At 45.7% G+C, this 72,089-nt stretch overlaps 2 protein-coding genes across 3 annotated transcripts; one reads left to right on the top strand and one right to left on the bottom strand.

Annotated features, from left to right (window-relative positions):
- Window positions 1–20,771: 20,771 nt before the first annotated feature.
- si:busm1-57f23.1 (CY domain-containing protein) lies at window positions 20,772–27,146 on the top strand. The gene is made up of 5 exons (XM_020475831.2): window positions 20,772–20,960; window positions 21,086–21,205; window positions 23,680–23,831; window positions 26,144–26,248; window positions 26,818–27,146. The coding sequence occupies exons 2-5, from the start codon at window positions 21,100–21,102 to the stop codon at window positions 26,902–26,904; spliced, it is 450 nt and encodes a 149-aa protein (XP_020331420.2). The 5' UTR covers window positions 20,772–20,960; window positions 21,086–21,099; the 3' UTR covers window positions 26,905–27,146.
- A 3,666-nt stretch (window positions 27,147–30,812) lies between these two features.
- rassf6 (Ras association domain family member 6) lies at window positions 30,813–52,597 on the bottom strand. 2 transcript variants are annotated; one of them, XM_031803012.1, is made up of 11 exons: window positions 52,121–52,597; window positions 50,890–50,963; window positions 49,247–49,325; window positions 43,869–44,023; window positions 43,665–43,768; window positions 39,567–39,769; window positions 36,840–36,941; window positions 36,669–36,720; window positions 36,370–36,488; window positions 36,163–36,260; window positions 30,813–33,623 (listed from the first exon to the last, which is right to left on the bottom strand). In XM_031803012.1, the coding sequence occupies exons 2-11, from the start codon at window positions 50,934–50,936 to the stop codon at window positions 33,551–33,553; spliced, it is 1,032 nt and encodes a 343-aa protein (XP_031658872.1). In that variant the 5' UTR covers window positions 50,937–50,963; window positions 52,121–52,597; the 3' UTR covers window positions 30,813–33,550. The 2 variants fall into 2 exon arrangements, with proteins under 2 accessions (XP_031658872.1, XP_031658873.1); XM_031803013.1 differs by lacking the exon at window positions 52,121–52,597 and adding an exon at window positions 51,489–51,547.
- Window positions 52,598–72,089: the final 19,492 nt, after the last annotated feature.

The following is a 72,089-nucleotide window of genomic DNA, read 5'->3' as shown; positions in this document are numbered from 1 at the left end:
CAACCAGAGTCATTGTCTGTGGGCTGAAACAGATACCGTGATGTGGAAAGGAACAGCAGCAACTGAGTATCCTCTAAGTTATCTCCCCTGGACTGTCGGTGACCATCTGGAAACACAGGAAATTCAAAAAGTTATGCACATTCGGAATATGTAATGATAGCATAGTCTAGTGACACATAGTGTAGTGATAATATGTTTGTATAACAAATGTGAGATTCAACATAAAATAATCCACAGCTATTACCTGATGTATCTTCATTGTCCCACGGATCGTCTCCATGTGATCTGGTAGTAGGACCTCGATGCTCTCCATCTCCTCCTCTGAGATATATAAGAGCATGACAGCTGACTGATCTTTTGACCATTCCTCAAATTCAGTTTTTTCCATTTGGGAGGTCCTTGCTTTGTGCCACAATTCCATCCATCGGCTCCTACCCCATCAGCTGGGCGTTTTCCATGTCCGGCTTCTAGAAAATTCCACGTTACTCTCTGGAAGCCCATTTGAAAGGGAAGGGTGGAGAGATAGTAGAAATCATTTTTTAGACCTATACTGGGTTGTAGGCCCGTCACTCACAAAGTGTACAATGGTGAAGTATGCAACATGGGTCTTCTTCTTTCAGAACCTGTATCTCCTGAATGTTTTGGTTATTCAGGGGGAAAAAAGACACTTTCTGACCATTTATTTTATGGGAAAACAGAAAGTTTTGTTTAAATCGAAAGGGTTGACATCCAAAAGTGATTAAATTTACCCCTCTGGACAGCCCAGTCTCTCTGCTTCTCTGGACAGCCCAGTCTGTCTGCTTCTCTGGACAGCCCAGTCTCTCTGCTTCTCTGGACAGCCCAGTCTCTCTGCTTCTCTGAACAGCCCAGTCTGTCTGCTTCTCTGGACAGCCCAGTCTCTCTGCTTCTCTGGACAGCCCAGTCTCTCTGCTTCTCTGGACAGCCCAGTCTCTCTGCTTCTCTGAACAGCCCAGTCTGTCTGCTTCTCTGGACAGCCCAGTCTCTCTGCTTCTCTGGACAGCCCAGTCTCTCTGCTTCTCTGGACAGCCCAGTCTGTCTGCTTCTCTGAACAGCCCAGTCTGTCTGCTTCTCTGAACAGCCCAGTCTCTCTGCTTCTCTGGACAGCCCAGTCTCTCTGCTTCTCTGGACAGCCCAGTCTGTCTGCTTCTCTGAACAGCCCAGTCTGTCTGCTTCTCTGAACAGCCCAGTCTGTCTGCTTCTCTGGACAGCCCAGTCTGTCTGCTTCTCTGGACAGCCCAGTCTGTCTGCTTCTCTGGACAGCCCAGTCTGTCTGCTTCTCTGGACAGCCCAGTCTGTCTGCTTCTCTGGACAGCCCAGTCTCTCTGCTTCTCTGGACAGCCCAGTCTGTCTGCTTCTCTGAACAGCCCAGTCTGTCTGCTTCTCTGGACAGCCCAGTCTGTCTGCTTCTCTGAACAGCCCAGTCTGTCTGCTTCTCTGAACAGCCCAGTCTGTCTGCTTCTCTGAACAGCCCAGTCTGTCTGCTTCTCTGGACAGCCCAGTCTGTCTGCTTCTCTGGACAGCCCAGTCTGTCTGCTTCTCTGGACAGCCCAGTCTGTCTGCTTCTCTGGACAGCCCAGTCTGTCTGCTTCTCTGAACAGCCCAGTCTGTCTGCTTCTCTGAACAGCCCAGTCTGTCTGCTTCTCTGAACAGCCCAGTCTGTCTGCTTCTCTGGACAGCCCAGTCTGTCTGCTTCTCTGAACAGCCCAGTCTGTCTGCTTCTCTGGACAGCCCAGTCTGTCTGCTTCTCTGAACAGCCCAGTCTGTCTGCTTCTCTGAACAGCCCAGTCTGTCTGCTTCTCTGGACAGCCCAGTCTGTCTGCTTCTCTGGACAGCCCAGTCTGTCTGCTTCTCTGAACAGCCCAGTCTGTCTGCTTCTCTGGACAGCCCAGTCTGTCTGCTTCTCTGAACAGCCCAGTCTGTCTGCTTCTCTGGACAGCCCAGTCTGTCTGCTTCTCTGGACAGCCCAGTCTGTCTGCTTCTCTGAACAGCCCAGTCTGTCTGCTTCTCTGGACAGCCCAGTCTGTCTGCTTCTCTGGACAGCCCAGTCTGTCTGCTTCTCTGAACAGCCCAGTCTGTCTGCTTCTCTGGACAGCCCAGTCTGTCTGCTTCTCTGGACAGCCCAGTCGGTCTGCTTCTCTGGACAGCCCAGTCTCTCTGCTTCTCTGAACAGCCCAGTCTCTCTGCTTCTCTGAACAGCCCAGTCTCTCTGCTTCTCTGAACAGCCCAGTCTGTCTGCTTCTCTGAACAGCCCAGTCTCTCTGCTTCTCTGAACAGCCCAGTCTCTCTGCTTCTCTGAACAGCCCAGTCTCTCTGCTTCTCTGAACAGCCCAGTCTCTCTGCTTCTCTGAACAGCCCAGTCTCTCTGCTTCTCTGAACAGCCCAGTCTGTCTGCTTCTCTGAACAGCCCAGTCTCTCTGCTTCTCTGAACAGCCCAGTCTCTCTGCTTCTCTGAACAGCCCAGTCTCTCTGCTTCTCTGAACAGCCCAGTCTGTCTGCTTCTCTGAACAGCCCAGTCTGTCTGCTTCTCTGAACAGCCCAGTCTGTCTGCTTCTCTGAACAGCCCAGTCTCTCTGCTTCTCTGAACAGCCCAGTCTGTCTGCTTCTCTGAACAGCCCAGTCTGTCTGCTTCTCTGAACAGCCCAGTCTCTCTGCTTCTCTGAACAGCCCAGTCTCTCTGCTTCTCTGAACAGCCCAGTCTGTCTGCTTCTCTGAACAGCCCAGTCTGTCTGCTTCTCTGAACAGCCCAGTCTCTCTGCTTCTCTGAACAGCCCAGTCTGTCTGCTTCTCTGAACAGCCCAGTCTGTCTGCTTCTCTGAACAGCCCAGTCTCTCTGCTTCTCTGAACAGCCCCGTCTGTCTGCTTCTCTGAACAGCCCAGTCTGTCTGCTTCTCTGAACAGCCCAGTCTGTCTGCTTCTCTGAACAGCCCAGTCTGTCTGCTTCTCTGAACAGCCCAGTCTGTCTGCTTTTCTGAACAGCCCAGTCTGTCTGCTTCTCTGAACAGCCCAGTCTGTCTGCTTCTCTGAACAGCCCAGTCTGTCTGCTTTTCTGAACAGCCCAGTCTGTCTGCTTCTCTGAACAGCCCAGTCTGTCTGCTTCTCTGAACAGCCCAGTCTGTCTGCTTCTCTGAACAGCCCAGTCTGTCTGCTTCTCTGGACAGCCCAGTCTGTCTGCTTCTCTGGACAGCCCAGTCTGTCTGCTTCTCTGGACAGCCCAGTCTGTCTGCTTCTCTGAACAGCCCAGTCTGTCTGCTTCTCTGAACAGCCCAGTCTGTCTGCTTCTCTGAACAGCCCAGTCGTGTCTGCTTCTCTGAACAGCCCAGTCTCTGCTTCTCTGAACAGCCCAGTCTGTCTGCTTCTCTGTCGACAGCCCAGTCTGCTTCTCTGTCTGTTACTACAAAGCAGGATCAATTAATTAGCCAATGAACTAAAGATGCGTGAGGCAAGGCCGAGCCGACTCACTCACAGTCAGTCACACACTCTTCTATGGTCCAGCTCATGCCAAAGTCTGTGTCTGTAGCAAAACAAGACCAAATTGATATTGCATTGGCTAAAATGATTGACACCGATTTCCAGCCATTTTTTATCGTGGAGGACAGAGGTTTTTAGAAATTATAGCAATAGTCTAAATCCAATGTACACAATTCCAAGCAGGAAAACCCTTATTCCACAACTGTACGAGAGCACACAGGCTTCAGTGCGGGAAAGAGTCCAAAACGTTACTGCAGTTTGCCATTTTATATGTTGAAGCGGTTTCCTGAGTCTAAGGATGCCACCATCTCTACCCTGGCCATTGTCAATGCCCCTGTTGATGCTCTGACCCAAGAGAAATGGGAGGTGGTGGAGGAGGAGTCCTGGAACCCTTTGAGCAGGTCACTGTGGAGATCAGTGGAGAGAGGTACAGTAAGCAGTTATTACTACATCATTATTTAATCCAGTATTATATCTATTATATGAGCAGTAGATGAGAATGTAGTATCAGTAGACAAAACATGAACCTGAACTAATAAGTTACTGTTCTCTCTTTTCAGCTATGTAACAGCCTCAAAAATGATACTCCTGTGTAAGGGTCTGCAGCCAATCACAGCCAGCCGCCAGAGAGAAGCAAATGTAACCACAGGACATGTGACAGAGTTGATGGACACCCTATGTTAATCAATGGACAGGAAGTTCCACAGAATGGAATATAATCATGTGCTCTCAGAAACTGCTGCACTTGACCCCAGTTTTAACTTCTTTGGGGTAGGGGGCAGTATTTTCACGTCCGGATGAAAAGCATGCCCAGAGTAAACGGCCTGCTACAAAGCCATGAAAGCTAGAATATGCATATTATTAGTATATAAGGATGGAAAACACTCTGAAGTTTCTAAAACTGTTTGAATGATGTCTGTGAGTATAACAGAACTCATATGGCAGGCAGAAACCTGAGAAGAAATCCAACCAGGAAGTGGAAAATCTGAGGTTGGTCGATTTTCAACTCAGCTTTTATTGAAGATACAGTGGGATATTGGTAATGTTGCACTTCCTAAGGCTTCCACTAGAAGTCAACAGTCTTTAGAACCTTGTCTGATGCTTCTATTGTAAAGGGGGGCTGAATGAGAGGGGATTGAGTCAGAGGTCTATGGCTGTCTGGAGTGGTTCTCAATCAGAGGCAGGTGTTTATTCGTTGTCTCTGATTGGGAACCATATTTAGGCAGCCATATTCTTTGAGTGTTTCGTGGGTGATTGTTCCTGTCTCTGTGTTTGTTTGCACCAGATTGTTTCACGTTACGTTTCTTGTTCTGTATTGTTCGGGTTTATTCGTTTATTAAATATGTATCACAATTACCACGCTGCATTTTGGTCCTCCTCTCCTTCACCGCAAGAAAAGCATAACAGAATCACCCACCACAACAGGACCAAGTGGCGTGGTGACTGGCAGCGGCAACAGGAGCAGCGAAATCCGGATTTCTGGACATGGGAGGAGATATTGGATGGTAAAGGACCCTGGGCACAGCCTGGAGAATATCGCCGCCCCAAAGAAGAGCTGGAGGCGGAAAAAGCGGAGAGGCGCTGGTATGAGGAGGCAGCACGGCGATGCGGATGGAAGCCCGAGAGTCAGCCCCAAACATTTCTTGGGGGGGCTCACAGGGAGTATGGCGACGCCAGGTAGGAGACCTGCGCCAACTTCCTGTGCTTACCGTGGTGCGCACGGTGTCTCCAGTGTAGGTGCATAGCCCGGTGCGGTGCATACTAGCTCCTCGTATCGGCCGGGCTAGAGTGGGAATCGAGCCAGGTAAGGTTGGGCAGGCTCGGTGCTCAAGAGCTCCAGTGTGCCTGCACGGTCCGGTCTATCCAGTACCACCTCCACGCACCAGCCCTCCGGTGGCAGCTCCCGGCACCAGGCTTCCTGTGCGTGTCCTCGGCCCAGTACCACCAGTGCCAGCACCACGCATCAGGCCTACAGTGCGCCTCGCCTGTCCAGCACTGCCAGAGCCTTCCTCCTCTACTGCGCTATCGGAGTCTCCCGCCTGTCCAGCGCTGCCGGAGTCTCCCGCCTGTCCAGCGCTGCCGGAGTCTCCCGCCTGTCCAGCGCTGCCGGAGTCTCCCGCCTGTCCAGCGCTGCCGGAGTCTCCCGCCTGTCCAGCGCTGCCGGAGTCTCCCGCCTGTCCAGCGCTGCCGGAGTCTCCCGCCTGTCCAGCGCTGCCGGAGTCTCCCGCCTGTCCAGCGCTGCCGGAGTCTCCCGCCTGTCCAGCGCTGCCGGAGTCTCCCGCCTGTCCAGCGCTGCCGGAGTCTCCCGCCTGTCCAGCGCTGCCGGAGTCTCCCGCCTGTCATGAGCAGCCGTAGCCTCCCATCTGTCAGCATGGAGCAGCCAGAAACGCCAGTCGGCCAGGATCTGCCAGAGCCGCCAGTCGGCCAGGATCTGACAGAGCCGCCAGTCGGCCAGGATCTGCCAGAGCCGCCAGTCGGCCAGGATCTGCCAGAGCCGCCAGTCGGCCAGGATCTGCCAGAGCCGCCAGTCGGCCAGGATCTGCCAGAGCCGCCAGTCGGCCAGGATCTGCCAGAGCCGCCAGTTGGCCAGGATCCGCCATTCAGCCAGGATCCGCCAGTCAGCCAGGATCTGCCAGAACCGTCAACCTGCCTGAGCTTCCTCTCAGTCTTGAGCTACCCCTCAGTCTTGAGCTACCCCTCAGTTCCGAGCTACCCCTCAGTCCCGAGCTACCCCTCAGTCCAGTGGGGCCCTTTGTTAAGATTAGTAGGCCAAGGACGACGGTGAGGGTCGCCAATCTAAGGACGCTAAGGAGGTTGACAAAGGCTATGATGCAGCCAGAAACGCCAGTCGGCCAGGATCTGCCAGAGCCGCCAGTCGGCCAGGATCTTCCAGAGCCGCCAGTCGGCCAGGATCCGCCAGTCGGCCAGGATCCGCCAGTCGGCCAGGATCCGCCAGTCGGCCAGGATCCGCCAGTCAGCCAGGACCTGCCATTCAGCCAGGATCCGCCAGTCAGCCAGGATCTGCCAGAACCGCCATTCAGCCAGGATCTGCCAGAGCCGTCAACCTGCCTGAGCTTCCTCTCAGTCCTGAGCTACCCCTCAGTCTTGAGCTACCCCTCAGTCCCGAGCTACCCCTCAGTCCCGAGCTACCCCTCAGTCCCGAGCTACCCCTCAGTCCCGAGCTACCCCTCAGTCCCGAGCTACCCCTCAGGCCCGAGCTACCCCTCAGTCTCGAGCTACCCCTCAGTCCCGAGCTACCCCTCAGTCCCGAGCTACCCCTCAGTCCCGAGCTACCCCTCAGTCCCGAGCTACCTCTCAGTCCCGAGCTGCCCCTCAGTCTTGAGCTACCCCTCAGTCTGGAGCTGCCCCTCAGTCTGGAGCTGCCCCTCAGTCCGGAGCTGCCCCTCAGTCCAGTGGGGCCCTTTGTTAAGATTAGTAGGCCAAGGACGACGGTGAGGGTCGCCAATCTAAGGACGCTAAGGAGGTTGACAAAGGCTATGATGCAGCCAGAAACGCCAGTCGGCCAGGATCTGCCAGAGCCGCCAGTCGGCCAGGATCTTCCAGAGCCGCCAGTCGGCCAGGATCCGCCAGTCGGCCAGGATCCGCCAGTCGGCCAGGATCCGCCAGTCAGCCAGGACCTGCCATTCAGCCAGGATCCGCCAGTCAGCCAGGATCTGCCAGAACCGCCATTCAGCCAGGATCTGCCAGAGCCGTCAACCTGCCTGAGCTTCCTCTCAGTCCTGAGCTACCCCTCAGTCTTGAGCTACCCCTCAGTCCCGAGCTACCCCTCAGTCCCGAGCTACCCCTCAGTCCCGAGCTACCCCTCAGTCCCGAGCTACCTCTCAGTCCCGAGCTGCCCCTCAGTCTTGAGCTACCCCTCAGTCTGGAGCTGCCCCTCAGTCTGGAGCTGCCCCTCAGTCCGGAGCTGCCCCTCAGTCCAGTGGGGCCCTTTGTTAAGATTAGTAGGCCAAGGACGACGGTGAGGGTCGCCAATCTAAGGACGCTAAGGAGGTTGACAAAGGCTATGATGCAGCCAGAAACGCCAGTCGGCCAGGATCTGCCAGAGCCGCCAGTCGGCCAGGATCTTCCAGAGCCGCCAGTCGGCCAGGATCCGCCAGTCGGCCAGGATCCGCCAGTCGGCCAGGATCCGCCAGTCAGCCAGGACCTGCCATTCAGCCAGGATCCGCCAGTCAGCCAGGATCTGCCAGAACCGCCATTCAGCCAGGATCTGCCAGAGCCGTCAACCTGCCTGAGCTTCCTCTCAGTCCTGAGCTACCCCTCAGTCTTGAGCTACCCCTCAGTCCCGAGCTACCCCTCAGTCCCGAGCTACCCCTCAGTCCCGAGCTACCCCTCAGTCCCGAGCTACCCCTCAGTCCCGAGCTACCCCTCAGTCCCGAGCTACCCCTCAGGCCTGAGCTACCCCTCAGTCCCGAGCTACCCCTCAGTCCCGAGCTACCCCTCAGTCCCGAGCTACCCCTCAGTCCCGAGCTACCCCTCAGTCCCGAGCTACCCCTCAGTCCCGAGCTACCTCTCAGTCCCGAGCTGCCCCTCAGTCTTGAGCTACCCCTCAGTCTGGAGCTGCCCCTCAGTCTGGAGCTGCCCCTCAGTCCGGAGCTGCCCCTCAGTCCAGTGGGGCCCTTTGTTAAGATTAGTAGGCCAAGGATGACGGCGAGGGTCGCCAATCTAAGGACGCTAAGGAGGTTGACAAAGACTATGATGGAGTGGGGTCCACGTCCAGCGCCAGAGCCGCCACCGTGGATGCCCACCCAGACCCTCCCCTATGGGTTTAGGTGTGCGGCCGGGAGTCAGAACCTTTGGGGGGGGGGGGGTACTGTCACGCCCTGGCCTTTAGTATTTTTTGTTTTATTTATTATTGTGGTTAGGCCAGGGTGTGACGGGTGATTTATGTGTTTGTCTTGTCTAGGGGTTTTGTAGATTAATGGGGTTGTGTTTAGTATAGCATTCTGGATAAGTCTATGGTTGCCTGGAGTGGTTCTCAATCAGAGGCAGGTGTTTATCGTTGTCTCTGATTGGGAACCATATTTAAGCAGCCATATTCTTTGAGTATTTCGTGGGTGATTTGTTCCTGTCTCTGTGTTTGTTGCACTAGATAGGGCTGTTATGGTTTTTCACGTTTCTTGTTTTGTATATTGTTCATCATTTTCATCTTTCATTAAAGATGTATAAAGAGAACCACGCTGCATTTTGGTCCTCTCTTTCACCAGAAGAAAACCGTAACACATAATATATAACACAACATATAATATATAATATACCATATAATACATAATATATAATATACCATATAATACATAATATATAATATACCATATAATACATAATATATAATATACCATATAATACATAATATATAATATACCATATAATACATAATATATAATATACCATATAATACATAATATATAATATAACATAATATATAATATAACATAATATATAATATAACATAATATATAATATAACATAATATATAACATTACATAACATATATAATATATAATATCATATATAATATATAATACAACACATAATATCAAATATAATATAACATATATAATATATAATATCATATATAACATAACATATATAATATATAATATCATATATAACATATATAATATAACATATATAATATATAATATCATATATAACATATATAATATAACATATATAATATATAATATCATATATATCATATATAATATAACATATATAATATATAATACAACATATAATATAACATATATAATATATAATACAACATATAATATCATATATAATATAACATATATAATATATAATATCATATATAACATAACATATATAATATATAATATCATATATAATATATAATAACATATATAATATAACATATATAATATATAATATCATATATAATATATAATAACATATATAATAACATATATAATATATAATATCATATATAATATAACATATATAATATATAATAACATATATAATATAACATATATAATATATAATATCATATATAATATATAATAACATATATAATATATAATAACATATATAATATATAATAACATATATAATATATAATAACATATATAATATATAATATCATATATAATATATAATAACATATATAATATCATATATAACATATATAATATATAATAACATATATAATATCATATATAACATATATAATATATAATAACATATATAATATATAATAACATATATAATGTATAATATCATATATAATATATAATAACATATATAATATCATATATAACATATATAATATATAATATAACATATAATATCATATATAATATATCATATAACATATATAATATCATATATAACATATATAATATATAATATCATATATAACATATATAATATATAATATCATATATAACATATATAATATATAATATCATATATAACATAACATATATAATATATAATATCATATATAACATAACATATATAATATATAATATCATATATAACATATATAATATAACATATATAATATATAATATCATATATAACATATATAATATAACATATATAATATATAATATCATATATATCATATATAATATAACATATATAATATATAATATCATATATAACATATAATACAACACATAATATCAAATATAATATAACAGAATCAATAGACCATTTATTTTGGTATTGCCCTCAGGTAGCCTGTTCAGGAATGGCTGAAAATGCAGAACATTGATCTAAAATTGACCCTAGAAATAATACTGTTAGGAGATCTGGAGAGACCGGTTCAGTCAATTACTAATATACTAATACTCCTTGGAAAACCTATTCATCTTCAACAGGCAATCTGTAGATTTTATTCGATTAGATAGATTGAAATTGTATGTTAAACATCACAGCATAGTTGAAAGATATGTGTTGCGTAGAAACACGAAGTGGGTGGCCAGCAGAGATAGATGGGATGGGCTGAGGGAAGCTGAGGGTTGGGATGTGGAACTGGAGATAGATGGGATGGGCTGAGGGTTGGTATGTGGAACTGGAGATAGATGGGATGGGCTGAGGGAAGCTGAGGGTTGGTATGTGGAACTGTAGATAGATGGGATGGGCTGAGGGTTGGTATGTGGAACTGGAGATAGATGGGATGGGCTGAGGGAAGCTGAGGGTTGGTATGTGGAACTGTAGATAGATGGGAGGTGCTGAGGGTTGGTATGTGGAACTGGAGATAGATGGTATGGGCTGAGGGAAGCTGAGGGTTGGTATGTGGAATTGGAGACAAGTGGGAGTGGAGTGACGGTCAAAAGATAAAGGAAAGAAAATTCTAAATAAATCATAATAGAAGTACATTTGAATGACACTAAGTGGCCGTGTTTTTACAACTACTGGCGGTTTGCCTGAGGCTGATGCCGTGCAGGTGTTGGTACACATTCTTGGGGGTGGGGGTTCATTCTCTTGTTGGTGCATTGGGGGGTTCTTGGGGGTGGGGGTTCATTCTCTTGTTGGTGCATTGGGGGGTTCTTGGGGGTGGGGGTTCATTCTCTTGTTGGTGCATTGGGGGGTTCTTGGGGGTGGGGGTTCATTCTCTTGGTTGTTGGTGCATTGGGGGGTTCTTGGGGGTGGGGGTTCATTCTCTTGGTTGTTGGTGCATTGGGGGGTTCTTGGGGGTGGGGGTTCATTCTCTTGTTGGTGCATTGGGGGGTTCTTGGGGGTGGGGGTTCATTCTCTTGTTGGTGCATTGGGGGGTTCTTGGGGGTTCATTCTCTTGTTGGTGCATTGGGGGGTTCTTGGGGGTGGGGGTTCATTCTCTTGTTGGTGCATTGGGGGGTTCTTGGGGGTGGGGGTTCATTCTCTTGTTGGTGCATTGGGGGGTTCTTGGGGGTGGGGGTTCATTCTCTTGTTGGTGCATTGGGGGGTTCTTGGGGGTGGGGGTTCATTCTCTTGTTGGTGCATTGGGGGGTTCTTGGGGGTGGGGGGTTCTTGGGGGTGGGGGTTCATTCTCTTGGTTGTTGGTGCATTGGGGGGTTCTTGGGGGTGGGGGTTCATTCTCTTGGTTGTTGGTGCATTGGGGGGTTCTTGGGGGTGGGGGTTCATTCTCTTGTTGGTGCATTGGGGGGTTCTTGGGGGTGGGGGTTCATTCTCTTGTTGGTGCATTGGGGGGTTCTTGGGGGTGGGGGTTCATTCTCTTGGTTGTTGGTGCATTGGGGGGTTCTTGGGGGTGGGGGTTCATTCTCTTGGTTGTTGGTGCATTGGGGGGTTCTTGGGGGTGGGGGTTCATTCTCTTGGTTGTTGGTGCATTGGGGGGTTCTTGGGGGTGGGGGTTCATTCTCTTGGTTGTTGGTGCATTGGGGGGTTCTTGGGGGTGGGGGTTCATTCTCTTGGTTGTTGGTGCATTGGGGGGTTCTTGGGGGTTCATTCTCTTGGTTGTTGGTGCATTGGGGGGGTTCTTGGAGGAATGGAATTCATTATATTTATTTATTTATTTTCTTCCCGGGGGGTGGGGGGGGGTCTTGAATGGTTGAGGGACAGCTATTGGGGAATCTTGGAGGGTTCGGGTTTCACTAGATTGTAATCATGAAAAAGGAAACTATGACATATATTTTATATCACTATCATGCACACGCACCCTCAAACATAAGGATGGCTCTGTTGTGGAAAGACTGATACATGTTTGATAGTGTCTTGATGCTGTAGTGTTTGATAGTGTATTGATGCTGTAGTGTTTGTCCTTCATGTTCTAATACTTTAATGTCAAATCAAATCAAATTGTATTTGTCACATACACATGGTTAGCAGATGTTAATGCGAGTGTAGCGAAATGCTTGTGCTTCTAGTTCCGACAATGCAGTAATAACCAACGAGTAATCTAACTAACAATTCCAAAACTACTACCTTATACACACAAGTGTAAAGGGATAAAGAATATGTACATAAAGATATATGAATGAGTGATGGTACAGAGCGGCATAGGCAAGATACAGTAGATGGTATCGGGTACAGTATATACATATGAGATGAGTATGTAAACAAAGTGGGATAGTTTAAAGTGGCTAGTGATACATGTATTACATAAAGATGCAGTAGATGATATAGAGTACAGTATATACGTAGACATATGAGATGAATAATTTAGGGTATGTAAACATTATATTAAGTAGTATTGTTTAAAGTGGCTAGTGATATATTTGACATATTTTACATCAATTTTACCCCTTCCTTGTGTTTTTAGTAATAAATCATTATAAAGGACTGAATATCAGCCATTGTCTTTGAATGAAAGGCAAATGTCAGCACAATGGAGCTCTCTGATGATCTTTTAAAGTTGATCCTTAGCATGGTGGTGATAGATGATGATGATACATAGTAAATGGTGTTCCATTGTTGCTAGGGATCTATTTACCGTAGCTAAAAATCTCCCTAATCCACAGAAACACTTACTACACTTTTTGTAGAAAGACCGATGGCTACACATCACTCAAATGTAAACTTGTATACTTGCTACGTCTCGAACGGTACCCCCAGAGGTATAGCACCACAGTCGTTGTATAGATGGTAAGAGCAGAGCAAGTTTTTGAAAACAGCTTACAGACATTTTCCTAATATTTGAGACTTGTTATTGAGTTTTTACCTGAAATTGTAACATTCTGAAATTGTCGCAATAGCGGAAACCTATCCTCCCCACCAAAGCATGTCAAATGTAGATCATACAAATAGGACATGTTTTTCAATTGTAACATTGTGTGGTGATCTCAGAGGTAGCACCAAACAATCCCTTATTAAAGTACTACTTAAGTAGGTTTTTGGGGGTCTCTGTACTGTAATATACTCTTTTATATTTTTGACAACTTACTATTACTACAACTTACTATTACTTACTTATTCCTAAAGAAAATAAGGTACTTTTTACTCCATACGTTTCCTCTGACACGCAAAAGTACTCGTTAAATTTAGAACGCTTTGCAGGACAGGAAAATGGTCCAGTTCACGCACCCATCAAGAGAACATCCTTAGTCATCCCTACTGCCTCTGATCTGGAGGACTCACTAAACAGAGAACATCCCTGGTCATCCCTACTGCCTCTGATCTGACAGACTCACTGAACAGAGAACATCCCTGGTCATCCCTACTGCCTCTGGTCTGGAGGACTCACTAAACAGAGAACATCCCTGGTCATCCCTACTGCCTCTGATCTGGAGGACTCACTAAACAGAGAACATCCCTGGTCATCCCTACTGCCTCTGATCTGGAGGACTCACTAAACAGAGAACATCCCTGGTCATCCCTACTGCCTCTGATCTGGAGGACTCACTAAACAGAGAACATCCCTGGTCATCCCTACTGCCTCTGATCTGGAGGACTCACTAAACAGAGAACATCCCTGGTCATCCCTACTGCCCCTGATCTGGAGGACTCACTAAACAGAGAACATCCTTAGTCATCCCTACTGCCTCTGAACTGGAGGACTCACTGAACAGAGAACATCCCTGGTCATCCCTACTGCCTCTGATCTGATAGACTCACTAAACAGAGAACATCCCTGGTCATCCCTACTGCCTCTGATCTGGAGGACTCACTAAACAGAGAACATCCCTGGTCATCCCTACTGCCTCTGATCTGATAGACTCACTAAACAGAGAACATCCCCGGTCATCCCCTGCCTCTGATCTGGCGCACTCACTAAACACACATGCTTCATTTGTAAATGATGTCTGTGTTGGAGTGTGCCCCTGGCTATCTGTAAATGATGTCTGTGTTGGAGTGTGGCCCTGGCTATCAGTTAATGATGTCTGTGTTGGAGTGTGCCCCTGGCTATCTGTAAATGATGTCTGTGTTGGAGTGTGCCCCTGGCTATCAGTAAATGATGTCTGTGTTGGAGTGTGCCCCTGGCTATCTGTAAATTATGTCTGTGTTGGAGTGTGCCCCTGGCTATCTGTAAATGATGTCTGTGTTGGAGTGTGCCCCTGGCTATCTGTAAATGATGTCTGTGTTGGAGTGTGCCCTTGGCTATCTGTAAATGATGTCTGTGTTGGAGTTTGCCCCTGACTATCAGTAAATGATGTCTGTGTTGGAGTGTGCCCCTGGCTATCAGTAAATGATGTCTGTGTTGGAGTGTGGCCCTGGCTATCAGTAAATGATGTCTGTGTTGGAGTGTGCCCCTGGCTATCTGTAAATGATGTCTGTGTTGGAGTGTGCCCCTGGCTATCAGTAAATGATGTCTGTGTTGGAGTGTGCCCCTGGCTATCTGTAAATGATGTCTGTGTTGGAGTGTGCCCCTGGCTATCAGTAAATGATGTCTGTGTTGGAGTGTGGCCCTGGCTATCAGTAAATGATGTCTGTGTTGGAGTGTGCCCCTGGCTATCTGTAAATGATGTCTGTGTTGGAGTGTGCCCCTGGCTATCTGTAAATGATGTCTGTGTTGGAGTGTGCCCCTGGCTATCTGTAAATGATGTCTGTGTTGGAGTGTGCCCCTGGCTATCAGTAAATGATGTCTGTGTTGGAGTGTGCCCCTGGCTATCTGTAAATTATGTCTGTGTTGGAGTGTGCCCCTGGCTATCTGTAAATGATGTCTGTGTTGGAGTGTGCCCCTGGCTATCTGTAAATGATGTCTGTGTTGGAGTGTGCCCCTGGCTATCAGTAAATGATGTCTGTGTTGGAGTGTGCCCCTGGCTATCTGTAAATGATGTCTGTGTTGGAGTGTGCCCCTGGCTATCAGTAAATTATGTCTGTGTTGGAGTGTGGCCCTGGCTATCAGTAAATGATGTCTGTGTTGGAGTGTGGCCCTGGCTATTTGTAAATGATGTCTGTGTTGGAGTATGGCCCTGGCTATCTGTAAATGATGTCTGTGTTGGAGTGTGCCCCTGGCTATCAGTAAATGATGTCTGTGTTGGAGTGTGCCCCTGGCTATCAGTAAATGATGTCTGTGTTGGAGTGTGCCCCTGGCTATCTGTAAATTATGTCTGTGTTGGAGTGTGCCCCTGGCTATCTGTAAATGATGTCTGTGTTGGAGTGTGCCCCTGGCTATCTGTAAATGATGTCTGTGTTGGAGTGTGCCCCTGGCTATCAGTAAATGATGTCTGTGTTGGAGTGTGCCCTTGGCTATCTGTAAATGATGTCTGTGTTGGAGTTTGCCCCTGGCTATCAGTAAATGATGTCTGTGTTGGAGTGTGCCCCTGGCTATCAGTAAATGATGTCTGTGTTGGAGTGTGCCCCTGGCTATCAGTAAATGATGTCTGTGTTGGAGTGTGGCCCTGGCTATCAGTAAATGATGTCTGTGTTGGAGTGTGCCCCTGGCTATCAGTAAATGATGTCTGTTGGAGTGTGCCCCTGGCTATCTGTAAATGATGTCTCTGTTGGAGTGTGCCCCTGGCTATCAGTAAATGATGTCTGTGTTGGAGTGTGGCCCTGGCTATCAGTAAATGATGTCTGTGTTGGAGTGTGCCCCTGGCTATCTGTAAATGATGTCTGTGTTGGAGTGTGCCCCTGGCTATCAGTAAATGATGTCTGTGTTGGAGTGTGCCCCTGGCTATCTGTAAATGATGTCTGTGTTGGAGTGTGCCCTTGGCTATCTGTAAATGATGTCTGTGTTGGAGTTTGCCCCTGACTATCAGTAAATGATGTCTGTGTTGGAGTGTGCCCCTGGCTATCAGTAAATGATGTCTGTGTTGGAGTGTGGCCCTGGCTATCAGTAAATGATGTCTGTGTTGGAGTGTGCCCCTGGCTATCTGTAAATGATGTCTGTGTTGGAGTGTGCCCCTGGCTATCAGTAAATGATGTCTGTGTTGGAGTGTGCCCCTGGCTATCTGTAAATGATGTCTGTGTTGGAGTGTGCCCCTGGCTATCAGTAAATGATGTCTGTGTTGGAGTGTGGCCCTGGCTATCAGTAAATGATGTCTGTGTTGGAGTGTGCCCCTGGCTATCTGTAAATTATGTCTGTGTTGGAGTGTGCCCCTGGCTATCTGTAAATGATGTCTGTGTTGGAGTGTGCCCCTGGCTATCTGTAAATGATGTCTGTGTTGGAGTGTGCCCCTGGCTATCAGTAAATGATGTCTGTGTTGGAGTGTGCCCCTGGCTATCTGTAAATTATGTCTGTGTTGGAGTGTGCCCCTGGCTATCTGTAAATGATGTCTGTGTTGGAGTGTGCCCCTGGCTATCTGTAAATGATGTCTGTGTTGGAGTGTGCCCCTGGCTATCAGTAAATGATGTCTGTGTTGGAGTGTGCCCCTGGCTATCTGTAAATGATGTCTGTGTTGGAGTGTGCCCCTGGCTATCAGTAAATTATGTCTGTGTTGGAGTGTGGCCCTGGCTATCAGTAAATGATGTCTGTGTTGGAGTGTGGCCCTGGCTATTTGTAAATGATGTCTGTGTTGGAGTATGGCCCTGGCTATCTGTAAATGATGTCTGTGTTGGAGTGTGCCCCTGGCTATCAGTAAATGATGTCTGTGTTGGAGTGTGCCCCTGGCTATCAGTAAATGATGTCTGTGTTGGAGTGTGCCCCTGGCTATCTGTAAATTATGTCTGTGTTGGAGTGTGCCCCTGGCTATCTGTAAATGATGTCTGTGTTGGAGTGTGCCCCTGGCTATCTGTAAATGATGTCTGTGTTGGAGTGTGCCCCTGGCTATCAGTAAATGATGTCTGTGTTGGAGTGTGCCCTTGGCTATCTGTAAATGATGTCTGTGTTGGAGTTTGCCCCTGGCTATCAGTAAATGATGTCTGTGTTGGAGTGTGCCCCTGGCTATCAGTAAATGATGTCTGTGTTGGAGTGTGCCCCTGGCTATCAGTAAATGATGTCTGTGTTGGAGTGTGGCCCTGGCTATCAGTAAATGATGTCTGTGTTGGAGTGTGCCCCTGGCTATCAGTAAATGATGTCTGTTGGAGTGTGCCCCTGGCTATCTGTAAATGATGTCTCTGTTGGAGTGTGCCCCTGGCTATCAGTAAATGATGTCTGTGTTGGAGTGTGGCCCTGGCTATCAGTAAATGATGTCTGTGTTGGAGTGTGCCCCTGGCTATCTGTAAATGATGTCTGTGTTGGAGTGTGCCCCTGGCTATCAGTAAATGATGTCTGTTGGAGTGTGCCCCTGGCTATCTGTAAATGATGTCTGTGTTGGAGTGTGCCCCTGGCTATCAGTAAATAAAACATGTATTACATTTAAAAAGTGTCAATGTAGAAAACTGCCTGTTCAAATTCTGCACCAGATGGAACATGCGGGCATTGATGGTCTGACAGAAAAAAAGAAAGACAATGAAGGATACATGGAAAACCACAATTTAGGTTTTCCTTATAAATACAGATGAATCACACATACAGTTTAACATATACTGTATGTGCAACACAGTCTTACCTCAATTTCCAGCTCCATATTTGGACCAGTTCTGTGGAGATCCTGAAAAAATATGTTATATGTGCCGATTCTAGACAACAGCATGAATACATATTTTCCTCCCCAAGCCTCTGCAACTCCTGGAAAAATATACCTGTAAGTGTACTGAGATATATACATGGATCAACCTGACAAGATTACAAACATACATTTGTTTATATCAGTAGCTGCTGCCCCTGCTGGTGTGGTGGTTGTGGAGGCTGCACCTGCGGGTGTGGTGGTTGTGGAGGCTGCACCTGCTGGTGTGGTGGTTGTGGAGGCTGCACCTGCGGGTGTGGTGGTTGTGGAGGCTGCCCCTGCTGGTGTGGTGGTTGTGGAGGCTGCACCTGCGGGTGTGGTGGTTGTGGAGGCTGCACCTGCTGGTGTGGTGGTTGTGGAGGCTGCACCTGCTTGTGTGGTGGTTGTGGAGGCTGCCCCTGCTGGTGTGGTGGTTGTGGAGGCTGCACCTGCTGGTGTGGTGGTTGTGGAGGCTGCCCCTGCTGGTGTGGTGGTTGTGGAGGCTGCACCTGCTGGTGTGGTGGTTGTGGAGGCTGCACCTGCTGGTGTGGTGGTTGTGGAGGCTGCACCTGCTGGTGTGGTGGTTGTGGAGGCTGCACCTGCTGGTGTGGTGGTTGTGGAGGCTGCACCTGCTGGTGTGGTGGTTGTGGAGGCTGCACCTGCTGGTGTGGTGGTTGTGGAGGCTGCACCTGCTGGTGTGGTGGTTGTGGAGGCTGCACCTGCTGGTGTGGTGGTTGTGGAGGCTGCCCCTGCTGGTGTGGTGGTTGTGGAGGCTGCACCTGCTGGTGTGGTGGTTGTGGAGGCTGCACCTGCTGGTGTGGTGGTTGTGGAGGCTGCACCTGCTGGTGTGGTGGTTGTGGAGGCTGCCCCTGCTGGCGTGGTGGTTGTGGAGGTGGAGGATGCAGATTTTATTTCATGAGGGATCCGAGGAGTTTCCTCTACATGAGGCATCAGGTGATCATCACTTATGTCATCATCTAGTTTGCCCCTTGTCCTCTGCACTCATGTTGACTTATACAGTTGAAGTTTACATACACCTTAGCCAAATACATTTAAACTCAGTTTTTCACAATTCCTGACAATTAATCCTGGTAAAAATTCCCTTTCTTAAGTCAGTTTAGATCACCACTTTATTTAAATAATGTGAAATGTCAGAGTGATTTCAGCTTTAATTTCTTTCATCACATTCCCAGTGGGTCAGAAGTTTACATACACTCAATTAGTATTTGGTAGCATTGCCTTTAACTAGTTTAACTTGGGTCAGACATTTCGGGTAGCCTTCCACAAGCTTCCCACAATAAGTTGGGTGAATTTTGTCCTATTCCTCCTGACAGAGCTGGTGTAACTGAATCAGGTTTGTAGGCCTCCTTGCTCGCACATGCTTTTTCAGTTCTGCCCACACATTTTCTATAGGATTGAGGTCAGGGCTTTGTGATGGCCACTCCCATACCTTGACTTTGTTGTCCTTAAATTTTGTCACAACTTTGGAAGTATGCTTGGTGTCATTGTCCATTTGGAAGACCCATTTGCGACCAAGCTTTAACTTTCCGACTGATGTCGTGAGATGTTGCTTCAATATGTCCACATAATTTTCCTTCCTCATGACGCCATCTATTTTGTGAAGTGCACCAGACAAGCTGTTTAAAGGCACAGTCAACTTAGTGTATGTAAACTTGTGATCCCCCTGGAATTGTGATACAGTGAATTATTGTAACGGCTGTTGGAAGGAGGTGTGGACCAAAGCACAGCGTGGTACTTGTTCATGATTTTTATTTGACTGAACACTAAAACACAAAACAACAACTTGAATAAATGAAACCAAAACAGTCCTGTAAGGTGCAGAAACACTAAACAGAAAATAACTAACCACAAGACACAGGTGGGAAAAGGCTACCTAAGTATGGTTCTCAATCAGAGACAACGATAGACAGCTGCCTCTGATTGAGAACCACACCCGGCCAAACACACAGAAATAGAAAACATAGAACCCCAAAAAACATAGAATGCCCACCCCAAATCACGCCCTGACAGAACCAAAATAGAGACATAAAAAGGATCTCTAAGGGCGTGACAATTATAATTGAAATAATCTGTCTGTAAACAATTGTTGGAAAAATGACTTGTGTCATGCAGAAAGTAGATGTCCTAACTGACTTGCCAAAACTATAGTTTGTTAATAACAAGAAATTTGTGGAGTGGTTGAAAAAAAGTTTTAATGACTCCAACCTAAGTGTATGTAAACTTCCGACTTCAACTGTATATTTGAATTTATTTATTATTATCATTATTTATTATTATTTATAGTTAACTTTCATTCAGAAATTACTTCATATTTCTGAGTTAGTCAGATATTAGTTTAGAAAGATTTGGGAGCTAACTAGCTAGCATGCTACCAACTAGATATTACTAGCTAGCTGCTTATGAAAGGTAGATAACTGGTTAATTTGACACCCAAAAAATCGTTCAAACTATTTCTCAATGTTTCTCAATTACTGTCGCTGGCTAATGAATTTGATCATGCTTTGTGATACAGCCAGTTTTATGTTGTTTTAGTCCACACATGTTGCCCTGTCACCTACAGTAGAACATGAAGAACAGCATTGGTGAATGTCAATATTTATTTATATATACTTAGACTCTGCATCGTTGGGAAGGGCTAGTCAGTCAGTCCGTGATGGTAAAGTCTGTTGTATTCGGTGCATGTGACAAATACAATGTGATTTAGGTTCACATAGAAACATCCACACCTTTGAAAACCCCTACACACACAAAATACACACACCCACAAAATACACACACCCACACAATACACACACCCACACAATACCCATCCACCCAATGCCCAGTCATCTATATTAAAGCCCTGCTGACTGGCATAATACCCACCCACCCAATGCCCAGTACTCAGTCATCTATATTAAAGCCCTGCTGACTGAGTGCTCAGCTCTTACTGCTGTTACTGCCAGGAAGAGGGTGTGGACTTAACTGGCTGGTTAAACATTCCACTGCCTAAATACAGAACCCTTCCTTTCTCTCATTCAACAGCAAACTGACTCAGACCACAGAGGATAGCTACTGGTAATATAGCTGTCTCTGTGTCTCTCTCTGTCTCCATGTCTCTGTGTCTCTGTGTCTCTCTCTCTGTCTCTGTTTCGAGCTAACAGCTTCATCTAACTGCCCAGGATACTCTTCTAACTCCCCAGGATACCATAACACCATGGCTCCCCAGTTGTTGCCGTTGTTGTCGCTGGTCTCAACTCTCTACCTGGTGGCCCAGGGACAGGAGCAGCCTCAACCCATAGAGGAGGACCCTATCACAGCGAGTAAGTACTGTGGACTAGCTTATCTTACCTTACTGTTATTTACCTCAGTTAATGCCTGTTCACTAACTGGTCCTACTGTGGACTAGATTCCATTTTAAGATAATTCTGCATCCAATCCAAAGTTGTTGCTTTTTGTTTATGCTAAACTCAACTGCGTAATGTCTTTTAGTGTGTTGTGATCGTGTCTGTTTGAAGTTGTAACAATGTGTTATGAATGATGCTATAGGAAATGTAACTACAAACTTGACATTGGAATGATTGTGTACTTTACTAATGAACCCCAAATAGGGAAATCATGAAATGGTTCAATTCCTTCATCCAAACCCAGTTCATTTGATGATTCATTAAAAATGTTGATGTCTACAGAACTAACAAGACATAGTGTGTTAAAAGTCTGCTTGCTCTGGTGGACGTGAACCATTTAATGGGGCAATCCGGAATTGGTGCCAATTTGGACTTTAAGAAAAATATATACAATCCAAACAATTGGTACATACATTTTTGGCCTCAACTTTTTTCGAATCCCCAAATGCCATTCTAAGGTGTTTTAAAAAACTGTCTGTTGTCCAGACATTAATGAGTCTCAGAAATATCAGAGCAGTTGATGTCATATGTTGAGTTGGGCAGAAGGCAGAAGTGACTCAATTTACGGCTGGTTATTTTCCCTTTTTACCGCAATATTGACGCCATCCTGCCCACTCAGCTCTCTGGTTCCTATGAGTCAGAGGAGTTGGACTGTGTTGCTGTTCTGTTTATACTGACTGCTCCTACTTTAGTACAGGAGTTAGCTTCCTAACCTCACTGCTTGAAATGTCTCCAATCGTGTCTTCCAAGTGGTACGTTTTCTTTAGTGTAATTGCCTATGATGTCAAACGGGCAGTCACATGTGTTTGTGAGACAGAAGATCCTTGGTTCGAGCCCAGTAAGGTACAGGGAAAAGTGTAATTGCCTATGATGTCAAACGGGCAGTCACATGTGTTTGTGAGACAGAAGATCCTTGGTTCGAGCCCAGTAAGGTACAGGGAAAAGTGTAATTGCCTATGATGTCAAACGGGCAGTCACATGTGTTTGTGAGACAGAAGATCCTTGGTTCGAGCCCAGTAAGGTACAGGGAAAAGAGGGAAACAATACCACAGCCTTGGGAAGTAGGGGTGCTGAGGGTGCTGGATTCCCCAAAAATATATCAACATTTAAAAAACAACTAATGCACTGGGGCCGTTACTAGTCCTGTATTAGTGTAGTACTAACCCTTAACTAGTCCTGTATTAGAGTAGTACTAACCCTTTACTAGTCCTGTATTAGAGTAGTACTAACCCTTTACTAGTCCTGTATTAGAGTAGTACTAACCCTTTACTAGTCCTGTATTAGAGTAGTACTAACCCTTTACTAGTCCTGTATTAGAGTAGTACTAACCCTAACCCTTTACTAGTCCTATATTAGAGTAGTACTAACCATTTACTAGTCCTGTATTAGAGTAGTACTAACCCTTTACTAGTCCTGTATTACAGTAGTACTAACCCTTTACTAGTCCTGTATTAGAGTAGTACTAACCCTTAACTAGTCCTGTATTAGAGTAGTACTAACCCTTTACTAGTCCTGTATTAGAGTAGTACTAACCCTAACCCTTTACTAGTCCTGTATTAGAGTAGTAATAACCCTAACCCTTTACTAGTCCTGTATTAGAGTAGTACTAACCCTAACCCTTTACTAGTCCTGTATTAGAGTAGAACTAACCCTTTACTAGACCTGTATTAGAGTAGTACTAACCCTTTACTAGTCCTGTATTAGAGTAGTACTAACCCTAACCCTTTACTAGTCCTGTATTAGAGTAGTACTAACCCTTAACTAGTCCTGTACTAGAGTAGTACTAACCCTTTACTAGTCCTGTATTACAGTAGTACTAACCCTTTACTAGTCCTGTATTAGAGTAGTACTAACCCTAACCCTTTACTAGTCCTGTATTAGAGTAGTACTAACCCTAACCCTGTACTAGTCCTGTATTAGAGTAGTACTAACCCTAACCCTTTACTAGTCCTGTATTAGAGTAGTACTAACCCTTTACTAGTCCTGTATTAGAGTAGTACTAACCCTTTACTAGTCCTGTATTAGAGTAGTACTAACCCTTTACTAGTCCTGTATTAGAGTAGTACTAACCCTTTACTAGTCCTGTATTACAGTAGTACTAACCCTAACCCTGTACTAGTCCTGTGTTAGAGTAGTACTAACCCTAACCCTTTACTAGTCCTGTATTAGAGTAGTACTAACCCTAACCCTTTACTAGTCCTGTATTAGAGTAGTACTAACCCTTTACTAGTCCTGTAGTGATTATAGCCTCTGTATAACGATCCGCTATCGGTCCACCCCACCATCAAACATCTTCCGGAATGAGCAATACTGCTAAGTGAGCGCAGTGACGGTGTTCCACTTGCTGCTAGACATGTTCAGCTCCATGTAACTGAGTGTTGTGGTTGTAGAGAACATCCAGCTTCTGGGTGGCTGGTTCAGCAGAGACCCAGAGAGCCTGGAGGTGCAGACCACTGCTAAAGCTGCTGTGGACCACTTTAACACCCAGTCTAACGCCAAGAAATTCTTCAGACTGATCAATGTCATCTCCGCTGAGACTCAGGTGACAGTATTATCCAGGTTACATCCTAAATGGTCCCCTATTTCCTCTAGGCTACATCCGAAATGGTCCCCTATTTCCTCTAGGCTACATCCTAAATGGCCCCCTATTTCCTCTAGGCTACATCCTAAATGGTCCCCTATTTCCTCTAGGTTACATCCTAAATGGTCCCCTGTTTCCTCTCGGCTACATCCTAAATGGCCCCCTATTTCCTCTAGGCTACATCCTAAATGGTCCCCTATTTCCTCTAGGCTACATCCTAAATGGTCCCCTATTTCCTCTAGGCTACATCCTAAATGGTCCCCTATTTCCTCTAGGCTACATCCTAAATGGTCCCTGTTTCCTCTAAGCTACATCCTAAATGGCCCCCTATTTCCTCTAGGCTACATCCTAAATGGTCCCCTATTTCCTCTAGGCTACATCCTAAATGGTCCCCTATTTCCTCTCGGCTACATCCTAAATGGCCCCCTATTTCCTCTAGGCTACATCCTAAATGGTCCCCTATTTTTCCTAGGCTACATCCTAAATGGTCCCCTATTTCCTCTCGGTTACATCCTAAATGGTCCCCTGTTTCCTCTCGGCTACATCCTAAATGGCCCCCTATTTCCTCTAGGCTACATCCTAAATGGTCCCCTATTTCCTCTAGGCTACATCCTAAATGATCCCCTATTTCCTCTAGGCTACATCCTAAATGGTCCCTGTTTCCTCTAGGCTACATCCTAAATGGCCCCCTATTTCCTCTCGGCTACATCCTAAATGGTCCCCTATTTCCTCTAGGCTACATCCTAAATGGTCCCCTATGTCCTCTAGGCTACATCCTAAATGGTCCCCTATTTCCTCTAGGCTACATCCTAAATGGTCCCTATTTCCTCTAGGCTACATCCTAAATGGTCCCCTATTTCCTCTAGGCTACATCCTAAATGGTCCCCTATTTCCTCTAGCCTACATCCTAAATGGCCCCCTATTTCCTCTAGGCTACATCCTAAATGGTCCCCTATTTCCTCTAGGCTACATCCTAAATGGTCCCCTATTTCCTCTAGGCTACATCCTAAATGGTCCCCTATTTCCTCTAGGCTACATCCTAAATGGTCCCCTATTTCCTCTAGGCTACATCCTAAATGGTCCCTATTTCCTCTAGCCTACATCCTAAATGGCCCCCTATTTCCTCTAGGCTACATCCTAAATGGTCCCCTATTTCCTCTAGGCTACATCCTAAATGGTCCCCTATTTCCTCTAGGCTACATCCTAAATGGTCCCCTATTTCCTCTAGGCTACATCCTAAATGGTGCCCTATTTCCTCTAGGCTACATCCTAAATGGTCCCCTATTTCCTCTAGGCTACATCCTAAATGGTCCCCTATTTCCTCTAGGCTACATCCTAAATGGTCCCCTATTTTCTCTAGGCTACATCCTAAATGGTCCCCTGTTTCCTCTAGGCTACATCCTAAATGGCCCCTATTTCCTCTAGGCTACATCCTAAATGGTCCCCTATTTCCTCTAGGCTACATCCTAAATGGTCCCCTATTTCCTCTAGCCTACATCCTAAATGGCCCCCTATTTCCTCTAGGCTACATCCTAAATGGTCCCCTATTTCCTCTAGGCTACATCCTAAATGGTCCCCTATTTCCTCTAGGCTACATCCTAAATGGTCCCCTATTTCCTCTAGGCTATATCCTAAATGGTCCCTATTTCCTCTAGCCTACATCCTAAATGGCCCGCTATTTCCTCTAGGCTACATCCTAAATGGTCCCCTATTTCCTCTAGGCTACATCCTAAATGGTCCCCTATTTCCTCTAGGCTACATCCTAAATGGTCTCCTATTTCCTCTAGGCTACATCCTAAATGGTCCCCTATTTCCTCTAGGCTACATCCTAAATGGTCCCATATTTCCTCTAGGCTACATCCTAAATGGTCCCCTATTTCCTCTAGGCTACATCCTAAATGGTCCCCTATTTCCTCTAGGCTACATCCTAAACGGCCCCCTATTTCCTCTAGGCTACATCCTAAATGGTCCCTGTTTACTCTAGGCTACATCCTAAATGGTCCCCTAATTCCTCTCGGCTACATCCTAAATGGTCCCCTATTAACCCTAGAGTGCACTACCTTTTTCATTTGGGACACTGTCCTATACTTCTAACTACCTCCCTTTAAGTGGTAAAGTCATTTACACAACTTCTGCTATTCATTTATAACATTAATTGTATATAATTGTACAAAAATCTCTTATTATTAGTTAATTTATTCAACTAAAAAGCTGATGTCAACAGGTGGTATGGTTGTTTCTTACTAAGGCTCTCCTTTATATGACCCAAACAGGTGACTAACATGATCAACTATAGGATCGAGGTGATCATCGGGAAGACCAAGTGCCTCAAGACAGAGCACAACTCAGATGTGGAGTCCTGTGTTCTGGGGAAAAAGGTTACTTTTTCTGATGCTCATGGATATACAGAGCAAAGATTATACGGATATACTGGCACTATATTCCCTATACAGTGCACTACTATTGACCAGAGTAGTGCACTACTATTGACCAGAGTAGTGCACTACTATTGACCAGAGTAGTGCACTACTATTGACCAGAATAGTGCACTACTTAGGGAATAGGGTGCCATGTGGTGTTACATAAGTGTAATTATGAAATAAGTGCTTCTGCATTGGAAAGCTCCAGATTTAGCAGTTCTTTCCTTTAATGGAGAGATTTAAGCACTTAATGCAGATACTGAGCTGGCCATTAGAGCCTTATAATTACGTAAGTAAAACAAAATGACCATTTTATAGTATGCAGTACATATAGTGACCTGGTGGTACCAGAACGGTTTGTGTTATCATTCCACTCCATGTCATGTCCCAGACACGTTTGTAACAATAGCACAGACAGGTCTGGTACTCAGGCTATACATACCGTACACCATGTAATATTGACCTCATAGATCACAGTGTCTATACAGTTTATTGACATTAATGTGACGTAATCGTTTGTTTTACAGCGCCTGACATGTACGTTTGAGGTGTGGTTTAACCCTCGCAATGAAAAGTACGAGATCTCCAACTCCTCTTGCCAAAAGCAAATCTGACTCCAGATCAGTTTCAACCAACAACTACATGATCTGTCCTCTTCCTCCTGTAATAAGTAACACTGACCCTAGACCAGTCATCACCGTCTACTGACTACCTGAACATGACAATGACTATCTACAGAGTTACGCTACAATGAAATGCTTCATCAATGAATGACTTGACTTTTCAAAACTGCTTAGATTTCTTTTAGGATTTGATGTGATTTTGTTTCTAATAAAATTGTTTTCAACTGACATTATTTAAGGACCTATTTTTTGTGGTTTTTATATGATTTTGGGGGAAATGTTATCAGTGGATGACCAGATTCATTTTACTCTTGGACAGAGATGACAGAGTTCCCAACAAGACCAGAGATGACAGAGTTCCCTACTGGGACAGAGATGACATAGTTCCCAACAAGACCAGAGATGACAGAGTTCCCTACTGGGACAGAGATGACATAGTTCCCAACAAGACCAGAGATGACAGAGTTCCCTACTGGGACAGAGATTACATAGTTCCCAACAAGACCAGAGATGACAGAGTTCCCTACTGGGACAGAGATGACATAGTTCCCAACAAGACCAGAGATGACAGAGTTCCCTACTGGGACAGAGATTACATAGTTCCCAACAAGACCAGAGATGACAGAGTTCCCTACTGGGACAGAGATGACATAGTTCCCTACTGGGACAGAGATGACATAGTTCCCTACTGGGACAGAGATGACATAGTTCTCTACTGGGACAGAGATGACATAGTTCCCTACTGGGACAGAGATGACAGAGTTCCCTACTGGGACAGAGATGACATAGTTCCCTACTGGGACAGAGATGACATAGTTCCCTACTGGGACAGAGATGACATAGTTCCCTACTGGGACAGAGATGACATAGTTCCCTACTGGGACAGAGATGACATAGTTCCCTACTGGGACAGAGATGATATAGTTCCCTACTGGAACAGAGATGACATAGTTCTCTACTGGGACAGAGATGACATAGTTCCCTACTGGAACAGAGATGACATAGTTCCCTACTGGGACAGAGATGCCCACTCTGTAGGACTGCGTGGCCTCAGACAGTTCCATCACCAAGTTCGCTGATAACACAACAGTAGTAGGCCTGATTACCAACAGCGACGAGACGGCCTACAATGAGGAGGTAGGCACTCTGATGGCGTCGTGCCAGGTAAACAACATCTCCCTCAACGTTAGCAAAACAAAGGAGCTTACTGTGGACTTCAGGAGGAACCAGGCTGGACTCAACCTCATCCTCATCACCGTGGAGACCGTCAATAACTTCAAATTCTTCGGTGTACACATCTTAGAGAAGCTGAAATGGTCAAACCACATGGACACTGTGGTGAAGAAGGCACGACAGCGACTCTTCAACCTTTGTCCCGAGGGCCTCACATTGATCTACAGGAGCACCAGCGAGAGCATACTGTTGGGATGCATCACATCATGGTACGGCAACTCCCCTGCGGACTGCAAGGCACTTCAGAGGCTGATATGTTCAGCCAAGAGCACTATTGGGTGACCAACAAAAACCAGCACTATTTTGACCTTACAGTGAAATTCTTACTTACAAGCCCGTATTAACCAACAATGCAGTTAAGAAAGTATTTTCTCAAATAAACTGAGGTAAAAAACGAATAAAAATAAAAAACAGTCAAAATAAACAGTACCAGTCAAAAGTTTGAACACACCTACTCATCCCAGGGTTTTTCTTCATTTTTCTTATTTTCTACATTGTCGAATAATAGTGAAGACTTCAAAACGATCAAACAACACACATGGAATCATGTTATATCCAACACAGTGTTAAACAAATCAAAATGTATTTTATATTTGAGATTCTTCAAGTAGCCACCCTTTGCCTTGATGAAAGCTTTGCACATGCTTGGCATTCTCTCAACCAGCTTCATGAGGTAGTCACCTGGAAAGCATTTTAATTAAGAGGTGTGCCTTCATAAAAGTTCATTTGTGGAATTTATTTCCTTCTTAATGAGTTTAAGACAATCAGTTGACTTGTGACAAGGTAGGGTTGGTATACAGAAGAGAGCCCTATTTAACAAAAGACCAAGTCCATATTATGGCAAGAACAGCTCAAATAAGCAAAGAGAAACGACAGTCAATCATTACTTTAAGACATGAAGGTCGGTCAGTGCTGAACATTTCAAGAACTTTGAAAGTTTCTTCAAGTGCAGTCTCAAAAACCACCAAGCGCTATGATGAAACTGTCTCTCATGAGGACCACCACTGGAAAGGAAGACCCAGAGTTACCTTTGCTGCAGAGGATACATTCATTAGAGTTACCAGCATTAGAAATTGCCCAAATAAATGCTTCACATAGTTCAAGTAACAGACGCATCTCAACATCAGCTGTTCAGAGGAGACTGTGAATCAGGCCTTCATGGTTGAATTGCTGCAAAGAAACCACTACTAAAGGACTCCAATAATAAGAAGAGACTTGCTTGGGCCAAAAAACACGAGCAATGGACATTATAACGATGGAAATGTGTCCTTTGGTCTGAAATCCAAATTGGAGATTTTTGGTTCCAACCACTGTGTCTTTGTGAGACGAAGGTGAACGGATGATCTCCGCATGTATATTTCCCACCATAAAGCAGTGAGGAGGTGTTATGGTTTGGTGCTGCTGACACCGTCTGTGATTTATTTAGAGTTCAAGACACACTTAACCAGCATGGCTGCCACAGTATTCTGCAGCGATACACCAATCCATCTGGTTTGGGCTTAGTGGGACTATCATTTGTTTTTCAACAGGACAATGACTCAACACACCTCCAACACACTTCTTTGGTTACTACATTTCCTGTCCATTGAGGTATTTAAAACCATGTTATAATCTCCCCAAATTGAGTTGTTTCTCCCAGTGACTGGCTGACCATCCCTGTACACATGGATCCTAGGGGCCTTTAAGAAATAGGTTCAGGTGGTAAAAAGCTATTTTGGTCACATTCCTAATGTGTGATTCAATCAACTCCTTTGTTTTGTTGACATTGAGGGAGAGGTTGTCATGGCACCACAATGCCAGTTTAAGTTTGCTGACAACAACACAGTTGTAGACCAACAACGAAGAGTCAGCCTACAGGAAGGAGGTAAGTGAACTGGCATTGTGGACAACCTCTCCCTCAATGTCAACAAAACAAAAGGAGTTGATTGTTGACTTCAGGAAGCAGAGGAGGGAACATGCCCCGATCCACTCTCTGCAGTAGAGAGAGTCAGCAGTTTGAAGTTCCTGGTCGTCCACATCACAGAGGACTTTACATGGACCAACAACACCACCACTCTGGTCAAGATGGCACAACAGTGTCTCTACTTCCGAAGGCAGCTGAAGAAATTCAGCATGCCACCCCAGGTTCATCTCCAAATACTATCCCTGCACCATCGAGAGAGTCCTGACCAGTTGCATCATGACCTGGTACAGGAATTGGTCCGTCCATGACCGCAAGGCCTTCCAGCGGGTGGTGAAGACGGCCCAGTACATCACTGGGACCGTGCTCCCATCCATCCAGGCCTAACCCGGACAGGAAGAGCACGTCAGACTCAACCCACTCAAGTGACACCTCCTCAAGTGACGCCACACCTCCTGAGTCTGAATAGGACTCTTTTTATCCGGGATGAATGGAACTAGCTTTATGTTCCTATTCTCATCGTTTATTATTTCTGACTGTCCAGAAGGAACCTGCATTTTGTTGGAAGATGTATACCATGTGTGTCACGTGGTACTAATTAAACATCAAACTTCTTGTCTGTCAATATTTCCTCAAACTATCCTCTATATTCCCACGACACGCTTTTCTCTCGTCAATACATTGCATTCAAGGCAACAAAATAATGTTGATAAAGCTGAAATTGGTGAAAGTCTCAGTCAGACAGACGGACACAGAGACAGACAGGTCAAATCTAATCAAACTTTATTTATACAGCACATTTCAGACGTGGAATGCAACACAATGTGCTTTTTAAAACAACTAAAGAATAACAATATAACCTGAACGACTCAAAAATTACCCTAAGGAAAATCAAAGCTAAAAATGTGTGTTTTGATCTCTTTTAAAAATGTCCACAGTGGCAGACTATTCCAGAGACTGAGGGCATAGTAATTAAAGGTTGCCTCTCCTTGTCTCTTGGTCCCCCTCAGGTTCTCTGGCATTCTATTCCAGAGGCTGGGGGCATAATAACTAAAGGCTGCCTCTCCTTGTCTCTTGGTCCGAGGCTTTGGGATAGTTAAAAGGCCAGTACCAGAGGACCTGAGGGACCTACTGGGTACATAACTTAAGTGCATGTGGGTATTGGGGTTAGAATAATCTTTCAATTAATTCTGAAACTCACAGGCAGCCAGTGCAGAGACCTTAGAACTGGTGTAATGTGTTCTCTCCGTCTAGTCTTGGTCAGTACCCACGCTGCAGCATTCTGTATGTTTTGCAGTTGACCAATGGCTTTCTTGAGTAGACCAGACAGGAGAGCATTACAGTAGTGAAGCCTGCTTGTAATAAAAGCATGGATGAGTCTCTCTGTATCAGCCTGAGAGAAACAGCTGCACCTTGGCAATGTTCCTCAGGTGGTAAAAAGCTATTTTGGTCACATTCCTAAACTGTGATTCAAAACGGAGTTCAGAATCTAAAATAACAGCTAGTTTTTTTAACTGGTGTTTTGTCTTTGCCTGTGAATTAAAATGTGCGTTGAGATTCTCTCTGTGCTTTGTCTACAACAACAATTACCTGTCTTGATTTAGCTGTAGGAAGTTGAGCCATCCAAGTATTTAAATCACTAACACAGTTTGTATATTCTCTGAGTTATGTTCACCAAGGTTGACGAAAAATTATTGACCGGTACACAAGGTGCTAAACTCACCTTTGTACTGGAGAGTCCAACCCACCTCTCCGGTCTGTCCAGAAGGACATCATGGTCAACAGTGAGGAATGCACCATTTAAATACAAGAGCACAAGGACATAGAGCTGTTTGGCATCTGTATTGGCTCTAGGATCATTTGCCTCTAACTAAGGCTGTCTCTCTGTTGGCTCTAGGATCATTTACCACTTGAACTAACGCTGTCTTTGTGCTGTGGTGGGCTGCAAAACCAGATTGGTATTTGTCAAAAATACAGTTGGCACTTTAAAAATCATTCAGCTGTTTGAAAACCAATTTCTCCAGGATTTTGGTTAAGAATGGAAACTATTTTGAAGAAGGTGGTGGGGACATACAGTATAGATGCCTCTGGTACTGTAAGACAATTAGGACCAATGGATGTCAATAATCATTTTGGGCAGATTGAATTCAGACTTCGTATGCCGGGTCAAAACTGTCCCCTGGTCACAAATATGTAAAAAACAGAAAACAAAAAACACATTTTAAACTCTTCAAAACCACCCCTATGACCCCCAGTTAAGTCACATCCTGTAATCACAGGAAGCTGAACATATATGTACGGCCTCCAGAAAAACATGAAGCATCTGGAGGAACCTCCCAATGTAATTATAATCTTTGCCATGATCAGACAATCACTTTATAGGGCTTATTAAACAGTTAGTCCGGGACAAGTAATCTGATTGGTAAAAAGTACATTCCAGCCATGATGTTAGTGATCATAACACCTCCACTAGCCAGTTAGTTAGCTAGCCGCGTGTTATTGAAAAATGACTGAATCACTTCATGATTCAACAGTAACAAACCAGTGTACAAACTGGCAGCTAGCTAGCATTTATTTGTTGTGTTGTCAAGCCTCTATTACAGAAACAGGAGTTAGCTGTCTAGGTGGAGGGATGACAACTCATTCAGGAGCTAGTTGTTAGCTGTGTAGGTGGAGGGATGACTACTAGTTCAGCTGTGTAGGTGGAGGGATGACTACTAGTTCAGCTGTGTAGGTGTTGGGATGACTACTAGTTCAGCTGTGTAGGTGTTGGGATGACTACTAGTTCAGCTGTCTTAGTGGAGGGATGACTACTAGTTCAGCTGTGTAGTTGGAGGGATGACTACTAGTTCAGCTGTGTAGTTGGAGGGATGACTAGTCCTTCTGGTACCAAAAGGGCTTTCTATTAGATGCATCAGGTTCATTGAAAAATATTTCCATATTTAACTTTTTTCTACTTGTTGCTTTCAGTTCATCACTGATCATCATCTTTCAGGTTGACATTGAACAATACCTTCCCTGGACATCTGTTTCCTCCTGCAGTCTTTCAGGTTTAGTTAAGGTGTAGTATATCTGAGTCCCAAATGGCACCCTATTCCCTATACAGCGCAACGTCCTGGTCTAAGGTAGTGCACTATATAGGGAATAGGGCTCTGGTCTAAAGTAGTGCACTATATAGGGAATAGGGCTCTGGTCTAAAGTAGTGTACTATATAGGGAATAGGGCTCTGATCTAAAGTAGTGCACTATATAGGGAATAGGGCCCTGGTCTAAAGTAGTGCACTATATAGGGAATAGGGCTCTGATCTAAAGTAGTGCACTATATAGGGAATAGGGCTCTGATCTAAAGTAGCGCACTATATAGGGACTAGGGTGCCATTTGGGACACAGTAATTAGTTTAATCTTGAACATCCTTTTCCCTGGACAGTATGTCCCTTCATGTATTCTGTGTACTGTTGTTCTGGTATGTGTTGTGTGAAGTCCAGTCTGTGTGAAGTCCACTCCTCACACCTCTGTCTCGGTCTTGGTGATCTTGGAGCTGAGAAGCTGAGACAATACTATTTGCTGCTGGTTGTACCTATAGGAGACAAAAACAGCCCATCACCATTTAACTACAGGTGACACATCACCGTTTAGCTACAGGTGACACATCACCGTTTAGCTACAGGTGACACATCACCGTTTAACTACAGGTGACACATCACCGTTTAGCTACAGGTGACACATCACCGTTTAGCTACAGGTGACACATCACCGTTTAGCTACAGGTGACACATCACCGTTTAACTACAGGTGACACATCACAATTTAACTACAGGTGACACATCACCGTTTAGCTACAGGTGACACATCACCGTTTAGCTACAGGTGACGCATCACCGTTTAACTACATGTGACCTATCACCATTTAGCTACAGGTGACACATCACCGTTTAACTACAGGTGACACATCACCGTTTAGCTACAGGTGACACATCACCGTTATGCTACAGGTGACACATCACCATTTAACTACAGGTGACACATCACCGTTTAGCTACAGGTGACACATCACCGTTTAGCTACAGGAGACACATCACCGTTGGCCACAGGTGACACATCACCGTTTAGCTACAGGAGACACATCACCATTGGCCACAGGTGACACATCACCGTTTAACTACAGGTGACACATCACCATTTAACTACAGGTGACACATCACCGTTTAGCTACAGGTGACACATCACCGTTTAACTACAGGTGACACATCACTGTTTAACTACAGGTGACACATCACCGTTTAACTACAGGTGACACATCACTGTTTAAACTACAGGTGACACATCACCGTTTAACTACAGGTGACACATCACTGTTTAACTACAGGTGAAACATCACTGTTTAACTACAGGTGACACATCACCGTTTAGCTACAGGTGACACATCACTGTTTAACTACAGGTGAAACATCACTGTTTAACTACAGGTGACACATCACCGTTTAGCTACAGGTGACACATCACTGTTTAACTACAGGTGACATGGGGATTTTTCAGTATCATATCGTGAAGTAATAACGTAATGAAACTGAATCATTAAAAGGTTTAAAGGAACCTGTAACCACACCTGTATAGCATAAGAATAGACAATAACAAAATAAATAGGCACACCTTGTAATCCAGACGCATGACTGGATTAGACATGTCAGAATCTATATAATGAATGTACTTCTGACTATAGCCTGGTAGGTGCTGATATAATCTATATAATGAATGTATTTGTGACTATAGCCTGGTAGGTGCTGATATAATCTATATAATGAATGTACTTGTGACTATAGCCTGGTAGGTGCTGATATAATCTATATAATGAATGTACTTGTGACTATAGCCTGGTAGGTGCTGATATAATCTATATAATGAATGTACTTGTGACTATAGCCTGGTAGGTGCTGATATAATCTATATAATGAATGTACTTCTGACTATAGCCTGGTAGGTGCTGATATAATCTATATAATTAATGTATTTGTGACTATAGCCTGGTAGGTGCTGATATAATCTATATAATGAATGTACTTGTGACCATAGCCTGGTAGGTGCTGATATAATCTATATAATGAATGTACTTGTGACTATAGCCTGGTAGGGGCCCCTATTATTTTTTTAACCAAACTGTCACAGTTGCGCCACCAATATAATTGGTTCAGTGATTTGTAGAGGTGGGAAAATGCCTCAAAGAAAGATCTTAGGGTGGGAAACAATAGTGGCACGAAGCCAGAAAGAGTTGATCATTTACATAGAGAGCAGTGACTATGTATGTGATGTAAGGATGAAACTGTATAAAAGCAGTGTGCTGCGGCTGGGGAAAACAGTTGATCCATGGACCAGCTCGGTTTGTTACTTTGTAATGAAGTTTATTTGAATTTACAAGTTCCGGGATCTGAGAAATATTATTGGACCAATATTTCTATGACAGTGACACATCACCGTTATGCTACAGGTGACACATCACCGTTTAGCTACAGGTGACACATCACCGTTTAGCTACAGGTGACACATCACCGTTTAGCTACAGGTGACACATCACCGTTTAGCTACAGGTGACACATCACCGTTTAACTACAGGTGACACATCACCGTTTAACTACAGGTGACACATCACCGTTTAGCTACAGGTGACACATCACCGTTTAGCTACAGGTGACACATCACCGTTTAGCTACAGGTGACACATCACCGTTTAGCTACAGGTGACACATCACCGTTTAGCTACAGGTGACACATCACCGTTTAACTACAGGTGACACATCACCGTTTAACTACAGGTGACACATCACCGTTTAACTACAGGTGACACATCACCGTTTAGCTACAGGTGACACATCACCGTTTAGCTACAGGTGACACATCACCGTTTAACTACAGGTGACACATCACCGTTTAGCTACAGGTGACACATCACCGTTTAGCTACAGCAGACACAGAGTAAACACAGTACGGTTTAGATTCCAGATTGACCCAGTTGACCTGACAGGGTTGATTCAGTGCATGTTAACCCAGAACCTAGTCTGAATGTTTCGGTCCCCCTCTACATTAGGTAACAGTTAGGATAGTTTAACTCCTTCATAACTCACTTGGTGGTGATTCTCTGCACCGCTCTGTTCTCCTCTTCCTCCAGCTTCACTAGAACCCCCTCCAGGATGGGCAGCTCCAGGTTGAGGTACATGGCCACCTGGGGAGAGAGCAGAGCTAGTCATAGGCAAGGGGGTTAGTGCACTGTGTGTGGCTAGTGTCCAAAACTCATTCTGGCCTCAAAACCCTGCTGAAGGGCAGACACTCACATCGTTGCTGACTTCCTCTTCATCTCTGTCCATGAGGAAAATCTTCATGATGTTCTCTGCTGGGCCCTGAACAAGCCTCTCCCACAGCGGCAGATCTGAGTCAGACAGCTTCTTCTTCTCTATAGGAGAAAACAGACACTATTAATTCTAACCCCGGAGAACCCTAACCCTGGAGAACCATAACCATGGAGAACCCAGGAGAGCCCCAGTTTACACCAATTATACCCCGTCCAACGTGTTAATAATGTCAGAAGGATAGCAGCATCAGTTGTGTTCTGGAAGAGAATGGCTCAACGTACCTCCACTTTGATGGACACAGTAGAGGGCAAACTCATTAGGATCATTTTCTATCTGCAACACAACGTGGAAGCACAGCGGTGAACCAGACACACGTACTATTAGAACCAAACCAGAAGACTTCCTCCAAGTGATCTAACAACAATACAACCTGGTAATTTGACATAATTCACCTTGAATTTCTGAAGGAGCTGTGATATGACCTGATGTGTTGTCATTTTGCTGTTGATACGGACGTTAGTGGATGTTCCATAGGTTGGAGTGAATATAGCCGTCTAGAGAGAGAGAAACAGAGACAGACACAAGAGACACAAAGAGAGAGACAGAGAAAGAGAGAGAAACAAAGACAGAGAAAGAGAGAGACGAGAGAGACAGAGACAGAGACGGAGAAAGAGAGAGAAATAGAGACCGAGAGAGACAGAGACGAGAGAGAGAAACAGAGACAGAGAAAGAGAGAGAAACAGAGACAGAGATGAGAGAGACAGACGAGAGAGACAGAGAGAGAGACAGAGGAGAGAGACAGAGACAGTTTTTTAAAAACTTTATTGGGTCTGGGAACCCACAACACAATAAACACTCAAACAACCAAGCAGAACCCCTCAGTGAGGGGCCAACCAAGCAGATCCTCTCAGTGAGGGGCCAACCAAGCAGATACCCTCAGTGAGGGGCCAACCAAGCTGCTTAGCATTGCTGACAGCCTGGCTAGACTGCAGAGTCAAACCCAGGAAGTCATTGCCCAGGCGATATTCTCCCACTCCATAATTGTAGATCAGTTCATCCACAAAGTCATCATCATTCTCTGGCCCAAAGCCGACCATTGTCTTGCTCTATTTTCCATCATAAGGGCCCTTACAAGTTGCCTTACATGCTTCTTCAAACTCTTTGTGACGCAAAATCTTCGTGCCGAGCACATCTAGGTAAAAGATAGCCGTTTGGCTTCGGTCACCCAGTTTGAAAACGAAAAGCAAGGCTCGTCTCAAAGCCACTATACTCCAAGTGAGTTTGCTATGTACTATACGATTATTATATATCACACTCGGTTTGTCCACATTGATTAAGGATCCTTGCAATTGATTGTCAATATAGAAAAGAGACAACCAGAAGCCAGAAGAAAAAACCCACCCTAAAAGGATCATCATCATTGTTCTCATTTCTCTGAACCTGACCATGTTTCCCACTACCTTTTATTGTTGTAACACCAGTAACACATTTCCTCAAGAGGAAACTCTTCTCTTCACACTCAACTGGTCTAACCCCACCCTAACTCCACCCTAACCCCACCCTAACTCCACCCTAACCCCACCCTAACACCACCCTAACTCCACCCTAACCCCACCCTAACCCCACCCTAACTCCACCCTAACCCCACCCTAACCCACCCTAACCCCACCCTAACCCCACCCTAACTCCACCCTAACCCCACCCTAACCCCACCCTAACTCCACCCTAACCCCACCCTAACACCACCCTAACCCCACCCTAACCCCACCCTAACCCCACCCTAACTCCACCCTAACCCCACCCTAACTCCACCCTAACACCACCCTAACTCCACCCTAACCCCACCCTAACTCCACCCTAACTCCACCCTAACCCCACCCTAACTCCACCCTAACTCCACCCTAACCCCACCCTAACTCCACCCTAACCCCACCCTAACCCCACCCTAACCCCACCCTAACCCCACCCTAACCCCACCGTCTTCTGTAACACCACAGCTGACCTCACAAACTTATCAACATCCCAAAAAATCTGCCAATTTGACAGATTTCCCCAAAGTCTGATCCAGGAATCCATTTACCTCATCTACATTGTAAATTGAGTCGTCACCAGCTGCTATCTTAACAATAGAGATGTCCATATCCTTCTCCTGATCCTCCTCAACTGAGGCCACAGTCTGACTCCCATCTGCCACATCCCTCTCAACACTCCCCACTTGCAGCCCATCACTCGTACTGGGCATCTCCTCCACTACCTGGGAGACTAGCTCCACCTGAACCCTCTTCTGTACCCCATCACTCATACTGGGCATCTCCTCCACTACCTGGGAGACTAGCTCCACCTGAACCCTCTTCTGTACCCCATCACTTGTACTGGGCATCTCCTCACCAGTCTGGGGAAATGGCTCCCAAGATCCTTCCTTACCTCCTCCAACAATAGTTTTCTGCTGAACATCAGGCACTATGTTCCCCTCTGGTACAAGCAGCAACTCAGTACCCTCAACATGGACAACTTGTTCCTCAGCAACAGGTGCTTGTGGCTGCTCTACCACTGTCTGCCCCACCTCTCCCTACATCAGTGGGCCCAGGTGTTATGAGGCCCACCTCTCCCTACATCAGTGGGTCCAGGCATTACGAGGACCACATCTCTCTACATCAGTGGGCCCAGGCGTTACGATGCCCACCTCTCCCTACATCAGTGGGCCCAGGTGTTATGAGGCGTTATGATCCCCACCTCTCCCTACATCAGTGGGTCCAGGCGTTACGAGGACCACCTCTCCCTACATCAGTGGGCCCAGGCGTTACGAGGACCACTTCTCCCTACATCAGTGGGCCCAGGTATTAAGAGGACCACTTCTCCCTACATCAGTGGGCCCAGGCGTTACGAGGACCACCTCTCCCTATATCAGTGGGCCCAGGTGTTACGAGGACCACCTCTCCCTACATCAGTGGGCCCAGGCATAAAATTCCAAGCATGCACTAAACACTCCCAGCATGCAAAGAAAGAAAGAAAGAAAGAAAGAAAGAAAGAAAGAAAGAAAGAAAGAAAGAAAGAAAGAAAGAAAGAAAGAAAGAAAGAAAGAAAGAAAGAAAGAAAGAAAGAAAAAAAGAAAGAAATTTGATGGATCAAATCATTTCCTAAATAGGTAATGATCAGGTCAGTTCTCTCATTGATGTTACCTTGTAGTTATAGAAGTGTCCGTTGATGGAGAAGCAGTGTTGCCTGTTCTTCTCCCTCTGTGAGGGACTCCTCTTCACCCTCCTCTTCACCAAGGAAGCATCACTCATACAGCGGATCAGGTTGGACTGCTCCTCCTCCACCTCCGTCTTCTGCTTTGTGGGGGTGGGACGCAGCGTACAGCTTTCATAACTCCTGTAGCTCCCTGGACAGTAGAGTTGGGTGATATTACCTCACCCTTTCCCAATCCCCTCCAACTCACAAGACAGGCAATTCTCTTAACCTAATCTTTACTAGAGGCTGTTCTCCTACTAATCTCATTGTGACCCCCCTCCAGGTCTCTGTTCTCCTACTAATCTCACTGTAACCCCCCTCCAGGTCTCTGTTCTCCTACTAATCTCACTGCACCCCCCCCTCCAGGTCTCTGTTCTCCTACTAATCTCACTGTAACCCCCCTCCACATCTCACTGTAACCCCCTCCAGGTCCCTGTTCTCTGTTTCGACCCTACTCCACTCCCATTCCGCATCTTATGACTCGCACTCTCCCCTTTCCTCCCGGCTGGCTCGGCCTTCCACTCCTGCTACGTCGCTGAGTGACTCATTGTGAAGCTTACAGAACAGGGCTGCGGGCAGCTGAGGAAATATTTTTGAAACTACTAAACTTCCAGAGGACCTATCATCCTTTCACTCCCTCCTGTCTACCTTCTGTTCCTCTGTATCTGCTGCTAAAGCCACTTTCTACCATTAAATGTCATGGTTCTACCCTGAAACTATTTTCTACATTCTCCTCCATCCTTAACCCCCCCCTCCCTCTCTGCAGGTGACTTTTAGTCAATGACTTTGAAAAAAAGATTGACGATATCTTTTACTCATTCACATCCTATTGAGTCCACTGGTTTCACTCACACAGATCATCCCCTCCTCTCTTCTCCAGGCCATCTCTGGAGACCTTCTCCCATTCCTCACTTCCCTCATCAACTCATCCCTGACCAGTGATTGCGTCCCCTCTGACTTAGTTGTTCTTAAACTTTTGACTAGTGGTGTAAATATACAGTACCAGTTAAAGGGTTTCTTTATTTTCTACATTGTAGAACAATCGTGTAGATATCAAAACTATGAAATAACACATATGGAATCATGTAGTAACCAAAAAAATGTAAACAAATAAAAAAATAAAAAAATGTGGTTCTTCAAAGTAGCCTTGATGACAGCTTTGCACACTCTTGGCATTCTCTCAACCAGCTTCATGAGGTAGTCACCTGAAATACATCTTTGCAGTTCTGGAAACGTCAGAGTGTCTTCTTTCCAAAGCTACCAATTCCATGCATAGTCGAGCATCTTTTTGTGACGATATATTGCGCTTAAAACGGGAACGTCTTTTTATCCAAAAATGAAATAGCGCCCCCGTAGGCTTAAGAGGTGTGCCGTAAAGTTATTTTGTGGAATTTCTTTCCTTCTTAATGCGTTTGAGACAATCAGTTGACTTGTGACAAGGTAGGAGTGGTATACAGAAGATAGCCCTATTTGGCAAAAGACCAAGTCCATATTATGGAAAGAACAGCTCAAATAAGCAAAGAGAAACGACAGACCATCATTACTCTAAGACATGAAGGTCAGTCAATACGGAAAATGTCAAGAACTTTGAAAGTTTCTTAAAGGGCATTCACAAAAACCATCAAGTGCTATGATGAAACTAGCTCTCATGAGGTCCGTCACAGGAAAGGAAGACGCAGAGTTACCTCTGCTGCAGAGGATAAGTTCATTAGAGTTACCAGCCTCAGATTGCAGCCCAAATAAATGCTTTTCAGAGTTCAAGTAATAGATACATCTCAACATCAACTGTTCAGAGGAGACTGTGTGAATCAGGCCTTCATGGTCGATTTGCTGCAAAGAAAACACTACTGAAGGACACCAATAATAAGAAGAGACTTGCCTGGGACAAGAAACACGAACAAATGACATTAGACCTGTGAAAACCTGTCATTTGGTCTGATGAGTCCAAATAAAAAAATGTTGGTTCACCGCAGAGTCTTTGTGAGACGCAGAGTAGGTGGACGGATGATCTCCACATGTGTGGTTCCCACCGTGAAGGAAGAGGTGTGGGTGTGCTTTGATGGTGACACTCAGTGATTTATTTAGAATTCAAGGCACACCTAATAAGCATGTCTACCACAGAATTCTGCAGCAATATGCCATCCCATCTGGTTTGCGCTTAGTGGGACTACCATTTGTTTTTCAACAGGACAATGACCCCAAACACACCTCCAGTCCTTGAAAGGGCAATTTGACCAAGAAGGAGAGTGATTGAGCTCTGAATCAGATGACTAGGCCTCCACAATCACCCAACCTCAACCCAATTGAGATGGTTTGGGATGAATTGGACCGCAGAGTGAAGGAAAAGCAGGAAAAACTCCTTCAAGACTGTTTGAAAAGCATTCCAGGTGAAGCTGGTTGAGAGAATGCGAATGCAAGAGTGTGCAAAGCTGTCACCAAGGCAAAGGGTGGCTACCTTGAAGAATTTAAAATATATTTGGTTTTGTTTTAACACTTTTTTGGTTACTACATAACTCTATATGTGTTATTTCATAGTATTGATGTCTTCGCTGTTATTCTACAATGTAGAAAATAGTCAAAATAAAGAACAACCCATGATTGAGTAGGTGTTCTAAAACTTTTGACTGGTACGAAATATACATATATATACTACACATCATAATGTTTTATGGGCAAATAATCACGATCGGACAAGGGTTGACATCTCACAATCTTATAATCCAGAGCTTTCAATAACCCCTGTATCCTGAGACAGAATAGGTGTACGGTATGCATATTAGGACAGTCTCAGCAGGAGTTGTTTTAGTCTCAGCAAGAGATGTTTCAGTCTCAGCAGGAGTTGCAACTGTCTCATGTGTCATTCGTTAAAATGACGTTGTCCTAATATGGACACCGTACAGCAAATTTAGTTCATTTCTCTATGGAGACATTAATTGGAGATTAATTTAGACCTTCAATCAACTATTCATTCAACTGATGGCTTTAGTGGCAATGAACTGAAGGGGAATAACTGCAGTGTGGTTGCTAAGGTGAGTTTACCTGTAATGTGGTTAGGGTGAGGTTACCTGTAGTGTGGTTGTTAAGGTGAATTTATCTGCAGTGTGGTTGTTACAGTGAGGCAACCTGTAGTGTGGTTAGGGTGAGGTTACCTGTAGTGTGGTTAGGGTGAGGTTACCTGTAGTGTGGTTGTTAAGGTGAGGTTACCTGTAGTGTGGTTAGGGTGAGGTTACCTGTAGTGTGGTTGTTAAGGTGAGGTTACCTGTAGTGTGGTTGTTAAGGTGAGGTTACCTGTAGTGTGGTTGTTAAGGTGAGGTTACCTATAGTGTGGTTGTTATAGTTAAAGTGAGGTTACCTGTAGTGTGGTTGTTATAGTTAAGGTGAGGTTACCTGTAATGTGGTTGCTATAGTTAAGGTGAGGTTACCTGTAATGTGGTTGCTATAGTTAAGGTGAGGTTACCTGTAATGTGGTTGCTATAGTTAAGGTGAGGTTACCTGTAGTGTGGTTGTTATAGTTAAGGTGAGGTTACCTGTAGTGTGGTTGTTAAGGTGAGGTTATCTGTAATGTGGTTGCTATAGTTAAGGTGAGGTTACCTGTAGTGTGGTTGCTATAGTTAAGGTGAGGTTACCAGTCGTGTGGTTGTTATAGTTAAGGTGAGGTTACCTGTAATGTGGTTGCTATAGTTAAGGCGAGGTTACCTGTAATGTGGTTGCTATAGTTAAGGTGAGGTTACCTGTTGTGTGGTTGTTATAGTTAAGGTGAGGTTACCTGTAGTGTGGTTGCTATAGTTAAGGTGAGGTTACCTGTAGTGTGGTTGTTATAGTTAAGGTGAGGTTACCTGTAATGTGGTTGCTATAGTTAAGGTGAGGTTACCTGTAGTGTGGTTGTTATAGTTAAGGTGAGGTTACCTGTAATGTGGTTGCTATAGTTAAGGTGAGGTTACCTGTAGTGTGGTTGTTATAGTTAAGGTGAGGTTACCTGTAATGTGGTTGCTATAGTTAAGGTGAGGTTACCTGTAATGTGGTTGCTATAGTTAAGGTGAGGTTACCTGTCGTGTGGTTGCTGGTCTCCTGTGCAGGATGCTGCTTGTTGGTCTCCTCTGTCTCATTGATCTGATGGAGGTCTTCAAACTCCCCCCATCGTGTCATCCCCCTGACAGACAGAGAGGGTTTAGCCTGAGTGATGCTTGTATTACTCCATTTTAACTATGACTGTGGTATTGACATAATGCATGATAAAGGTCAAAGGTAACCTCTTGCGTCCATGAGGACTGACTGGACTGACTGGGTCAGGTGACAGTAGGCTGGTGATCGGTTGTTGTTTGTCATCCTGTATTTTGAGCCTGATAGGCTGCCGTACTCCCCAGGAGATATTCAGGAATCCCTCGAACACCACCTCTCCATCTCTCTAATGGAGATAAACACAGTTCTTAGTCTTAACATTTCAAATATAACATATACTGTATGTTGATTAGGTTTTAACGGTACAGGGGTCCAGAGCTGTAAACATGTTGGTTAGGTTTTAACGGTACAGGGGTCCAGAGCTGTAAACACGTTGGTTAGGTTTTAACGGTACAGGGGTCCAGAGCTGTAAACACGTTGGTTAGGTTTTAACGGTACAGGGGTCCAGAGCTGTAAACACGTTGGTTAGGTTTTAACGGTACAACAGTACAGACCTGTAAACACGTTGGTTAGGTTTTAACGGTACAGGGGTCCAGAGCTGTAAACACGTTGGTTAGGTTTTAACGGTACAGGGGTCCAGAGCTGTAAACACGTTGGTTAGGTTTTAACGGTACAACAGTACAGACCTGTAAACACGTTGGTTAGGTTTTAACAGTACAGGGGTCCAGATCTGTAAACACGTTGGTTAGGTTTTAACGGTACAGGGGTCCAGAGCTGTAAACACGTTGGTTAGGTTTTAACGGTACAGGGGTCCAGAGCTGTAAACACGTTGGTTAGGTTTTAACAGTACAGGGGTACAGAGCTGTAAACACGTTGGTTAGGTTTTAACGGTACAGGGGTACAGAGCTGTAAACACGTTGGTTAGGTTTTAACGGTACAGGGGTCCAGAGCTGTAAACACGTTGGTTAGGTTTTAACGGTACAGGGGTCCAGAGCTGTAAACATGTTGGTTAGGTTTTAACAGTACATTGGTCCAGAGCTGTAAACACGTTGGTTAGGTTTTAACGGTACAGGGGTCCAGATCTGTAAACACGTTGGTTAGGTTTTAACGGTACAGGGGTCCAGAGCTGTAAACACGTTGGTTAGGTTTTAACGGTACAGGGGTCCAGAGCTGTAAACACGTTGGTTAGGTTTTAACGGTACAGGGGTCCAGAGCTATAAACACGTTGGTTAGGTTTTAACAGTACAGGGGTCCAGATCTGTAAACACGTTGGTTAGGTTTTAACAGTACAGGGGTCCAGATCTGTAAACACGTTGGTTAGGTTTTAACGGTACAGGGGTCCAGAGCTGTAAACACGTTGGTTAGGTTTTAACGGTACAGGGGTCCAGAGCTGTAAACACGTTGGTTAGGTTTTAACAGTACCGGGGTACAGAGCTGTAAACACGTTGGTTAGGTTTTAACGGTACAGGGGTCCAGAGCTGTAAACACGTTGGTTAGGTTTTAACGGTACAGGGGTCCAGAGTTGTAAACACGTTGGTTAGGTTTTAACGGTACAGGGGTCCAGAGCTGTAAACATGTTGAAGATTTTTTTAGGGTGGTTAAAAAGTGGTAATTAGATGCATCAATCGTCCACCCGATTCTGACATTGGTCGTTTCAATGATATCCTTGCATCAACCTTGGATTTGATTGGGTGATTCATTTCTATTGGGTGTTTTCAACATACGTTAAATAAAAAATGAGAACCACTCACTGACACCTGACTTGTTGAATACTTGATACTCCATCTATCTGTGTCCCCTCATCAATAAGACCACAGACTGACAAGTTCACCTGTATCCCCTCATCTATAAGACCACAGACTGACCAGTTCACCTGTATCCCCTCATCTATAAGACCACAGACTGACCAGTTCACCTGTATTCCCTCATCTATAAGCCCACAGACTGACCAGTTCACCTGTATCCCCTCATCTATAAGCCCACAGACTGACCAGTTCACCTGTATTCCCTCATCTATAAGCCCACAGACTGACCAGTTCACCTGTATCCCCTCATCTATAAGCCCACAGACTGACCAGTTCACCTGTATCCCCTCATCTATAAGACCACAGACTGACCAGTTCACCTGTATTCCCTCATCTATAAGACCACAGACTGACCAGTTCACTTGTATCCCCTCATCTATAAGACCACAGACTGACCCGTTCATCTGACACCCTTATTGATCATATTTTTACTAATCCTTTGAATAATGTGGCTAATACAGGTATACTTTATTCTGACGTTTCTGACCACTTTCCAATTTCCCACTTCTCTTTGGCAGTTGGACATGAACAGATGGGAATGATTAGTAGCATTAAAGGTCGAATATTCCAGAGTTCCTCTGTGGAGATGGGAAAACCTTCCAGAAGGACAACCATCTCTGCAGTACTCCATCAATCAGGCCTTTATGGTAGTGGCCAGACGTAAGCCACTCTTCAGTAAAAGGCACATGACAGCCCGCTTGGAGTTTGCAAAAAGGTACCTAAAGGACTCTCAGACTATGTGAAATAATATTCTCTGGTCTGATGAAAGATTGAACTCTTTGGCTTGAATGGCAAGCATCACATCTAGGGGAAACCTGGCACCATCCTTACGGTGAAGCACGGTGGTGGCAGCATCATGCTGTAGGAATGTTTTTCAGTGATAGGAACTGGGAGACTAGTCAGGATCAAGGGAAAGATGAACAGTGCAATGTACAGAGAGAAACTTGATGAAAACCTGCCCCAGAGCGCACAGGACCTCAGACTGGGGTGAAGGTTCACCTTCCAACAGTACAACGACCCTAAACACACAGCCAAGACAACGCAATAGTGGCTTCGTGACAAGTCTCTGAATGTCCTTGAGTGGCCCAGCCAGAGCCCAGACTTGAACCCGATCTAACATCTCTGGAGACACCTGAAAATAGCTGTGCAACGACGCTCCCCATCCAACCTGACAGAGCTTGAGAGGATCTGCAGAGAAGAATGGGAGAAACTCTCCAAATATAGGTGTGCCAAGCTTGTAGCGTAATACCCAAGAATACTGGAGGCTGTAATCGCTGTCAAAGGTGCTTCAACAAAGTACTGAGTAAAGGGTCTGAATACTTATGTAAATGTGATACTTCAGCTTTTTATATATATATAAATTAGCAATAAAATTCTAAACTTGTTTTTGCTTTGTCATTATAGGGTATTGTGTGTAGATTGATGAGGGAAAAAAACATATTGAATCCATTTTAGAATAAGGCTGTAATGTAACAAAATGTGGTCTGAATACTTTCCGAATGCACTGTCGTTATGTTTAGGATAGAGAACAATTTGTTTATGCAAATGGATGTGCATGTACCAGGGCCAAGATATCCTGTGGCGTCCCACAGGGTGTGATCATTGGACCTTAGTTATTCCTAATCTCCATGACCTTGCTGCTGTATCTTCTACCGTACTTCCCATTCTCTTTGCTGAGGAAACCAACTGGATTTATCACACTAAAATTAATGAAGCCAACTGGATTTATCACACTAAAATTAATGAAGCCAACTGGATTTATCACACTAAAATTAATGAAGCCAACTGGATTTATCACACCAAAATGAATGAAATCAACTGGATTTATCACACTAAAATTAAGGAAGCCAACTGGATTTATCACACCAATTAATGAAACCAACTCAGGAATGGACACATTTCTGAATGGTTCCAGAAAAACAAATTATATTTAAATATAAAAAAGATCTAACTGTATTGTATTCACGAGTAAGAATAAGAAAGATTGTAAAAAAAAAGAGCCTGAATCTCAATTAGTGGCAATGAAATGGACCAAGGCACATCCACTAGATTTGTCTGAGTTGTAATCATTCTCATTCAGTCTGAAGTGAAGAAATGTGTTGGTTTCATCAGAAAGATTACTGGTTTGGTTCATCAGGCTTGCTTCCTAACTCTTTACTGTAGCCTCATTTACCCATATCTCATTTACTGTAATATTGTCTGGGCCAGTACATTTGCCTCCTACCTACACAAATTACTCATCAACATTTGCAAGACAAGCCACCTCTAATTATGTGGCTCCATCTGCACCTTTGTTTAAGAAACTCTATCTTGCCTATTTACGACATTAATGCACACCAATTATTATTATTATACTCCTACCTCCCAGACAGTTTCCGTAAACCCTTCAATGGATTCTACCAGGTCCCAGTTTACCTAAACCCTTCAATGGATTCTACCAGGTTCCAGACAGTTTACCTAAACCCTTCAATGGATTCTACCAGGTCCCAGACAGTTTCCGTAAACCCTTCAATGGATTCTACCAGGTCCCAGTTTACCTAAACCCTTCAATGGATTCTACCAGGTTCCAGACAGTTTACCTAAACCCTTCAATGGATTCTACCAGGTCACAGACAGTTTCCCTAAACCCTTCAATGGATTCTACCAGGTCCCAGACAGTTTCCCTAAACCCTTCAATGGATTCTACCAGGTCCCAGTTGACCTAAACCCTTCAATGGATTCTTCCAGGTCCCAGTTTACCTAAACCCTTCAATGGATTCTACCAGGTCCCAGTTTAACTAAACCCTCCAATGGATTCTTCCAGGTCCCAGACAGTTGACCAAACTACACAGTAATCTTCTCAATGAAGACTGGGGGTCAGCCTGATGAACCAAACTACTCAGTAATCTTCTCAATGAAGACTGGAGGTCAGCCTGATGAACCAAACTACTCAGTAATCTCCTCTATGAAGACTGGGGGTCAGCCTGATGAACCAAACTACTCAGTAATCTCCTCAATGAAGACTGGAGGTCAGCCTGATGAACCAAACTACTCAGTAATCTTCTCAATGAAGACTGGAGGTCAGCCTGATGAACCAAACTACTCAGTAATCTCCTCTATGAAGACTGGGGGTCAGCCTGATGAACCAAACTACTCAGTAATCTCCTCAATGAAGACTGGAGGTCAGCCTGATGAACCAAACTATTCAGTAATCTCCTCAATGAAGACTGGAGGTCAGCCTGATGAACCAAACTACTCAGTAATCTCCATTGAGACTGGAGGTCAGCCTGAGGAACCAAACTACTCAGTAATCTCCTCCATGAAGACTGGGGGTCAGCCTGATGAACCAAACTACTCAGTAATCTCCTCCATATAGCCTAACTCTCACATTCACATTTAAAATAAAATAAAATGTGATTATTGATTTATACATTTATAATTAGTTGTTTGTGTTATCTGTTGTGACACACGTGTTTAATTGTTGTACTTGTGTATATATTTTTTTGTGGTTTGGTTTCATATCAGCCCTTGGATTTCACCACACCGGTGTTTGTATTTATTAGTTCTTATTTTCAAATAAGTGCAAATAAATTAAACTTGAACTAAAATGTAAACTGCAGAAGTTTGATTTAATTAGTAAATATTTGATTTGTTTTTATTACTTGTTTTCTTTGGTGCAAATAAAACATGTAAATAATTCAACGGAGCAGCGAGGGTCAACCTACCTCATAGAAGACAAGATGCTGCTGAGTCTTGTCTTTCAGAAAACAGTTGTACGTGTTCAGCAAGGACAAGAACTCAGCCCTGTCAGAAACACAAGGTACACAGTAAATCAAGGATAGTTGAAATCAGAGTTTTAAAAAAAACATGTTAAATTGACTCTATTGGGAGTTATCTAATCCCTCAAGAGAGTGGTACACTGCCTGGAGTTCCTCATTTTACCTTTATTTAACTAGGCAAGTCAGTTAAGAAAAAAATCTTATTTTCAATGACTGCCTAGGAATAGTGGGTTAACTGCCTGTTCAGGGGCAGAACGACAGATTTGTACCTTGTCTGCTCGGGGGTTTGAACTCGCAACCTTCCAGTTACTAGTACAACACTCTAACCACTATGCTGCCATGAAAAATGTAAGTTAATGCTGATAACTGGAGTTCATTGGGATGCAGTGCTTTTAACTCCATTAAGTAACCAGAGACAGGGAGGTACATCTATGGAGTTATCCACAGATGTGGGATTGGCCTCATTGACGTATTTCCCAGCATGTTCTGTTGCAGGCAGATTATTTTTTTAATAGTTTATTTCAATATCAGTGTTTTTACATTGAATGTTTTTGATTTTATGCTACATAAACAGGTTAGAAACCATTTGTTTCTGAAAGTGGATTTATGAATACCGTTAGTTAGATAAATGTCCCAGTTGACATGGTGACAGGCATTTGAAATGAAAGTTGTGAGTGATTTAAAAGTAATGCGATATTTGTTGTGAGTGATCTAAAGACAGGAGCTATTTGTTGTGAGTGACCTAAAAGCTCAAAATATTTTTCTTCCAACACGGTTTGGATATCACATTGCAATCCCACCCTAATGTGCCACATTAAGAAATATTCAAACAAGGCTTTACACCCTTACAACTAAAAGGAAATGAACTGAAACGGAAATGTCCTCTGTTGGTGTTAATTCCTCATTTAAAAAAGAAAAAGGTCAAATGGCGTTGATTGGCGTGGCAGTCTAAGGCACTGCATCTCAGTGCAAGAGGCGTCACTACAGTCCCTGGTTCGATTCCAGCCTGTATCACATCCGGCTGTGATTGGGAGTCCCATAGGGTGGTGAACAATTGGCCCAGCGTTGGCCGGGGTCGGCAGTCATTCTTATTAATCTTAGTTAAGTAATGGTAACATTTAAAACAACAACAACACTGAAAATAGTCAAATGGCAGTTGGAGTTCAATTTACTATCGTTTAACTCAAAAAATATCAACACCATGACCAGAGTAGTTTTAACACAATATAAGGGTTGGACCATATAAACCCCAAAATACTGTTTAATTTAACTCCATAGGAGTTGAATTAACTCTTGCAATTTTACTGTGTATGTTTAATAGTGAATTGTAAGAATGCCAAAACATTCTGGAATAACATCCAAGATATTAGTTTGGATATAAAGCACAAGATAATACACAGCTGAGATATACAGTGTGAAAACTGAAAGCACAACTCTCCTTTGTTATAGCGCACTTAGCTGTTATGTATATACAGTATCTCGCTCTAATTTAGACTTCTCATTCCTTCTCAAGATTTCTGTACGGACCTTCACGTATTCTATCATCATGCAACAATCAACAGAGTCAGTAAAACACAGTAATGACATACCTTGACAGCACTCGCCCGTCTCTCATAACTACATGTGTATTCATCATGGAGTCATGGATTCAAACCCGAATCACCTGCAAGGACAAATATTAACCGTGTTATTAACCCAGTAAACACGTTAACAATCCTTCTACGTCTGAAACAAATGGCTGCAGTGCATTTCATTGTAACATGTTTCCACTTCAGAAATCATCTGTATTCTAGTTGGTCAGAGTAATGTTGTTGTGTCAGACAGCGTTCTGATAGTTGAGACTCTCCCAAATGGCATGTTATTCCCTCTATAGTGCACTACTTTTGACCTAGACCTACACACTTTAAAGGGAACAGGGTGCCATTTGGGATGCTAAAACAGTGTCCTAATGCCTCCCCTCTCTGTCTAAACCTGTGCTGGTTGTTGGAAAGGAATCTAAAGTATTTAAAACCAACAGCTGCCAGCGATACAGTCAGTCAGTCAATCAGTCAATCAGTCAGTCAGTCAGTCAGTAGTCAATCAGTCAGTCAGTCAGACAGTCAGTCAGACAGTCAGACAGTCAATCAGACAGTCAGTCAGTCAGACCATGCTTAAACATAGTGAATAGAGCAACCCACTAAACACTAACCCAGATGAAGCCTCTTAACTCTCCCTCTCACTCATTCCCTCTCTTTATCTCTCTGTCTTTCTCTAAATATTGTCTCTGCTGAGAGATTTAATATGTGCCTCAGTCGGTAGACGACTTCAGAGGGAGTGGCCAGGCTCTGCCTGAACCTGTGTGTTGTAACTTTGGACTGTGTGTTCTCAGAGTCACAGTGCGTCCTCTCAGCAGAGAGAAAAGACCTTGGAACCAGGGACCAAACGGAAACATTCCAGAGTCAACAGCAGCAGTACTTTCAACAGAAATGAATTGTCCCTGTTTGTAACATCCAATCCTGTGAGCTCTTAATAACATGTAGCCGGAGGGGCGTTATACTGGTCTGCCTGCCTGCCTGTCTGCCTGCCTGCCTGCCTGCCTGCTCCACACCACACCAGTTTAGAGAATAGACTCTTTCAAAACAACATGAGTAGTCCTCACTGTATTCACATCATTAATGAGACAAGTTATGAATTCAAGTCTTTGTCTACACTTTTACAGACTGACTTTTTCCTACTCAAACACATGCAAATGAGAAGCATTTGATTACGGCAGGAATACGAACTCTGGCCGATTCATTATTTGTTTACGAAGCACACATATACAGTACAATAATAACTCACCTTCTTACAGCCTGAATTATGTGTGGTTGAGCTGCTAGCCAGGTCATCATCCCTCCATACTGGTGTTATAATTCCCCGTGTCTCGTCCTGCGTGTGTTCCTGTGTCTCTTCCTGTGTGTGTTCCTGTGTGTGTTCCTGTGTCTCTTCCTGTGTGTGTTCCTGTGTCTCTTCCTGTGTCTCTTCCTGTGTCTCTTCCTGTGTCTCTTCCTGTGTCTCTTCCTGTGTCTCTTCCTGTGTCTCTTCCTGTGTCTCTTCCTGTGTATGTTCCTGTGTCTCTTCCTGTGTCTCTTCCTGTGTCTCTTCCTGTGTCTCTTCCTGTGTATGTTCCTGTGTATGTTCCTGTGTCTCTTCCTGTGTCTCTTCCTGTGTCTCTTCCTGTGTCTCTTCCTGTGTCTCTTCCTGTGTCTCTTCCTGCGTGTCCAGAATGAGAAGCACGTTGACGTTGTGAAGTGAAAGAGAAGAGCGTGAAGGCAGAAAAGGAGTTAATCATTACAGAACATGTAGAGGCAGACGGTGAGAGAGGGAGGTGGCTGAGTGTGTGTGTGTGTGTGTGTGTGTGTGTGTGTGTGTGTGTGTGTGTGTGTGTGTGTGTGTGTGTGTGTGTGTGTGTGTGTGTGTGTGTGTGTGTGTGTGTGTGTGTGTGTGTGTGTGTGTGTGTGTGGCACACCACAGGGTAGAGTGTGTATGAATTAACACATGTTTACCTCCAGGAACAACACTTCACCACTCAACCACCTCAGATCACCTGTTTACCCAGAGGGCCAGACACCACTCAACCACCTCATATCACCTGTTTACCCAGAGGGCCAATCACCACTCAACCACCTCAAATCACCTGTTTACCCAGAGGGCCAGACACCACTCAACCACCTCAAATCACCTGTTTACCCAGAAGGCCAGACACCACTCAACCACCTCAAATCACCTGTTTACCCGGAGGGCCAGACACCACTTAACCACCTCGAATCACCTGTTTACCCAGAAGGCCAGACACCACTCAACCACCTCAGATCACCTGTTTACCCAGAAGGCCAGACACCACTCAACCACCTCAAATCACCTGTTTACCCAGAAGGCCAGACACCACTCAACCACCTCAGATCACCTGTTTACCCAGAAGGCCAGACACCACTCAACCACCTCAGATCACCTGTTTACCCAGAAGGCCAGACACCACTCAACCACCTCAGATCACCTGTTTACCCAGAAGGCCAGACACCACTCAACCACCTCAGATCACCTGTTTACCCAGAAGGCCAGACACCACTCAACCACCTCAGATCACCTGTTTACCCAGAAGGCCAGACACCACTCAACCACCTCAGATCACCTGTTTACCCAGAAGGCCATGCGTTCCTAATGCACCACAACACTGTTCCGTTGTATAAAATACTGTGTAAGATGTAATGTGGCTAATGTGATCAATAACTATGTTAGAATCCTTGTTATCCTTTACTCTAAAGCCCCGTTTATACCTGGTGCTGACATGCATCCTTTGTCCTGATCTTCTACTCATTATGATTGTCCCCAAATTGTTAGACAGGTGTAGATGTTAAAAAATCTGAACGCATTTCTTTCAAGTGGACACAGATCTAGACAGTGAAGCAATTAACATCACAATTAGCTCACCCTTTAAGACTTTTGGTATCAATGTGTCTTTAAGATACATACATAAAATAAAGGCTGGGACATTAGACTATGAAAAGGTTCTGACTGGTTCTGACTGGTTCAGACTGGTTCTAGGTGTTTACAGTGTGACAAAAGATATGTCCCAACAAACAGTAACAGCTGAGCTACCAGGACTCAGTAACATGGCAATAACAGGTCCACATCGACAGGAACAGTCCTCTCAGGAACAGTCCTCTCAGTAACAGTCCTCTCAGGAACAGTCCCCTCAGTAACAGTCCCCTTAGTAACAGTCCTCTCAGTAACAGTCCTCTCAGGAACAGTCCCCTCAGTAACAGTCCTCTCAGTAACAGTCCCCTTAGTAACAGTCCCCTCAGTAACATTCCCCTCAGTAACAGTCCTCTCAGTAACAGTCCTCTCAGTAACAGTCCTCTCAGTAACAGTCCTCTCAGTAACAGTCCCCTCAGTAACAGTCCCCTCAGTAACAGTCCTCTCAGTAACAGTCCTCTCAGTAACAGTCCTCTCAGTAACAGTCCCCTCAGTAACAGTCCTCTCAGTAACAGTCCCCTCAGTAACATTCCCCTCAGTAACAGTCCTCTCAGTAACAGTCCCCTCAGTAACATTCCCCTCAGTAACAGTCCTCTCAGTAACAGTCCTCTCAGGAACAGTCCTCTCAGTAACATTCCTCTCAGTAACAGTCCCCTCAGTAACAGTCCCCTCAGTAACAGTCCTCTCAGTAACAGTCATCTCAGTAACAGTCCTCTCAGTAACAGTCCCCTCAGTAACAGTCCTCTCAGTAACAGTCCCCTCAGTAACAGTCCTCTCAGTAACAGTCCTCTCAGGAACAGTCCTCTCAGGAACAGTCCTCTCAGTAACAGTCCCTCAGTAACAGTCCTCTCAGGAACAGTCCTCTCAGTAACAGTCCTCTCAGTAACATGTCCCCACTGGCAGTAACAGTCCTCTCAGTAACAGTCCTCTCAGTAACATTCCTCTCAGTAACAGTCCCCTCAGTAACATTCCTCTCAGTAACAGTCCTCTCAGTAACAGTCCTCTCAGTAACAGTCCTCTCAGTAACAGTCCCCTCAGTAACATTCCCCTCAGTAACATTCCCCTCAGTAACAGTCCTCTCAGTAACAGTCCTCTCAGGAACAGTCCCCTTAGTAACAGTCCTCTCAGTAACAGTCCTCTCAGGAACAGTCCTCTCAGTAACATTCCTCTCAGTAACAGTCCCCTCAGTAACAGTCCCCTCAGTAACAGTCCTCTCAGTAACAGTCCTCTCAGTAACAGTCCCCTCAGTAACAGTCCCCTCAGTAACAGTCCCCTCAGTAACAGTCCCCTCAGTAACAGTCCCCTCAGTAACAGTCCCCTCAGTAACAGTCCTCTCAGTAACATTCCTCTCAGTAACAGTCCCCTCAGTAACATTCCCCTCAGTAACAGTCCTCTCAGTAACAGTCCCCTCAGTAACAGTCCTCTCAGTAACAGTCCCCTCAGTAACAGTCCTCTCAGTAACAGTCCCCTCAGTAACAGTCCCCTCAGTAACAGTCCTCTCAGTAACAGTCCTCTCAGGAACAGTCCTCTCAGTAACAGTCCCCTCAGTAACAGTCCTCTCAGGAACAGTCCTCTCAGTAACAGTCCTCTCAGTAACATGTCCCCACTGGCAGTAACAGTCCTCTCAGTAACAGTCCTCTCAGTAACATTCCTCTCAGTAACAGTCCCCTCAGTAACAGTCCTCTCAGTAACAGTCCTCTCAGTAACAGTCCTCTCAGTAACAGTCCTCTCAGTAACAGTCCCCTCAGTAACAGTCTCCTCAGTAACAGTCCTCTCAATAACACGTCCCCACTGGCAGTAACAGTCCTCTCAGTAACAGTCCTCTCAGTAACAGTCCTCTCAGTAACAGTCCTCTCAGTAACAGTCCTCTCAGTAACAGTCCCCTCAGTAACAGTCCCCTCAGTAACAGCCCTCTCAGTAACAGTCCTCTCAGTAACAGTCCTCTCAGTAACACGTCCCCACTGGCAGTAACAGTCCTCTCAGTAACACATCCCCACTGGCAGTAACAGTCCTCTTAGTAACACATCCCCACTGGCAGTAACAGCCCTCTCAGTAACAGTCCTCTCAGTAACAGTCCTCTCAGTAACACGTCCCCACTGGCAGTAACAGTCCTCTCAGTAACATGTCCCCACTGGCAGTAACAGTCCTCTCAGTAACAGTCCTCTCAGTAACATTCCTCTCAGTAACAGTCCCCTCAGTAACAGTCCTCTCAGTAACAGTCCTCTCAGTTACAATACACTCAGTAACAGGCCCATCTGTAACAGTCCCATCTGTAACAGTCCCCTCAGTAACAGTCCCCTCTGTAACAGTCCCCTCAGTAACAGTCCCCTCTGTAACAGTCCCCTCAGTAACATACTTCCCATAAATATTAGTGTTGTGCTTCAGACACTACCAATCATGTACCAATATGGTTGTCTGGTGTCCAGTACTGGGAGTAACTACCTGGGAGAGAAGGAAGAACATGTTCTTTAACAGCTAGAATAATTTCCTCATATATAGTACCGCTTATGTGATTAAAGTCTGAGATAGAAAAGGACAGTGCAGGGTGTAGTGACCTTCTATAACACTAGAGGGCAGTGCAGGATGTAGTGACCTTCTATAACACTAGAGGGTAGTGCAGGGCGTAGTTACCTTCTCTAACACTAGAGGGCAGTGCAGGGTGTAGTTACCTTCTATAACACTAGAGGGCAGTGCAGGGTGTAGTGACCTTCTATAACACTAGAGGGTAGTGCATGGTGTAGTTACCTTCTATAACACAAGAGGGCAGTGCAGGGTGTAGTTACCTTCTATAACACTAGAGGGCAGTGCAGGGTGTAGTTACCTTCTATAACACTAGAGGGCAGTGCAGGGTGTAGGTACCTTCTATAACACTAGAGGGCAGTGCAGGGTGTAGTTACCTTCTCTAACACTAGAGGGCAGTGCAGGGTGTAGTTACCTTCTATAACACTAGAGGGCAGTGCAGGGTGTTGTTACCTTCTATAACACTAGAGGGCAGTGCAGGGTGTAGGTACCTTCTATAACACTAGAGGGCAGTGCAGGGTGTTGTTACCTTCTATAACACTAGAGGGCAGTGCAGGGTGTAGGTACCTTCTATAACACTAGAGGGCAGTGCAGGGTGTAGTTACCTTCTATAACACTAGAGGGCAGTGCAGGGTGTAGGTACCTTCTATAACACTAGAGGGCAGTGCAGGGTGTAGGTACCTTCTATAACACTAGAGGGCAGTGCAGGGTGTAGTTACCTTCTATAACACTAGAGGGCAGTGCAGGGTGTAGTTACCTTCTCTAACACTAGAGGGCAGTGCAGGGTGTAGTTACCTTCTATAACACTAGAGGGCAGTGCCGGGTGTAGTTACCTTCTATAACCCTAGAGGGCAGTGCAGGGTGTAGTTACCTTCTAAATTTCACTCAGTAGATAAGGAAGTTTATCAAATTTGGATTTGTTTTCAAATTCTTTGTGGGTCTGTGTAATCTGAGGGAATTATGTGTCTCTAACATGGTCATATATTGGGCAGGAGGTTAGGAAGTGCAGCTCAGTTTCCACCTCATTTTCTGGGCAGCGTGCACATAGCATGTCTTCTCTTGAGAGCCATGTCTGCCTACGGCGGCCTTTCTCAATATCAAGGCTATGCTCACTGTACATTCTGAAAGATTTCCTTATTTGTGGGTCAATCACAGTGGTCAGGAATTCTGCCACTGTGTACTCTCTGTTTAGCGCCAAATAGCATTCTAGTTTGCTCTTTTTTGTTTGTTAATTCTTTCCAACGTGCCAAGTATTGATCTTCTTATTGGGTCTAATTGTGTTGCTGTCCGGGGCTCTGTGGGGTATGTTTGTGTTTGTCAACAGAGCCCCAGGACCAGCTTGCTTAGGGGACTCTTCCCCAGGTTCATCTCTCTGTAGGTGATGGCTTTGTAATGGAAGGTTTGGGAATCGCTTCCCTTTGGGGGGTTGTAGTATTTCATCGTTGCGCCATGTGGCAGTGCATTATAATGCTGAAACATGAGGTGATGGCAGCAGATGAATGGCACGACAATGGGCCTCAGGATTACGTTAAGGTACAGTGGGGCAAAAAAGTATTTAGTCAGCCACCAATTTTGCAAGTTCTCCCACTTATAACCAAGAAAGGTGAGCAAAAATCCCAGAACCACACGGGGGGACCTAGTGAATGACCTGCAGAGAGCTGGGACCAAAGTAACAAAGCCTACCATCAGTAACACACTACAGGGACTCAAATCCTGCAGTGCCAGACGTGTCCCCCTGCTTAAGCCAGTACATGTCCAGGCCCGTCTGAAGTTTGCTAGAGAGCATTCGGATGATCCAGAAGAAGATTGGGAGAATGTCATATGGTCAGATGAAACCAAAATATAACTTTTTGGTAAAAACTCAACTCGTCGTGTTTGGAGGACAAAGAATGCTGAGTTGCATCCAAAGAACACCATACCTACTGTGAAGCATGTGGGTGGAAACATCATGCTTTGCGGCTGTTTTTCTGCAAAGGGACCAGGACGACAAATCCGTGTAAAGGAAAGAATGAATGGGGCCATGTATAGTGAGATTTTGAGTGAAAACCTCCTTCCATCAGCAAGGGCATTGAAGATGAAACATGGCTGGGTCTTTCAGCAAGACAATGATCCCAAACACACCGCCCGGGCAACGAAGGAGTGGCTTCGTAAGAAGCATTTCAAGGTCCTGGAGTAGCCTAGCCAGTCTCCAGATCTCAACCCCTTAGAAAATCTTTGGAGGGACTTGAAAGTCTGTGTTGCCCAGCAACAGCCCCAAAACATCACTGCTCTAGAGGAGATCTGCATGAAGGAATGGGCCAAAATACCAGAAACAGTGTGTGAAAACCTTGTGAAGACTTACAGAAAACGTTTGACCTCTGTCATTGCCAACAAAAGGTATATAACAAAGTATTGAGATAAACTTTTGTTATTGACCAAATACTTATTTTCCACCATAATTTACAAATAAATTCATTAAAAATCCTACAACGTGATCTTCTGGATTTTTTTTTCTCATTTTGTCTGCCATAGTTGAAGTGTACCTGTGATGAGAATTACAGGCCTCTATCATCTTTTTAAGTGGGAGAACTTGCACAATTGGTGGCTGACTAAATACTTTTTTGCCCCACTGTATCTCTCTGCATTGAAATTGCCATTGATAAAATGCAATTGTGTTCGTTGTCCATAGCTTATGCCTGCCCATACCATTACGCCACCGCCATCATGGGGCACTCTGTTCTAGAGCTGTGGCGTTCATGACATTTTGTCAGCCAGTGATTGTCAAGCAAATAACTGCAGGTGTTTTCGGAAAGTATTCAGACCCCTTGACTTTTCCACATTTTGTTAAAGTTACAGCCTTTATATATTATGAAAAATACAATTGAACATAAATGAAAAAAATGTAAATTATATTTACTCCAAACGATTTGAGGGAGTGCACACTATTCTGAGTTGATCCGTTAACAAAGAAACAGGTTCTCCTATATACTTATGTTACCAAGCCTGTGAGCTTATAGTTGACACTCCAAGGTGAATTGAAATCCTGTCAACAAGATGAAACAGTTTACAGCATTTTTGCTTTGTTTTTATTCCTCTCCACTTCAACTTTTCCTATTTATTTCCCATGGGGCTTCACGCCCCCTAGTGGCTGGAATACAATAGGTGGGGCTTCACGCCCCCTAGTGGCTGGAATACAATAGGTGGGGCTTCACGCCCCCTAGTGGCTGGAATACAATAGGTGGGGCTTCACGCCCCCTAGTGGCTGGAATACAATAGGTGGGGCTTCACGCCCCCTAGTGGCTGGAATACAATAGGTGGGGCTTCACGCCCCCTAGTGGCTGGAATACAATAGGTGGGGCTTCACGCCCCCTAGTGGCTGGAATACAATAGGTGGGGCTTCACGCCCCCTAGTGGCTGGAATACAATAGGTGGGGCTTCACGCCCCCTAGTGGCTGGAATACAATAGGTGGGGCTTCACGCCCCCTAGTGGCTGGAATACAATAGGTGGGGCTTCACGCCCCCTAGTGGCTGGAATACAATAGGTGGGGCTTCACGCCCCCTAGTGGCTGGAATACAATAGGTGGGGCTTCACGCCCCCTAGTGGCTGGAATACAATAGGTGGGGCTTCACGCCCCCTAGTGGCTGGAATACAATAGGTGGGGCTTCACGCCCCCTAGTGGCTGGAATACAATAGGTGGGGCTTCACGCCCCCTAGTGGCTGGAATACAATAGGTGGGGCTTCACGCCCCCTAGTGGCTGGAATACAATAGGTGGGGCTTCACGCCCCTAGTGGCTGGAATACAATAGGTGGGGCTTCACGCCCCCTAGTGGCTGGAATACAATAGGTGGGGCTTCACGCCCCCTAGTGGCTGGAATACAATAGGTGGGGCTTCACGCCCCTAGTGGCTGGAATACAATAGGTGGGGCTTCACGCCCCCTAGTGGCTGGAATACAATAGGTGGGGCTTCACGCCCCCTAGTGGCTGGAATACAATAGGTGGGGCTTCACGCCCCCTAGTGGCTGGAATACAATAGGTGGGGCTTCACGCCCCCTAGTGGCTGGAATACAATAGGTGGGGCTTCACGCCCCCTAGTGGCTGGAATACAATAGGTGGGGCTTCACGCCCCCTAGTGGCTGGAATACAATAGGTGGGGCTTCACGCCCCCTAGTGGCTGGAATACAATAGGTGGGGCTTCACGCCCCCTAGTGGCTGGAATACAATAGGTGGGGCTTCACGCCCCCTAGTGGCTGGAATACAATAGGTGGGGCTTCACGCCCCCTAGTGGCTGGAATACAATAGGTGGGGCTTCACGCCCCTAGTGGCTGGAATACAATAGGTGGGGCTTCACGCCCCCTAGTGGCTGGAATACAATAGGTGGGGCTTCACGCCCCCTAGTGGCTGGAATACAATAGGTGGGGCTTCACGCCCCCTAGTGGCTGGAATACAATAGGTGGGGCTTCACGCCCCCTAGTGGCTGGAATACAATAGGTGGGGCTTCACACCCCCTAGTGGCTGGAATACAATAGGTGGGGCTTCACGCCAGCTAGTGGCTGGAATACAATAGGTGGGGCTTCACGCCCCCTAGTGGCTGGAATACAATAGGTGGGGCTTCACACCCCCTAGTGGCTGGAATACAATAGGTGGGGCTTCACGCCCCCTAGTGGCTGGAATACAATAGGTGGGGCTTCACGCCCCCTAGTGGCTGGAATACAATAGGTGGGGCTTCACGCCCCCTAGTGGCTGGAATACAATAGGTGGGGCTTCACGCCAGCTAGTGGCTGGAATACAATAGGTGGGGCTTCACATCCCCTCGTGGCTGGAATACAATAGGTGGGGCTTCACGCCCCTCGTGGCTGGAATACAATAGGTGGGGCTTCACGCCCCCTAGTGGCTGGAATACAATAGGTGGGGCTTCACGCCCCCTAGTGGCTGGAATACAATAGGTGGGGCTTCACGCCCCCTAGTGGCTGGAATACAATAGGTGGGGCTTCACGCCCCCTAGTGGCTGGAATACAATAGGTGGGGCTTCACGCCCCCTAGTGGCTGGAATACAATAGGTGGGACAATAGGTGGGGCTTCACGCCCCCTAGTGGCTGGAATACAATAGGTGGGGCTTCACGCCCCCTAGTGGCTGGAATACAATAGGTGGGGCTTCACGCCCCCTAGTGGCTGGAATACAATAGGTGGGGCTTCACGCCCCCTAGTGGCTGGAATACAATAGGTGGGGCTTCACGCCCCCTAGTGGCTGGAATACAATAGGTGGGGCTTCACGCCCCCTAGTGGCTGGAATACAATAGGTGGGGCTTCACGCCCCCTAGTGGCTGGAATACAATAGGTGGGGCTTCACGCCCCCTAGTGGCTGGAATACAATAGGTGGGGCTTCACGCCCCCTAGTGGCTGGAATACAATAGGTGGGGCTTCACGCCCCCTAGTGGCTGGAATACAATAGGTGGGGCTTCACGCCCCCTAGTGGCTGGAATACAATAGGTGGGGCTTCACGCCCCCTAGTGGCTGGAATACAATAGGTGGGGCTTCACGCCCCCTAGTGGCTGGAATACAATAGGTGGGGCTTCACGCCCCCTAGTGGCTGGAATACAATAGGTGGGGCTTCACGCCCCCTAGTGGCTGGAATACAATAGGTGGGGCTTCACGCCCCCTAGTGGCTGGAATACAATAGGTGGGGCTTCACGCCCCCTAGTGGCTGGAATACAATAGGTGGGGCTTCACGCCCCCTAGTGGCTGGAATACAATAGGTGGGGCTTCACGCCCCCTAGTGGCTGGAATACAATAGGTGGGGCTTCACGCCCCCTAGTGGCTGGAATACAATAGGTGGGGCTTCACACCCCCTAGTGGCTGGAATACCTTTGGATGGGGCTTCACGCCCCCTAGTGGCTGGAATACAATAGGTGGGGCTTCACGCCCCCTAGTGGCTGGAATACAATAGGTGGGGCTTCACGCCCCCTAGTGGCTGGAATACAATAGGTGGGGCTTCACGCCAGCTAGTGGCTGGAATACAATAGGTGGGGCTTCACATCCCCTCGTGGCTGGAATACAATAGGTGGGGCTTCACGCCCCCTAGTGGCTGGAATACAATAGGTGGGGCTTCACGCCCCCTAGTGGCTGGAATACAATAGGTGGGGCTTCACGCCCCCTAGTGGCTGGAATACAATAGGTGGGGCTTCACGCCCCCTAGTGGCTGGAATACAATAGGTGGGGCTTCACGCCCCCTAGTGGCTGGAATACAATAGGTGGGGCTTCACGCCCCCTAGTGGCTGGAATACAATAGGTGGGGCTTCACGCCCCCTAGTGGCTGGAATACAATAGGTGGGGCTTCACGCCCCCTAGTGGCTGGAATACAATAGGTGGGGCTTCACGCCCCCTAGTGGCTGGAATACAATAGGTGGGGCTTCACGCCCCCTAGTGGCTGGAATACAATAGGTGGGCTTCACGCCCCTAGTGGCTGGAATACAATAGGTGGGGCTTCACGCCCCCTAGTGGCTGGAATACAATAGGTGGGGCTTCACGCCCCCTAGTGGCTGGAATACAATAGGTGGGGCTTCACGCCCCCTAGTGGCTGGAATACAATAGGTGGGGCTTCACGCCCCCTAGTGGCTGGAATACAATAGGTGGGGCTTCACGCCCCCTAGTGGCTGGAATACAATAGGTGGGGCTTCACGCCCCCTAGTGGCTGGAATACAATAGGTGGGGCTTCACGCCCCCTAGTGGCTGGAATACAATAGGTGGGGCTTCACGCCCCCTAGTGGCTGGAATACAATAGGTGGGGCTTCACGCCCCCTAGTGGCTGGAATACAATAGGTGGGGCTTCACGCCCCCTAGTGGCTGGAATACAATAGGTGGGGCTTCACGCCCCCTAGTGGCTGGAATACAATAGGTGGGGCTTCACGCCCCTAGTGGCTGGAATACAATAGGTGGGGCTTCACGCCCCTAGTGGCTGGAATACAATAGGTGGGGCTTCACGCCCCTAGTGGCTGGAATACAATAGGTGGGGCTTCACGCCCCCTAGTGGCTGGAATACAATAGGTGGGGCTTCACGCCCCCTAGTGGCTGGAATACAATAGGTGGGGCTTCACGCCCCCTAGTGGCTGGAATACAATAGGTGGGGCTTCACGCCCCCTAGTGGCTGGAATACAATAGGTGGGGCTTCACGCCCCCTAGTGGCTGGAATACAATAGGTGGGGCTTCACGCCAGCTAGTGGCTGGAATACAATAGGTGGGGCTTCACATCCCCTCGTGGCTGGAATACAATAGGTGGGGCTTCACGCCCCCTAGTGGCTGGAATACAATAGGTGGGGCTTCACGCCCCCTCGTGGCTGGAATACAATAGGTGGGGCTTCACGCCCCCTAGTGGCTGGAATACAATAGGTGGGGCTTCACGCCCCCTAGTGGCTGGAATACAATAGGTGGGGCTTCACGCCCCCTAGTGGCTGGAATACAATAGGTGGGGCTTCACGCCCCCTAGTGGCTGGAATACAATAGGTGGGGCTTCACGCCCCCTAGTGGCTGGAATACAATAGGTGGGGCTTCACGCCCCCTAGTGGCTGGAATACAATAGGTGGGGCTTCACACCCCCTAGTGGCTGGAATACAATAGGTGGGGATTCACGCCCCCTAGTGGCTGGAATACAATAGGTGGGGCTTCACGCCCCCTAGTGGTTGGAATACAATAGGTGGGGCTTCACGCCCCCTAGTGGCTGGAATACAATAGGTGGGGCTTCACGCCCCCTAGTGGCTGGAATACAATGGGTGGGGCTTCCCGCACCCTAGTGGCTGGAATAAAATAAGTGTATACAGGTGTATTAAGCCCCTTACAACACCCTCCCATCAAAATGTTAATGTTATCCCAAACATTTCACTGGCCCCAAAACAAAATCAGAGGACATAAGTCATGAGAAGACCTGAGAAAGCTGAACTACCAGCCATATAACTAGGTAGACATGTCTACCTGTATGGACAAAGACCCACACGCACCATTATCATACTGGGATTAATTAAGGTTAAGAAAAAATCTTATAATCTCTAGTTGGTATCCTGATAAGAGCTTGGCAGAGCTAAAGTGTTATAGATTAGAATGTTTCTGGGCCTCCTGTGCAGGGATGAATGGCAGGGCAAGGTCATATGTGACCCCAATGAATTAGTGTCCACTTCATAGTCTCTGAGCCTACGGGGCCTCCCCGAGGACAGGCTGGCACTCCTTCACAGTGACGTTTCTATCATTCTGACCCTGTTCCTCACTATTATCACATACTAGCTGTGTACTACACTGTCTGCTCTCTTCACCCCTTCGGGACCTGTTGATGAATACTGGATAAGAATCCTCGTCTGAGCTCTCAGACTCAGTGCTCCCAGCATTTTGCTGCTTTTGCTGGGGTAGTTCCCTTCTCCACAGTCCTCTACTCTGGGGTGGTTCCCTTCTCCACAGTCCTCTACTCTGGGGTAGTTCCCTTCTCCACAGTCCTCTACTCTGGGGTGGTTCCCTTCTCCACAGTCCTCTACTCTGGGGTAGTTCCCTTCTCCACAGTCCTCTACTCTGGGGTGGTTCCCTTCTCCACAGTCCTCTATCCTGGGGTGGTTCCCTTCTCCACAGTCCTCTATCCTGGGGTGGTTCCCTTCTCCACAGATCTCTATGCTGGAGTAGTTCCCTTCTCCACAGACCTCTATGCTGGAGTAGTTAACTTCTCCACAGACCTCTATCCTGGGGTGGTTCCCTTCTCCACAGTCCTCTATCCTGGGGTGGTTCCCTTCTCCACAGACCTCTATGCTGGAGTAGTTCCCTTCTCCACAGTCCTCTATCCTGGGGTGGTTCCCTTCTCCACAGTCCTCTATCCTGGGGTGGTTCCCTTCTCCACAGTCCTCTATCCTGGGGTGGTTCCCTTCTCCACAGTCCTCTATCCTGGGGTGGTTCCCTTCTCCACAGTCCTCTATCCTGGGGTGGTTCCCTTCTCCACAGTCCTCTATCCTGGGGTACGGTTAAATCTCTCATCGGTTTCCCCTGTGGATGATATGGATCTGCTCTGGAATTCCTTTACAGTTCTGCAAGGCTCTGAATATCTGATTTTCACTGGCAGTAACAGTCCTCTCAGTTCTGCAAGGCTCTGAATATCTGATTTTCACTGGCAGTAACAGTCCCCTCAGTAACAGTCCCCTCAGTAACAGTCCTCTCAGTAACAGTCCTCTCAGTAACAGTCCCTCAGTAACAGTCCCCTCAGTACCAGTCCCCTCAGTAACAGTCCCCTCAGTAACAGTCCCCTCAGTAACAGTCCCCTCAGTAACAGTCCCCTCAGTAACAGTCCCCTCAGTAACAGTCCCCTCAGTAACAGTCCTCTCAGTTCTGCAAGGCTCTGAATATCTGATTTTTAAACTTTCTTCCCTGATCTTGATGTATTTTTGACACAAAGCCGAACTCTGAGAAAAAAATCACCAAAGCTTTTTGATGCAGTTGTTTTGCTGACTCATTTTGTGCTGGGGGCTTGTGATCTAAAATAACTGACTCGTAGCCCCCTCTGCTTTTCTCCAAATAAACATAGTCAATAGAAATCATCTGAAAAGGAGCTGGAGCTCGTACATGTTGCATTGGGGCCCTAGTTATTACACTGGGTTTCTTTTGTTTGATACACTTACACACTTTAGTGATAAAGTGTTCAATGTCATGTTGCATGCGAGGCCAATAAAAGCCTTCTCGTGCTCAACACTCCTCCTGTTCCTAGATGGACCATTTCAGTGTGTAAGTTCCTTGTAAATCAGTGTTCTATACTGACATGATACGTCAACTTGTGTCCTTTTTGCTGTTTTCCTTTGTAATAATCCATCTGGTGAGACACGGAGCCTGTTCCACTCTTGCAGTAACTGTTTAACTTGGCATGACTGCTGTTGACATTCTGTTGGTTTTGGCTTGAGTCTTTTGCCTTTTCAGTTCCAATACCCCTCCATACAGCTGCATCTTTAACTGAGCCTTTATGAGATGGTATGGAGACAGTCAGTCTGTAACTCCCCCCCACCCCGACCTTGACAGCTCCTCTTGCACTGATGGCCTTAGTGGGACTGTGGATATCCAAGAAACACAGTCATGCCGTTGTGCCTGAACCTTATTGAGTGTTGCTTTTACCGTCTCAGGTGAGTGTTTCTCTGTGCACTCTTCCATGTAATGTTCAGCATGCAAAAGAGAATGTGACAGAAAGTTTGAGTCAGTGTTTACCTTTCCAGGACAATAATTCAGAGTGACATTGAAGTTCAGACAGCTTTGCTACCCAACGATGACCGGTGGCATTCAGTCTCACTGTAGTTCTTACATAGGGTATGTGAAGGGGTTATTATCCTTGTACACTGTCACAGAGGGAGCAGGAAGGAGGTCATCTCAGAACCGCTCAGTCACTGCCCATTTGAGGGCCAAGAATTCCAGTTTCCCAGAGTGAAGGTGATAGTTTCTCTCTGTTTGTGTCAGGGTGAGGAGACATATCCAATGACTGTCAGTTTACCACTTTGTCCTTGGTATAACACACCTCCCTCTTCAGAGGCATCAACGTGCGGAATAAAAGGGTCCTGGAAATCTGGGTCAGCAAGCACAGGTGGACTAGTCAATCTAGATCTAATGCTCTCTGGTGAGCATCCTCCATATAACTTCCTAGTGGGGTGGAGCCTGTCTGATGAGCATTCTCCCATATAAGTTCAAATCAAATCAAATTTTATTTGTCACATACACATGGTTAGCAGATGTTAATGCGAGTGTAGCGAAATGATTGTGCTTCTAGTTCCGACAATGCAGTAATAACCAACAAGTAATCTAGCTAACAATTCCAAAACAACTACCTTATAGGCACAGTGTAAGGGGATAAAGAATATGTACATAAAGATATATGAATGAGTGATGGTACAGAGCGGCATAGGCAAGATACAGTAGATGGTATTGAGTGCAGTATATACATATGAGATGAGTATGTAAACAAAGTAGCATAGTTAAAGTGGCTAGTGATACATGTATTACATAAAGATGCAGTAGATGATATAGAGTACAGTATATACGTATACATATGAGATGAATAATGTAGGGTATGTAAACATTATATTAGGTAGCATTGTTGAAAGTGGCCAGTGATATATTTTACATCATTTCCCATCAATTCCCATTATTAAAGTGGCTGGAGTTGAGTCAGTGTGTTGGCAGCAGCCACTCAATGTTAGTGGTGGCTGTTTAACAGACTGATGGCCTTGAGACAGAAGCTGTTTTTCAGTCTCTCGGTCGCAGCTTTGATGCACCTGTACTTCATCTCGGTGCAGAGCCTGTCTGATGAGCATCCTCCATATATCTTCCTGGTGGGGTGGAGCCTGTCTGATGAGCATCCACCCATATAACTTCCTGGTGGGGCGGAGCCTGTCTGATGAGCATCCTCCCATATAACTTCCTGGTGGGGTGGAGCCTGTCTGATGAGCATCCTCCCATATAACTTCCTGGTGGGGTGGAGCCTGTCTGATGAGCATCCTCCCATATAACTTCCTAGTGGGGCGGAGCCTATCTGATGAGCATCATCCCATATAACTCCTGGTCGGGTGGAGCTTGTCTGATGAGCATCCACCCATATAACTTCCTGGTGGGGCGGAGCCTGTCTGATGAGCATCCTCCCATATAAAAATAAATCATCCAAATATGGTGTACAGATTATCTTGTGCCCTCTAGACTTTCCTCCATGCTTCGTTCGAAGGCAGATGGACTGTTTGATAAGCCAAAGGGAATTCTGATCCATTCATAAAAAATCCAAGGAATGCTTTAGGCAGTGTATTGTCTGCACTCCTCCCCCACAAAGCCTTGGTGGTATGCCTTTCATTGATGTAGAACTGTAAATCATGAGTTTCCTCCAAACCATCAAGTATTTCCGGTATATGGGTTTTGGGATGCCTGTCCAGAACAGTCTTCTTGTTCAATCCACTGTATTCCTCTCCCCTGTAACTATTCCCCAGGTCGTTGCTGTAAATGAGAACGTGTTCTCAGTCAACTTACCTGGTAAAATAACAGTCAAATAAAGAAAGAAAGAAATTCAACATAAAGTCTTAAACTCCTATTGTTTTTCCACACAGACCAGAGGAATATAGATGAATAGATTCTACCTTATTTTTTATTATTTTTTATTTCACCTTTATTTAACCAGGTAGGCTAGTTGAGAACACCTTTATTTAACCAGGTAGGCTAGTTGAGAACACCTTTATTTAACCAGGTAGGCTAGTTGAGAACAAGTTCTCATTTGCAACTGCGACCTGGCCAAGATAAAGCATAGCAGTGTGAACAGACAACACAGAGTTACACATGGAGTAAACAATTAACAAGTCAATAACACAGTAGAAAAAAAGGGGAGTCTATATACAATGTGTGCAAAAGGCATGAGGAGGTAGGCGAATAATTACAATTTTGCAGATTAACACTGGAGTGATAAATGATCAGATGGTCAGGTACAGGTAGAGATATTGGTGTGCAAAAGAGCAGAAAAGTAAATAAATAAAAACAGTATGGGGATGAGGTAGGTGAAAATGGGTGGGCTATTTACCAATAGACTATGTACAGCTGCAGCGATCGGTTAGCTGCTCAGATAGCAGATGTTTGAAGTTGGTGAGGGAGATAAAAGTCTCCAACTTCAGCGATTTTTGCAATTCCTAGGTGAGCAATACCTCAAGACTGATTTAATATTAGTCATTGCGCACCAGCAGTTATTGACAAATAGACACACACCTCCGCAACTCATCTTACCAGACATAGCTGCTCTGTCCTGCTGATGCATGGACAACCCAGCCAGCTCTATATTATCTATGTCGTCGTTCAGCCACATCTTGGTGAAAACACAAGATATTAACGTTTTTATGTCCCGTTGGTAGGATAGTCTTAATCGTTTCATCCCGTTTGTTTTCCAATGATTGCACGTTGGCCAATACTATTGAGGGTAATGGTGGTTTACCTACTGTTGGCAAATTCTTACAAGGCACCTTGCCGTCCTCTCCCTTTCTCTGTCTTTTCTTCATACTGGTGACAGGGATTAGGGCTTTGTCTCGACAAAGCAGTATATCCTTCACGTCGGACTAATTAAAGAAAAAAACCTTTGTCATCGCTGTTCTGATGTCCAGAAGCTATTTTCGGTCATAAGAGACGGTAGCAGCAACATTGTGTACAAAATGAGTTACATTTTAATTTTTTTTAAAACAAAATAGCACAGTTGGTTAGGAGCCCGTAAAACGCCATCACCTCCGGCGCCATTATAACACTGGGAGTCTGGAAGCAAGTACAGGGAGTGACTTTAATAATACATAACACAAGGAACAAAACAAGAAACACGGGTAGCTGACAGACTTGAAACAACGCAACAGAATCAATAAATCCCTGAGGAAAGAACCATAGAGAGTGATGGATATAAGAAAGGTAATCAGGCAGGAAGAACCAAAGAGAGTGATGGATATAAGGAAGGTAATCAGGCAGGAAGAACCAAAGAGAGTGATGGATATAAGGAAGGTAATCAAGCAGGAAGAACCAAAGAGAGTGATGGATATAAGGAAGGTAATCAGGCAGGAAGAACCAAAGAGAGTGATGGATATAAGGAAGGTAATCAGGCAGGAAGAACCAAAGAGAGTGATGGATATAAGGAAGGTAATCAGGCAGGAAGAACCAAAGAGAGTGATGGATATAAGGAAGGTAATCAGGCAGGAAGAACCAAAGAGAGTGATGGATATAAGGAAGGTAATCAGGCAGGAAGAACCAAAGAGAGTGATGGATATAAGGAAGGTAATCAGGCAGGAAGAACCAAAGAGAGTGATGGATATAGGGAAGGTAATCAGGCAGGAAGAACCAAAGAGAGTGATGGATATAAGGAAGGTAATCAGGCAGGAAGAACCAAAGAGAGTGATGGATATAAGGAAGGTAATCAGGCAGGAAGAACCATAGACAGTGATGGATATAGGGAAGGTAATCAGGCAGGAAGAACCAAATGGAGTGATGGATATAGGGAAGGTTATCAGGCAGGAAGAACCAAAGAGAGTGATGGATATAAGGAAGGTAATCAGGCAGGTAATCACTCTCTATGGTTCATTTTTACTCTAACTTCCACGACGCATATAAGGCCCTGCCCCGCCCCCCTTTCGGAAAAGCTGACCACGACTCCATTTTGTTGATCCCTTCCTACAGACAGAAACTAAAACAAGAGGCTCCCACGCTGAGGTCTGTCCAACGCTGGTCTGACCAAGCTGACTCCACACTCCAAGACTGCTTCCATCACATGGACTGGGATATGTTTCGTATTGCGTCAGATAACAATATTGACGAATACGCTGATTCGGTGTGCGAGTTCATTAGAACGTGCGTTGAAGATGTCGTTCCCATAGCAACGATTAAAACATTCCCTAACCAGAAACCATGGATTGATGGCAGCATTCGCGTGAAACTGAAAGCGTGAACCACTGCTTTTAATCAGGGCAAGGTGTCTGGTAACATGACCGAATACAAACAGTGCAGCTATTCCCTCCGCAAGGCTATCAAACAAGCTAAGCGTCAGTACAGAGACAAAGTAGAATCTCAATTCAACGGCTCAGACACAAGAGGCATGTGGCAGGGTCTACAGTCAATCACGGACTACAGGAAGAAATCCAGCCCGGTCACGGACCAGGATGTCTTGCTCCCAGGCAGACTAACTAACTTTTTTGCCCGCTTTGAGGACAATACAGTGCCACTGACACGGCCTGCAACGAAAACATGCGGTCTCTCCTTCACTGCAGCCGAGGTGAGTAAGACATTTAAACGTGTTAACCCTCGCAAGGCTGCAGGCCCAGACGGCATCCCCAGCCGCGCCCTCAGAGCATGCGCAGACCAGCTGGCCGGTGTGTTTATGGACATATTCAATCAATCCCTATACCAGTCTGCTGTTCCCACATGCTTCAAGAGGGCCACCATTGTTCCTGTTCCCAAGAAAGCTAAGGTAACTGAGCTAAACGACTACCGCCCCGTAGCACTCACTTCCGTCATCATGAAGTGCTTTGAGAGACTAGTCAAGGACCATATCACCTCCACCCTACCTGACACCCTAGACCCACTCCAATTTGCTTACCGCCCAAATAGGTCCACAGACGATGCAATCTCAACCACACTGCACACTGCCCTAACCCATCTGGACAAGAGGAATACCTATGTGAGAATGCTGTTCATCGACTACAGCTCGGCATTCAACACCATAGTACCCTCCAAGCTCGTCATCAAGCTCGAGACCCTGGGTCTTGACCCCGCCCTGTGCAACTGGGTACTGGACTTCCTGACGGGCCGCCCCCAGGTGGTGAGGGTAGGCAACAACATCTCCTCCCCGCTGATCCTCAACACTGGGGCCCCACAAGGGTGCGTTCTGAGCCCTCTCCTGTACTCCCTGTTCACCCACGACTGCGTGGCCACGCACGCCTCCAACTCAATCATCAAGTTTGCGGACAACACAACAGTGGTAGGCTTGATTACCAACAACGATGAGACGGCCTACAGGGAGGAGGTGAGGGCCCTCGGAGTGTGGTGTCAGGAAAATAACCTCACACTCAACGTCAACAAAACTAAGGAGATGATTGTGGACTTCAGGAAACAGCAGAGGGAACACCCCCCTATCCACATCGATGGAACAGTAGTGGAGAGGGTAGCAAGTTTTAAGTTCCTCGGCATACACATCACAGACAAACTGAATTGGTCCACTCACACAGACAGCATCGTGAAGAAGGCGCAGCAGCGCCTCTTCAACCTCAGGAGGCTGAAGAAATTCGGCTTGTCACCAAAAGCACT

Source organism: Oncorhynchus kisutch, linkage group LG23 (genome assembly GCF_002021735.2).
Source record: "Oncorhynchus kisutch isolate 150728-3 linkage group LG23, Okis_V2, whole genome shotgun sequence".
NCBI classification, from domain to species: domain Eukaryota; kingdom Metazoa; phylum Chordata; class Actinopteri; order Salmoniformes; family Salmonidae; genus Oncorhynchus; species Oncorhynchus kisutch.
Note: the sequence above shows the minus strand (reverse complement) of the source record. Positions and strands in the feature narration are given on the sequence as shown.

Bases quoted from the DNA above. Each gene is read 5' to 3' on its own strand.
- si:busm1-57f23.1 (XM_020475831.2), top strand. From the start codon at position 21,100: ATGGCTCCCCAGTTGTTGCCGTTGTTGTCGCTGGTCTCAACTCTCTAC. The intron at 23,832-26,143 runs GTGACAGTATTA...TGACCCAAACAG, and splicing joins TCATCTCCGCTGAGACTCAG to GTGACTAACATGATCAACTA. The intron at 26,249-26,817 runs GTTACTTTTTCT...TTTGTTTTACAG, and splicing joins CCTGTGTTCTGGGGAAAAAG to CGCCTGACATGTACGTTTGA.
- rassf6 (XM_031803012.1), bottom strand. From the start codon at position 50,936: ATGATGAATACACATGTAGTTATGAGAGACGGGCGAGTGCTGTCAAG. The intron at 49,326-50,889 runs GTATGTCATTAC...TGTTTCTGACAG, and splicing joins GACGGGCGAGTGCTGTCAAG to GGCTGAGTTCTTGTCCTTGC. The intron at 36,721-36,839 runs GTGAATTATGTC...GTTGTGTTGCAG, and splicing joins AGCTCCTTCAGAAATTCAAG to ATAGAAAATGATCCTAATGA.